At 44.5% G+C, this 72,089-nt stretch overlaps 3 protein-coding genes and 1 pseudogene across 3 annotated transcripts in view; 2 read left to right on the forward strand and 2 right to left on the reverse strand.

The window, feature by feature from the left end:
• Positions 1-29,996: 29,996 nt before the first annotated feature.
• Positions 29,997-33,243, forward strand: LOC136524581 (uncharacterized; annotated as a pseudogene).
• An 11,514-nt stretch (positions 33,244-44,757) lies between these two features.
• Positions 44,758-59,980, forward strand: LOC136524582 (peroxidase 45-like). The gene is made up of 5 exons (XM_066517897.1): positions 44,758-44,838; positions 58,762-58,944; positions 59,028-59,219; positions 59,312-59,471; positions 59,601-59,980. Exons 1-5 carry the CDS (start codon positions 44,758-44,760, stop codon positions 59,978-59,980), a joined length of 996 nt encoding a protein of 331 aa, XP_066373994.1.
• Positions 59,981-68,608: 8,628 nt separating this feature from the next.
• LOC136524583 (uncharacterized) lies at positions 68,609-71,370 on the reverse strand. Its single transcript, XM_066517898.1, has 5 exons — positions 70,842-71,370; positions 70,635-70,706; positions 70,120-70,565; positions 68,798-68,836; positions 68,609-68,680 (listed from the first exon to the last, which is right to left on the reverse strand). The coding sequence occupies exons 1-5, from the start codon at positions 71,368-71,370 to the stop codon at positions 68,609-68,611; spliced, it is 1,158 nt and encodes a 385-aa protein (XP_066373995.1).
• A 156-nt stretch (positions 71,371-71,526) lies between these two features.
• Positions 71,527-72,089, reverse strand: part of LOC136523137 (L10-interacting MYB domain-containing protein-like) — a 3,016-nt gene continuing 2,453 nt past the window's right edge. Inside the window, exon 4 of the mRNA XM_066516916.1 lies at positions 71,527-72,089. This exon is cut by the window's right edge and continues 170 nt beyond it. Within this exon, the coding sequence (XP_066373013.1) occupies positions 71,675-72,089 (415 nt within the window). The 3' untranslated portion in view covers positions 71,527-71,674.

Here is a 72,089-nt window from a genome sequence, read left to right on the forward strand (position 1 = left end):
CATAACTATGGTTTTTAGTATAAAGTCATGCCTTATGGGCTAACAAGTGGTCCTTCTACTTTCTAGGGGATCATGAATGACATTTTGCACCTCTCCTAAGAAAATGTGGTTGTCTGATCTTTATCGATGACATCCTCACATACAGCTAGACTCGGGAAGACCATCTTCATCATATTCGTCAAGTTTTTCTCATTATGCAAAAACATAACTTCAAGGTAAGTTGTCCAAGTGCCATTTTGCCCAACGACAACTACTTATCTTGGTTATGTTATAAAAAAGTCAAGTGTCTCTACCGATCCATCCAAAGTTTTGGTGTAAAAAACTGACCTTAACACACCCATGTCAATGAACTTCATAGTTTGTTAGGTATGGATGGAGATTATAGAAATTTTGTGCACCATTGTGGATTACTCAATAAGCTCCTTACCAGTTGCTTAGAAGGGCAAAATGTTCATAAGGACTACAGTCCAACAACAAGCTTTTCAAACACTGAAAGATGAATTTGCACCTATCCTAGCTCTCCCAGATTTTTTCCAAACCCTTTGTCATAGAAACTGATGCATTGGACAAATGTGTTGGCACTTCCATGCAACAAGATAGAGACCCCGTTGCATTTGTTAGTACATATTTGGGTGTTAAGTCACAAGGCCTATCCACATACAAGGAGTGCTTGGCTATGTACTTGTTGTTGTACATTGGATATCTTATCTATGACCTGCCGAATTCATCACCAAAACATATCAGAAAAGCTTAGTCCACCTAGAAGGCCAAAGAATATACACAACTTGGCAAGGCAATAGCCAAACTCATGGGTATGCATTACAAAAATCTTTACAAGAAAGGCCAATAAAATCGAGTAGCCAATGCCTTGCCCAGAGTGCCTCATGCTCCTATTCATGACATGCCTAGTATTTTTGTCATCCAACCTTAGTGGTTCAAGATAGTTGATGACTCTTATCCAACAGATGAACAAGCTACCAAATTGTTAAGTGAATTAGGTATCTCTTCACACAGTGGCAATTATACTCTACCAAATTTAAATGGCCTTATTCATTAGAAGAATCGCATATGGATTGGGGTTAACACTACATTTCAATGCAAGATAACTTGTACATTGCACAGTAGTGCTACTGTGGGTCATTCAGGCTATGAAGTGACTTACAAATGTGTTAAACGTATTTTTGATTGGCCCAAACTAAGTCCACCATTCAATCATTAGTTGCTCAATGCAGTACCTATCGACAAGATAAGTCAGAGAGGGCAACCTATCCTGGACTTCTCTCACCATTACTGGTGCTTGATATTGCTTGGCAAGTAGTGACACTAGACTTCATTGAGGATCTTCCATGATCATCTTCTTATAATTGTATCCTAATGGTCGTCAACAAGTTCTCTTGGTATTTTCATTCCCTTCCTCTAGCTCACCCTTTTAATGCCTTATAAGTGGCCTAGCTCCTACATGCACACATATTTAAATTACATGGTCTTGATCCCTTTGCCATAGTGTCTGATAGCGACAAAGTTTTTATGGGTTTAGTTTAGTAAGAGCTTTTTCATCTTATTGGCACTGAGCTACACATGAGCTCATCGTGCCATCCATTTGTGAAATAGTGCTTGGAAATCTATCTCTATTTCTTTGTGCACGCTTGTCTTGAAGTGCTCACAATGGTTATCTTTAACCAAGTTTCAATACACTTGATACCACTCAACTCTAGGTACTACACCATTGGCTATTTTATATGGTCACGAACGTAATCAACTCAGCATTTAGGGGATTAGGGCTTGTCAAATTCCTAATATTAGACTCTATAGAAGGATAGACTCTCATGCAAAAACTACTCCATCAACATAGAGCTCAGAAGTGCATGAAACTTCAGGCAGATAAGCACTAAGTTGTGTCTTTGTTGTTGGTGATTTCGCTTATCTCAAGCTACAGCCCAAAACCAATGCCATGGTCGATGCTTGCCACTGACCTCATGTACACCATTTTTAGTTCTCTCTACTACTATACTAACAACCATGCATCCATCATGTGCTGCGAGTGGTACATCGTCGCCTTCAACAACTTGTGCCCCCACACCTATGCTGAGGATCCCTTCTCTATCAGTAGTGTTCATCGCCTAGTATTTGAGGGTTTCCTCTACCTGCTACCTCTGACACCCTACCACCTCTCAATAGTCGCCTACACTCCTATTGTCGATCATAGCATCCACCGCGTCCCTTGTCTTTGCCGATCCAGTCATGGACAACTTCATTAACTCTGCCTTCCACCTTGTCACCACCGTTCCTCTACCTATTTGGCAAGGACATGTGCTACCTTGATGGGTTTCTAGAGGATGTGCGCATCACTCAATTCTTTGGCTTCTTCCCCATAGGCTAGGTGGCGTTCACGCTCGACATGTGGTGTGGCCACTATATCAACATCAAAACTAGTGACCGTGTGAACCTCGTTGACCTCCTGGTTGACCTCATCCGTTGTGCAGCTCCAGTATGCGATTGCGTTGTGGCAAATGATGTGCACCTTGCCTTTGGAGGGGAATGCTAGGATTTGATCTACTTCAGGGGTCATCTCCACAGTGGGTTCTACATACTTAATAGCTAGGAGCAACTCGTGTTGCGCTTATTTTTTTAGTATTAACTCCCGATCGGTTTTGTTTGGCCTGAGGGTCTCGATAGGGAGATGCTGGAGATGAAGCACCTCTATGAGAGGCTCACAGTCAGAGCCAATGCATTCAATCAAGCCAAATTCATGGTCGACGGGTACTCATATGCCGAAAGGTCATACTCCAAGTCATCAAGTCCATTGAAGAAGACTATGGATGAGGCCTGGGAAGATCTTTTGGAGTGCCACGACGAGGTCGTAGAGAAGATGAAGCTGATGTAACAGAACTGCCCAATTTATACAAGATCAAGTACGGCTGTCCCCGCTAACACGTTGACACACACATACTTCCACTCATATAAACCCGGTAGTCCGCCGAGTGTCCCGAAAGACCTCGGTAAATCAACATCACAACCAAGATCGCATGATTAAGCAAATACACATCACATAACAAGGTTGCAATGGAAATAATATTACAAATGGGTTCACAAATAATAGTACAAGTTTGGGTTTCAAAACCGCTTAGTGAAAACAACATAGCTTTCAAATGATTACATTAATATAAGTTCCAAATATATTGCTAGCATAAGTGACATCATCCGACCAAAGCATATAGATGAGAAGTAACTATAGAATCACCGAGCCCACCGGTGGTTAGCCACCATCTTCAGCAGGCCGAGAACTCCACCTGCAACATGGTGGGATAAACCCTGAGTACTCGAATGTACTCAGCCAGACTTACCCGTCAGAAACCAAAACAAATAACACCAAGGATCATGCATAGCTTAATTTAGTGGATCTGGCTGGACAACCTTTTTGCATAAAAGCTTGAGTAACCATTAGCATTATTCACCTGTACTAGCAGTGACTTTTAGCCATTACCTACCATCTATATTAGCACCTGTACTAATCAATCACTTGATTAAGTTGCAAACAATAATAACCATATCAGGTATTTCATGGCTCATTGTCATTATCATCATCATTTAACCATATCTTTAAATTTAGTGAATCTACGTTGCCGCTGCTCAGTCAAGTTCTCACTATTCGGGAGAGACGGCGATTTGAATCGATTCCTATCCAGCTGGAGGGGTATTCCTAAACACAAACCCTTCTTCCCCCGTCAGGGTCGCAATCAAGTCACCTTTGGCACGATTCAGGAGTCGCGAGTCTGAACAGATCGACATTCTCAGAGAACCACTCTACCAAGGTTGCTCGGGACTCTAACCTGCCTTGGACTTATGCCAATGGCTCTCCGCACATCCTTACTACCTCCAGAATGCACGCCACTGCTCGCGTCCCCGGCCTGAGTCGAGCTACTAGGCTTCACGGTCGGAATGACTTATCCGGCTAGCTAAGTGTTAGGCTGCGTTCAACATGACATGATGACGTACAGCGTATCGGTCCTTAAACGACACAGACGGGGATAGATTCACACCCAAGACCTCCATGCCTTGTTGCTGCACTACTGTCATCCTGTCCGGTCTCCATTCATTATTAACACATGATTCTTTTTCATGATAGCAATTATAGCCAACCGTGACCAGATCTCATCCTACATCTCGCAGGTGATAGGAAATCACCCGACTTCTACCGGTCTAAGCATAGCTAAGCATCATTCGATCCTACACTTAATTAGGATTCATAGGATTTTATCTGGATAAGGTAAGGATATAATGCAACAATTGGTTCTAACCAATTCCTATACTTAATGCATCATCAACAATAAAAGATACTCAAGATATTTGTAAAAACATGGGAGACTTAGAATGCTCCGGGGCTTGCCTGGGATCCGACACAAGTCAGTTCAGTTAGCTTGCACCGTCATGGTGACATCTCCGGTCCTAGCAATTGCTTAGTCCTTCCATCTTCGGGATAGATCCACCAAACCCAATCTTCGAGTTTGGCTCCACATCACATCCTTCACGTGGTTCATCTAGCATACCTTAATGAGATGCAAGAGGCATGTGTATGAATATGATGAATGGTAACACAAGATGCATCACATAAGCATTCAAGACAAACACAAGATTATGCAAGACATAGACACCAATAGCTATTTAACTAACATCACACAACTAATTATAGAGAGCAAGCACATCAAGCATGACACAAGTTTAACAAGGTCACAAGTATCAAAACTTGACGATCAACAAGGGCATAAGCCACACTTAGCAACACATGGAGTAAACAACCACAACTAGCATATGTCTATTTCTGGACTGGAAACAACAGCTTCATGTTTGGATCATAACTAGAGTTATACAAATCCAATAGCCATGCAACAAGACATTCTGGAAAGGTTATGAAATTTTCTACAATTCATCTTTAATCATCTTAGCATGATTCTTAAGTTAAGTGGGTCAAAATTATATATTTATAGAAACTGGTCTAAACAAGACAGAGAGCAATCAATTCTATAACCCAACTTTAAACAGCTGTAACTCTTAAACTACTTGGCCAAATGACACCAAATTTTAACAGAAGCTAGATACATGAATTATCTACAACTTTTGTATAAACAAGTTTCACAACAAAGCACATTATCATGAAGAACTTTGCTAAGTTCCCAGATCGATCCATAAACCACATCGGCAAGAAAATAATTATTAACTTATGTTGCAAACACATAATTGGGCAAAACCAACTTTACCAACATTTCACACATGACTAAAGAACACCAGAAAGCATGGTGCTCACCTCTAAATAAATTTTCTTAAAGCATTTCTTAATTTATTTAGACATCAATGTGTATTTATGAACATATACCAAAAATGCACAATAAATTATACAAAAATTACAGTAGCTCACATATCCTCTCAATAGTCTACTGTACAAATTTCATACCATTTGCATAAGTATATCTGCCTCTATGAAAAAGACAATTTGCTATTGCAAGAAATCATGTGAGAGCGAGATAAACCAATAACTCACTCATACTTCATCCAATACTCATGAAATTTTTACCACACATCAACTATCACATGAGTAGCATGCCACAAAAATTTCACTTCATTTGGAGCCCTAGATCTGCAGTTATGGAAAATAACAAATTCAACTAGCATTACAACCTTACTGCACAAATCTATTTTTGCAGCTAAAACTTTAAACTAAAACATGCCATATTATAGATCTACTGCATAGAAAATTTCACAAGGATTCCAAAAAGTCCTCATTTGCTATTTTACGAATTTCCTATGAATTCTTATGGATTTTCCAAATTTCAGCTAATTTCCTGCAAATAGGTCCTTATTGGCACTATTCATCTGAGTCTACAGGTTGCAGTTAGGCCCCTTCCCTTTGTCGAATTCTAGCACGGTGACCCTGATGCGAACTTGAACAGAGGATGCCAGGGAATCGGCCGGTGGCGGCCGGAGAAGGGCCGGCGGCGGCGGGGGAATGGTGGGGAAGCACCAGGAGCCTCGCGCGCACGCGTAGGGATGCTCCGCTCAGCCCGAGGTGGCCCGTAGTGGCGTGGCCACGCACACACGCCGGGCAGTGGCGGCATAGCAGCGGCTGCCCGGCGGAGGAGCGCATGAGGATAGGGAGAGGGCGGAGCAGCCCGTGGCTCACGTGGAGGGACACGAGGAAGCTCGAGGGCCAGGGAACGGCGGCGACAGCGAGCTCGGCCCACCGGCCATGGTGGACGCACGCTCTGGCGCGGAGTGGAGCGAGAGGAAGCGAGCGCGGAGTGGAGCTTTGGCCGGGACAGCGTGTGGCAACTCTGGTGCTCGGTTGGAGAAGCAAGGACGCAACAGGGAGGTAGGCCACGCGGCAAGAAAGCTCGGCAATGGTGGCCACGTCCACGGACGCGCGGCGTCCTTTGAGGCCTTTTACCGAGCACGTGGCGGGAGACAGTATGGCCGACGTGGGGAGCCGATTTGGGCCGCTTCCGGGCTGAATTTAGCAATGGGCTCAAAACGAAGTTTGCTCACCTCGGTCTGCTCTATATTTCTTATTAAGGGTGCCAAGTCATTTGAGCAACAGATCAGCGGTTAATTAAGCCTTAATATGATAGTGTCAACATGTTGATAACGATCACGGGAATTCGCTTTCGGAGGTCAAAACTCGGTCAAACTCAGTGCAACTTTTTGCATGCTCTTCTCCATAATATAACCTTCAACTTTTATTTTTGGACCAACTCAAGTTGCTTAACGAATTTCGGAGAACGCGAGACGCCAATGCTGATGTGAATGAAATTCCAGACTTAGAATATTTCCAAGCGCTGAAAACTGCAGTAAATTCAATCTTGTGACCTCTGTTTGACTTATTTCAAGCTGATCTAGGTCTTAGTGTAAAAACAAAGTTTCTTCTACATAATATGAACTACAACTTTTATTTAAGGTCCAACATCAAAGCTTGCATAGAACCTACAGTTCTACTTTGATCAAAGTAGGATCACGATAAAGCTTAGATTATCCTTTTTGATCCATTGGAGCATTTTATTGGCATTTGCCCAACATGAACCTTTCATGACTTTTGCTGTAGAGTTCATCTAGAGCCATTTGGGCAAGGTTGCAAGGTTTGGTTGATGACCTACATTTCCATTCACTTAATAGTGCAATTCAAGCACTTAGTAAAGTCATACCAATAAGGATATAACTTATCATTTCATGTGACTTTTTTATTCCAAACTTCATGAAACTTTTCCAGTGACCCATATAGATGGGTATAGTTGTGAGACACATGAAGATATTCCAATAACACTAGCCAAGCATATATCTTAAAAAGGGCCTATATGTAAAGTAAGGGTGCAATATCCGAGTTTAGGTTGGGGCTCATTTCCATAGGTTTGACCTTGACATCTTCATCATCACTTAATCTGTCATATTTGAGCTCACACCCACTACTTAACTGGTGACAAACACCTGGGGTGTTACACTGATGTACAACATGGGCCATCACCCGCTCCCTCCTCTAATGAGAGATGTGGATGACTACGTTGCCAACGCGCTGGGTAGGATGCTTGCAAGGTGGCGCATGTGTTTGTCTTGGGTGTCCACGATTATTCCTTAAAAGAGGATATTCTAGGTTAAGAAAAAGTGTACTAGCTAAATTGTAAAATTAGATTAGTGATACCCGTAATGCAACTATATCAACATATTGAATGTCTATGAGCTAAAGAATCTTCAAGGCAATAGAAATTGAGATATGAGTGTCTAACATTATTTTTATTGTATTTAAGTTGTGTAGTGTTGAATAGGTTGCCTCTAGGTCTCTAGTTTTGTAGTTTCAACATACAAAATAGTGGCATACTATTTTGCGCTAATCTATTAATGTTTTTACTACCTACAATTTTATTGATTTGGTTGGGAATACATCCTAATAGATCTTTTTTCTAGTGAAATAGTGAGTGTGGGAGAGTGGAGAGTGAGGGAGTGAGAAACTAAGGGAATGGAAAAAGTTCCCCTCCTCCTTGCCCCTCACCCCCTTTTTATAGGGGCGGTGCGAGAGGTAGAGCTTCTCATTCCTTCCCTTGATGGGGCTTATTGAGTTATTTCTACCAGGGAATTTTCACCACTAGTAGATTAGTAGGTGGTGCAATGGCCTTCAAACCTATAGTGTTTTCACTGCAAATTTGAAGTCCCACTATGTCTAGCAAAGTATCCTCATCAAAACCAAAGGCTGACGTGCATGTAATCTTATCAGGTTAGAACTCTTTGTAAGTGACTAGAAAACAAATCTGCACCCAATCGGGAGAATCAATCTATAACCCTACCCCTAGACTGTATAAGGAGGGGAAGGTATCACAACCAGTAACTATAGCTTCTTCTAGTGATGTGTGGGGTTCTCCTAGTGTTTAGCATTCAACATTTGTATAAGATTTTCCCTACCAAATGCCTCCTAGTGAGGATTCCCATGTCTAGGATTGGTCGGAGTATTCTTATTACTACTTAAAACACTAGAAGAACTTCACCATTCTGATAGTGTATCCCTAGATTGGGACCATGAAATAGATTAAGAAACATCTTCATGAACACACACCAATGCCGCTGCAAAATCGTCCATGCAACACATAAGCAATAGAGATCTCATCATCGCGCATAGATCCATTTGAATAGATCAAATGGGTTTCTTTGATAATGGTGTAGGCAACCTAGCTCCAGGAAACACTATCACCTTTTGTAGCTTGGACTTCGTCATGGATCAAGTGGGCCAACTTCATCGTGCCCCCACTTTCACTGTTGGCCAGTTTTTTTTTGCTTTGGGAGCCTAGACTTCATCACCGATCCATCAAGCAAGCTTCACCTTTGTGATTTGAAACCGATCCAAATTGCAAAGGACATCCCACATTGCCACCTTGAGGTCATCCCTGGGTTCAAAGAGGTCATGCCCGCTAGTGCTAGCACATTGGTCTAGTACATGAATCTGCATCTCTAACTGACTTCCCCAATGCTAAGCAATAGGGGGTGTTCAACAACATGATCTGACTCCTAGCCAAATCCATCGGCTGAGATCCAATCTCATCATTAGGAGATTCACCATACTCCCTCCCTAAGTTCCCCTTTGGTTTAAGAAACACATCATCTACTTTCTAGGTCAAATTCCTCAATGGATCCATCAAGCAGGCAACACTGATCTCCACTCAACATTCATCGGCATGACTAGCCTAGTGATAGATGGCCACCTAGAGCTCGTCATTTCCTATATAACTCTCTTAGAGATCCTCGCCAAAGTCTTTGGATACTCCACTCCGGGCATTGATTCATATGATAAAAGCAACATAAGTTGTCACACATTATGAGAGTGCTACATAGAGGATACACTAGAACAAGTACAAGGTCCTCAAGAGTTTGATGAGTACCTAAGAGAACAAGAAGATGTACTTAAGTCCTAGAAAGTAAAACTCAAGTTAACAATGAGGACGAATAGGCTAAGCACCAACCCCAGCGTGACTTTGAAGACATGCGCCATTGAGGATACAACATTTACAATGAGATTACATAAGAAGGAAGAAGTGTGCTAGTCTTCAACCAAGATAGCCAAAACAACATTACTGTTAGGTTCATAAACCTGGGGTCCCCAATGGACCCGCTTCCCTGCATTACTTGGCCCAGTAGGCGACGCAGCGACAACGCGCGTCTGGGCTGGCCTAGATACCCAATGACAGGCCGAGACCACGATCCGGTCCCCGACTGGCACCTCCGGCCAGGAGTCCTAGTCGGAGCCCTGACCGGAAGGCCTAGTCGAGGTGGGACCGCAGTCCAACTCTGACCCCGTTCCTCCGATCGAGGATATACCAGACCTTTGCTCGCCTCTCTTTCTTGACCGACATGGTCGGGGCCGACTAGGAACAACCGACCAGGATGCTTGCTCGGTGTGGGCCCGGGGAGCAGGCAGAGTAGATAAGGTAAGGCACTCAAGTCAACCATAATACCAAGGACAATACCCTGTCATGCCCTATGCACCTATAGGATGGTGCCATCAGGCCATGTCAGACGGACACTATACAGCCTGCTAGACATGGCGGAGCACAAATAGTATTGTGGGTGCCGCCGTTTGCCATCCCAAGCAAACACTGTGCAGCCTGCCAAGTCATGAACAGTAAGGTGGGCGAACACTGTGCAGCCTGCTAGGTACAGCAGGTCATAAATCCTATGTCATCGCGTGCTAGGCCACATCCGATCACAGTGCACGACAAAACTACAAATATTTACTTGTCGGCCACATTTTGCATCGACAGTTGGCGCCATCTGTGGGAAGAGACACTGTGCATTCACGCTTTTGGTCATCGGATGGCCCACCTTTCCACCATCTTCGGCATGGCGGTCTCGAGCGATGCGATTTGCTTTGGCTCGAGCAATATGTTTTGCTTCGGCTCGCTGGAGTTTCCCACGCTCCCACTTTCTAGGATGTGGGCTCCTCCTGTCTTCGTGTCACTCTAGACCTTCCTCTTTGGGAGTCTGGACTTCATTGTCGACCATCTCAGCGTACTACACCTCTATGAGGAGGCGCTCGTCCCGACGTCCACTGGAGGAGGAGCGCCCTCCACCGGCCCTAGGCCACTCGACGACCTCAATGTCGAGACACCTGTGCTTTGCCTCGAGCCCATGCTGGGCTCAAACCCCACGGTAAGTGATGTACATATTGTTCTTTACTCACTATTTAACACCTTTCGCCAACTCTCTGGAGGGACCCCGTTGTCCCCACCACGACCACCGTGCAACCGGTCCCCCAATGGCTTCGCGTCCCCCATGGATGCATGCGCACGGGGGCTCCAAAGGATGCTGATGCCGCCCCCTCTCATGTCTGAGTTCATGGGGATGGTGGGCTACGCTCCTGCCTCCTTCCACGAGCTCGTCGATGACGAGGTAGAAAGCAATGGCTCCAGCATCAGCGATGTTAGGGCACCTAGCCACCCTATGTCCTGGGAGTGCGCTATGGAACACGCCCTGGGACAGCGACCGAAGTTAGTGGAGTCTCTATAGACTCACACCCCTCCGAACCCCCATGCGTAGGCCCTAGCGCGTGCGCAGGAGCACAGCGAGGAGTTACAACCAAGGTGGTAGAACCTGCAGCAACATGCGCGTAACCTAGCGAGCGGTGCTCGGGGTCATGCCCGTCAGGTCTAGCGTAACATCCTAGACGAAGGGGACAATCCCCCTCAGTTTGCTCAGGCTGGCCAGAACATTGCTGCTATGGCGATGCTTCTGCGCGGAGCCTACTGACCCCTAGGAGCAGGCGATCCACTGGAACCTTTGGGCGCTGGTGGAGACTGCCGCTGTTCAGCAGGCGGAAAGCTCCATGTCACGACACCGGCACATGGCCTCTTGCCTAGCCAGGGGACTAGGGCCATACCAGTCGAATCACTCCATCCACTCACCACAGTAGTTGCCAGGCATGGAGTAGGAGGCCACGGCTATGCCATAGCCCAACCCGGTGCTCGCTCCATACTGACCACCTATGCGTGAATGGCTCATGATGAACCATGATGCTTGCAGCATCATCAACAATCGACGCCACACCCAACACGATGATGACGTCCATCGAATGGTGGCGAGAGCAGGTAGCGTGGGCCCTGGCCTGACCATTGAGGAGTGCGAGGACACGCACCCCAGGCATGGAGGCCAACCGAATGACCGGAGCCCTAGCTCAGATGGCCTAGGGGCATGGGCCTTTGGTCGACGCATCCAGAAAGCGTCGTTCCCACCGCGTTTCCGACCGCTCACCAATATCGCCAAGTACACCGAGGAGACGAGCCCCGGTATATGGCTCAAAGACTTCCGACTCGCCTACCGAGCCAGAGGAGTGGATGATGACTACTTCATCATCTAGTACCTCCCCATCTGCATGGGGGTGCATGTTCGAGCATGGCTCGAATTCCTTCTTCTCGACAGCATCTGTGACTGGGCAGATCTCAAGAGGGTCTTCATTGGAAATTTCGAGGGGACGTATGTCCGTCCTAGGAATTCCTGGGGCCTCAAGAGCTATCAGTAGGAGCCCAATGAGTCCCTATGGGATTACATCCGCAAGTTCTCAAAGCAGTGCAACTTCCTTCCTGATGTCGTCGACACGGACGTCATCAGCACGATTCTCTCTGGGACAACCTACAAGTCCCTGATCCACAAGCTTGGTTGTGTGAACCATGCCTCTGGCGAGGAGGCGGTCGGGGCGGTCTTCAGCGGTGGTCGAGATAGGGTCAAGGCCAAGCGCGAGGACCAAGGTGAGTGCCCCTCCACACAAAAGGGCAAGAAGAACAAGAAGGATTGGCGTCGACCGGCCAACCCAGCTTTGGTCGCCGTGGCCTACCGCGTGGGCAAGCAGCCCCAGCAGGGCTAGCCTGACCACTTCGACAAGCTCATGGAGAGTCTATGCACCAACCACGCCTATCCTGTTAATCACTTCTACAAGGACTGCGAGCTCCTCAAGCACTTCCTGCGGCAAGCCGCCAAGCCAAAGGAAGGGAAAGGCAAGGAGGAGGTTACCAAGAAAGGAGGCGCATCGGACAAGGATGAAGATGGCTTCCCTGACCCCAAGGAATGCCTCATGTTCTTTGGGGGATCTGATGTCATCCACTCCAAGCGCCAACACAAGGTACGCTGTAGAGAGACATGCGTCACCTAGTTAGCCATCCCCTCTTTCCTTAGCTGGTCGGACTCTCTGATCACTTTTGATCAGAGAGACCATCCTTCCCACGTCACCTGACTAGGTCGCTAGTCACTCATCGTCGACCCCATCATTCGCAAGAAGTGCCTCACTAAGGTGCTAATGGATGGAGGCAGCGGCCTCAACATTCTCTACGTCGACACCCTCGACGCCATGCGCCTCCCTCGGTCGGAGCTCCACCCAGTGAGCTCTCCCTTCCATGGCGTGATCCCAGGGACATTGACATACCCACTCGGGCAGATCGACCTACCCATCCCATTTGGCAACCATGCCAACTGCCACTCAGAGGTCCTAACCTTCAAGGTAGTGGACTTTCTAGGGTCCTACCACGCCATCTTAGGGCGGCCTTGCTACGCCAAGTTCATGGTGATCCCCAACTACACCTACCTCAAGCTGAAGATGCCGAGGCCAAACGGCGTCATCACCATAGGTAGCACCTTCTTGCACGCCTACATGTGCGACCGCGAGCATTATGAGCTCGCCACTACTATCATCAACTCCATCGAGCTCCTAGAGCTTGGGAGTTCAACGACTCTAGCAGTCCCGGACCGCAATGGGCAGACCTTTTCAAGCACCTTCCATTTGACTGAGGAAACCAAGGCGATGGAGATCGACCCCAATAACCCAACCAAGATGGTGCAGATCGAGACCAAGCTCCCGACCAAATAGGAAAGTGAGCTTGCCAACTTCCTGCGCTCAAATCATGATGTCTTCACATGGAAGCCTTCTAACATGCTGGGTATACCAAGGGATGTTGCCGAGCATGCACTACGCGTCATCCTGGGCTCAAAGCCAGCCAAGCAACGCCTGCATCGCTTTGACGATGAGAGGCACAGGGCCATAGGCGAGGAGATCACCAAACTTCTGGCAACCAGATTCATCAAAGAGGTATACCATTCCGACTGGCTAGCTAATCTTGTTCTTGTGAAAAAGAAGAACGGGAAATGGAGAATATGTGTTGACTATACTGGCCTCAACAAGGCATGCCCAAAAGACCACTTCCCTTTACCATGCACAGATCAGATAGTCGACTCCACCTCAGGATGCGAAATCCTCTCCTTCCTAGATGCCTACTCAGGCTACCACCAGATCGTGATGAAAGAGTTTGACCAGGTCGCGACTTCATTCATCACCCCGTATGGTTCGTACTATTATGTAACCATGCCTTTTGGTCTAAAGAACATTGGCGCCACCTATCAATGGTGCATGCAGCGATGCTTCGTTGACCAAATCTACCCACCTGACCAACCTGACCAAGTCGAGCGGCTAAACCCAACAATCGCCATCTATGTAGATGACATAGTGGTGAAAATGGCTCAAGCTAGCGACCTGATCGTTAACTTGGCCGCCACATTCGCGAACCTCCAAAGGTTCAGCGTCAAATTGAATCCCAAAAAATGTGTTTTTAGGGTTTTGAAGGGGAAGCTGCTTAGATACATCGTGTCCGAGCGCGGCATCGAAGCCAACCCTGAAAAAATCACAGCCATCTCCAACATGGGACCAATACGCAACGTCAAGGGCGTACAGAGGCTCACTGACTGTTTGGACGCCCTGAGCCAGTTCATCTCCCGACTAGCCAAACAGGGGATGCCTCTCTACAAACTTCTTAAGAAGACAGATGCATTCGTCTAGACAAAGGAGGCATAACAGGCTTTGGAAAGCCTCAAAGCATCACTGACGTTGGCCCCAATCCTTGTTGCTCCCGAACGGGGAGAATCCCTCCTCCTCTACATCATGGCAAGCAACCACATTATGAGCGCCGCCCTCGTCGTCGAGACGGAGGAGCCGGGACACCCCCTGAAGGTCCAACGACCGATGTACTTCATCGGTGAGGTACTCACCGATGCCAAAATTCGCTACCCCAAGTTTCAGAAGCTTCTATACGCCGTGCTGATGGTGACCCAGAAGCTCCTGCACTACTTCACCGACCACGAGGTCATGGTCATCACCTCGTACCCACTCAGGGAGGTCATCCGAAACCGCGATGCCACCGGTTGAATCTCCAAGTGGGCTCTCGAGCTCATGGGCCACGACATTAGGTATGTCCCCCGCACCGCTATTAAGTCTTAGGCTTTTGCCAATTTCAATGCCAAATGGACGGAAGTCCAGCTCCTGGCTCCGGACGTCACCCACAAGTACTGGATGATGTACTTCGATGGGTTGATCATGGCACCCGGCTCGGGGGCTGGAGTGGTTCTAATCTCCCTGGATGGGAGCAGGCTCTGCTACGTAATCCATCTCCATTTTCAGCCTCGAACAATGCCACGGAGTACGAGGCCCTCATCAATGGATTGTGCATCGTCGTCGAGCTCAGCACCATGCGTCCGTATGTCCATGATGGCTCAGAGTTGGTCATCGATCAAGTCATGAAGGAGTCCTCTTGTAAGAGCCCTCTCATGGCAGCGTACTGCCAGGAGGTGCACAAGCTCAAGGACAAGTTCCAAGGGATCGAACTGCATCATGTCCCTTGAAAGGACAATGTCGTCGTCGACTTCCTCACAAAATTGACTTCTAGATGGGAACCGCCCGCTGATAGGGTCTTTGTAAATGACCTCCATGAGCCGTCTACCCGCATCCGAGAGGATCTGACCCAGACGTGCTCCAACACCAATCTGGCACTCAGGGGCTCTGACCTCCTGATGTACCCTGACCCTGATCGAGCGCTCGGGGGCTCTGACCTTGGCACCTCCATGGCAATGTCGCCCGGCGACATCGCCTTGATGGCACTCAAACCAGCCAACTAGAGAGCACCACTGCTCGTCTACCTCTTCAAGGAGGTTCTTCCACTAGAAAGGACTGAAGCACGATGAATCACTCAACGCACCAAGATGTTCATCGCCATTAGTAATGAACTTTACAAGCGAAGTGCATCGGGAGTGCTCATGAAGTGCATCCCGACCGACCAGGGGAAATAGCTTCTCCTCGAAGTCCATGCTAGAATCTATGGACATCATGCGGCCCCAAGGTCGCTGGTCGTGAAAGCCTTTCGCTAAGGTTTTTACTGGCCCACTGCGCTATGAGATGCAGAGGTGGTGGTCCATAGGTGTGAAGGATGCTAGTTCTACGCTCGATAAACTCACTTGCCGACGTAGGAGCTTTAGACCATCCCCATCACCTGGCCATTCATGGTCTGGGGCCTTGACATGGTTGGACCCCTCAAAAAGGCCCTGGGTGGCTTCACTCACCTACTCGTGGTGGTGGACAAGTTTACCAAGTGGATAGAGGCGAAGCCTATCACCAATATCTGCTCGGAAGATGCGGTCAAGTTCTTCCTCGACATCATCTATTGGTTTGGTGTCTCTAACTATATCATCACCAACTATGGAACAAACTTCACCGGGAAGAAGTTCCTAGACTTCTATGATGGATACAGCATCAGGATCAATTAGGCCTTGGTCAAACACCCGCGTACTAACAGTCAGGTCGAGCGAGCCAATGGCATGGTCCTTCAAGGACTCAAGCCCCGCATCTTTGACCAACTCAAAAAGTATGCCAGGCGATGGGTTGCAGAGGTCCCAGCGATCCACTAGAGCCTAAGAATGACCCCAAACCAATCCACGTGGTTCACCCCTTTCTTCCTGGCATACGGAGCCAAAGCAGTGTTGCCATCCGACCATGATCATGGTGCCCCAAGAGCAAAGGCCTTCGACCAAGACCGAGCCACGGAGGCTTAGCAGGACATGGTCGACCTTCTCGAGGAGGCTTGTGAGATGATTGTCATCCACTCTGCTCGTTAGCAGCAAACTCTCCGTTGGTACCATGAAGGAAAAATCAGGGGGAGGATCCTCGAGGTCGGTGATCTCGTACTCTAGAGAACCCAGTCAACCAAGGACAAACATAAGCTCTCTCCACCATGAGAAGGACCATACACGGTGGCCGAGGTGATCCGACTGGGCACCTACTGCCTGAAGGATGACAACAGCAACGTTCTCACCAACACATGGAACATCAAACAGTTACGTCGTTTCTTTCCCTAAGGCTCAGTCTTACCGTTTATTTCCATTCAATGCTTGCTCCTACAACGCCCTAGCCTGAGCACTCTCGGCCTAGGTCGCTCGGGGGCTCCACGGGGGTGCGATACCACCCCCTTTTTTACTATCATATAGTAACACTTTTTTCCCAAACAAAAGGGCGTCGCCTAAACAAAAGGGCATCCCATTCCTTTGATTACCCTACGTAACTTGCGCTTTAGCCTCCTGACTGATCACACCCCGCCATGACCTACGGTTACGAGCAGTTGAGCCTCGCGGGCCACACCCGGGTTCTTAAGGTTGTAGCCTACGGTCAACGGGTAGGTGCAAAAAAGAAAGGACAAAAAACAAAGCTACGCAAGGATAAAAACAAGGTCGGATGGGACAAGCTTCCCCTCATGAGTGATTTCATCAAAAAATGAACTTAAAATATTCATGAATGTAAAGCTGTTCACATGGGGGCTCCCCACAAATTCATCTTTTACATAAACTGACTCTATTGTGGCCCCCCAGCAGCTTGGTTATGGTCGGGACGACGATGCTCGGCTCGGCTGCGGTCGGAACGACGTTCGACTTGGTTGGGGGTGGGATGATGCTCACCTCTGACCCGGCCTTCGTTGCCTCCATAGGCTGGATGACATCTTCCCAGTGCACATCTTCCTAGTCGAACGACGAGCCTCGATCACCCACTACGCGGTGACCTGCTCAGCGACCACCTATGAGTGCGGCACCAAACTTTCCCCCAGTGCATGGATCTTGTCTGCACTCCACCCATCGACATATCCTCTGCAGATGGCCATGAAGTCCAGATCAGGGTAGTGGGTCACCACCGAGGTCAGCACCCCCGACGTCCCATAGAACATGCCATCAGAGATGAGCACCCGAACTTCATTCGGGACCTCCGCCAGCTGGACGGTGGGCATACTGGAGCTCGGTCCCGACCCGAACACCTCGGAGACCACCACCTACGCAATGTAGCAAAGCTGGTCGAGCTCTCCCTCGAGAGCGCGTCGCTCTTCAAGGGACTGGGCTAGCGCCTCCATGCTCTGACCGAACGCCGCTTTGATCGTCTCCAGCTCTTGCTCCAGAGAGCCAATCTTTTCACCTAGTTCTAGAAACGGATGACAAATTCAAGGCATCAACCGAGGGTAGAATAGGTATGTACCAAGGCGGGCACTTTTGAGAATGGAAAGCCCTTCCTCTTGACTGGTCACCCTCTCGAGCAGCCAAGTGTTCGACTCCTCTGCCCCGAGCATCTGCCCCCGAAGCACGATGACCTCCCACTCGGCGTCCGACTGGGCCTTTCGCTCCCCTTCTAGAGCCTCCAGGGACTTTCTGAGCGTTGCCTTAGTCTCCACCAAGTGGCCCTTCGCTGCATTGAGTTTTTGCTCGGTAGTAGTCACCCACTCGACCGCACACAGCTCCATCACCCATGCTCCTGTTGCCTCGGCCACCTAGTCTTTTAACTCACAGCGGGTGGACTCTAGCTTGTCCTTGAGCTCATCGACCCACCGCAAAGCCACCGCTTCTTGCTCCATCCAACCGTGCTCCTCTCGGAGAAACTAGGACTTGCGGATCGACATCATCTCCAGGACTTGTGAGACAAGAAGCAGGCGTACTGAGACAACCGTTTAAATGCCAAGGAATCAAAGACAACACCAGGAACATAGAAAACTTACCTCTACAGTGCATGGCAGATCAACAGTCATGGCCTGATGGATGAGCTCGACCCTCTCTAAGGACACCTTGAGCTTCGCCTTGGTAAGGGCAAGATCGAACTCCATCGATAGTCCTATCTCCTCGAGCAGGTGCCAAAGCCTCACCTCCTCCTCGTCGTGAAGGATGAACTAGGCCTTTCCTGGCTCACCAAGGCAAGGCCACACCAGCTCGTGAGTTGCCCCCGACCCACCGAAAGATCCAGCCATTGTAGTATCAAGCGACGACTGAATCATCACCAACTCCCAGGACGGCGGGATGGCTGGCACCTCCACCCCGGTGTCTTCCTCACCATTGAAGGGGATGTCCTCCACCTAGACTCCGTGGCTCATTGGCGGCTGCTCTACCTCTGGCCTGGCGTGGCTCTGCTGGCCCCCTCTAGCTCTGACCAAGCGGGTGAACCGTGCGCTCCTCCGCCGGGCGAGATAGGGAGCCCAGCTTTCCTCCTCTCCTCCTCCATAACCGGTGGGGGAGGGACCGCAAGAGTCACCCCCGAGACCATGGGGATCACCGCCATCACGGCCGCCTATGTGCTCATGACCGGTCGAGAAGATGCAACCCCCATTAAGGAAGGTCGCGCCGCCACCAGCCTGCTTCCCCCTTCGCTCATCGCAACCCACCGTAGGCTGGGTCAACACTCTTCTCGCACAGGAGGTGGGGAGATCCCTAGCTCTGCTGGCTCCTAGTCGCTGCAAAAAAGGCACAAGCGTAGGTTAGTCAGACACAAAAACTCAACTATGAGAATAAAGGGAAGCATGAATACATACCCAGACGAAAGCGGCAGAACCTTGAAGCCCTGACCGGCTAACGACGAGCCGACCTGACGAGGATCGCTTGGGGGTCACAACCCACGCCCCCTCGGATCAACCAAGGGTGGGGCGACCCGGCTGGTCCCCATTCAGCCCGCAAACGGCCGTGGCCGCCAGCTCGTGGCGAAACCACCAGAGCAACTGGTGGGACATCTCCCCATTGGGGGTCACACACACGCATTGACCCTGAAGACATAGGGAAATGATCACGTCCCCCCGACTGACCGGCGTGCTCCACCACACTCGGAGCAGGGGGCCGTGAAGCCAATGATGCCTCTGAAGGGCGCAGTGACCATGCCCGCTTCGCCTCCCATTCGTAGGCGGCATCATCACCCACAACGTGTTTCCTTGACTCAGGAGCATCACTGCGTGTCTCCGTACCACGCCCACCACCGACAGGCGCAGCCGTAGGCATGCGGTGCTCCACCAAGGTCACGGCAGCACCCTCATCTCCCTCGTCCTCCGAGGAACCCGCATGGTCGCCCAACTTCGTGGGGTCCTCTGACTCGAGCTCCTCCTCAACTTCCTCCCGATGCTCACCACCACGGAGCCACCGATTGATCTCCTTCTCCTTCTCAAACCTCCTCTGGACCTTCTCGGTTTTCTTCTTCTTCTTAGCAAGCACGGCCACCCTCTGGGTGGCTTGTCAAGCCATGCCTTTCGCCCCTCTCAGAAGATGCAGCCGGGATTTATACCCTGCGAGCCCCTGTGAAATAGGCGGCTTAAAATTGATCTAAAGATCAAAACAGAAAGTAAAAAGGTCATGGGAAAGGAGTATACCAGATCGGACAGCTTCGCGGCATGGACAGGTTCGGGCATCCCTTTGATAGAGTCATCATCCCCCAACTGCAGCGCCCGATCGAGATAACTCTAGAGTTCATCCCTTGATAGCTCCTCCGGCAACACACGGTCGAGATCCATTAGGCCGGAGTATTCCCACATCGGCCGCGTTCTCTCCGTCAATGGGGCGACCTGATGGCGGAAGAAGGTATGGAAGACCAGCAACCTGTCGAGGCCATGCTGCATGAGCCTCCAAAGCTCTGTCTCAATGATCTCTAGCTTGTTCTACCGACGGGCAGGACCCCATGACCAGCTTTCCCTCCTCTTCGGCCTCTCCCCAATGAATGTCAGGAACGGCACCTCCGCTGGGTTCCTGATGTAGAACCACTCACCGTTCCATCCTCGGTTGGAGTCACTGGGGGAGTACGCCGGGTAGGGGACCAATGGCTTAGGCCACTTCTGCAGGGCGAACCCATCGACTAGAGCGATTCTAGGTGGTTTCCCCTCGGACATGCCCCGCCCATTGAAGATCTGCCAGAAGAGGTTTACGTGCGGCTCCATCCTGAGGAAGGCCTCACTGACAGTGATGAAGCCAGAGATGTGCAGCACCCTAGTTGGGTTGAGGTGCTGCAACTCTAGGCCCCACTCGTTGAGGAGCTCACTTAGGAACCAGTGTGCGGGGTACCCAAGCCCACGCTCATGGAAGGCAAGGAAGGAACGACCTTGTCGGCCCAAGGTTGTGGAACAGCCTCCCCCGACGTGGGAGCCCAACAATATGCCACTTCCTTCGATGAGAGCAGCCCCTTCTCGGCAAAGACGGCCAGCACCTCCTCATCCACGTTGCAAGGCCTCCAGTTCGACATCGCCCATGGATCTATGAGCGGATTTGTAAGTTTTTCCTCTCCCTCGCTCCACTCTCCTCTCTCCTAGAAACCCCCATGGTGCACAAAGGTGCTTAGCAAGAAGAAGGAAGAGGAAGCGGCGGTGGTGAAGGAAAGGCGAAGAGCCGAGAGAAAAAACCCTCTCCTCGCCCCTATTTAAATGTGAAAGGACGTGCGGTGGGATGTGGCCTGGCTGACGGGATGCGCCTGCTCGACGAAACATCGCTTGGCTGGCGTGATGTGGTCGAGGCCCACTACCGCAACTCAGGAGCAGGAAATGAGGTGCAACTGCATGTAAACGACCCTCCGCCTTCCTAGGAAAGGTTTGGAGAGGCCCACCGATGGAATATCCATCGAGGAGAAGCCAGCCGGTCACCCAAGTTGATCAAACAACTCAAGCGGCTATCGAGAAATGGGTAAGGCGCAGTGGTATGCCCAATGAAGGTTATGCCAACTCCGTCACGAACAACAAACCCGGATTCCACTCGGACATATCTGATACGAGCTCCCCGAACCCGTCACTCCAACCATCGAGGTAACTTTACCAACCCTGTTTTACTTTTCCAGCGCATGAGCATTCATTCATCCATTCTCATGCATGCATTCATACATTCAGTCATATATTCATCCATACATTCATCTCATACATCCAAGCATTGCATATGCAATTGTTGCATCACAATGCTTTGCGTCGCGTCACGAAGCGGTAGTCGTCTCATTAGATATGAGTGGCGATCGATCAGGGTTCGAAGGTCGGCCCACAAAGGGCTCGAGGCCGTCTCACGTCAAACGGGGCTAGGAGAGAAAATGTAGATGAGCCCTAGCGGCCCTCGCCTGATCCGCTCAGAAGTGGACAGGGTCATCTCGACCTTCTCGTTTGATCCTTACCTCGAGCCATGCCCATATAATCTCCATCAAGGGGAGGCCAGCGGGCCACCTGAGTTGGTCTCCAGAATGGTTCGGGCATCTGCTGGGAGGTGGGTTAAGGAGCAGTGGAATGCCACATGAGGGCTATGCCGACCCCATTACGAACAACGGACCTGGATTCCACTCGGACATGCCCGTTAGTGAGCTCATCGAGCGCATCACTAGAGCCATCGAGGCAAGCGATGTTAGCTCAACTCCTCCGGTTGCAGAAACCGTGGACGGGGTGATGCATGAAACTCGACCGACCCCTACCGAGCCCAACAGGGCTCGAGGGCTCAGGCCACCTGACCCCGACTCGGGAATCCAACCGACCACGTAGGTCGCGGGTGGGACGAACATGGGCGAACACCCTGACCGACAGGAACACAGGAGTCTGCGGCCCTAGGAAAGCTTACTAAGGTGCTTAGCCTCCGACCGACTCACCAGTCGGCTACATGCTCGGAGGCTACACCCACCGGATGCGCTCGCGCGCATCCGACAGAAGATGGACTACCGATGAGTTCCTCCCCCTTTGGGGGCTGGGCGCCTATGTCTACTTAGTGCACCTCCGCGGCCTTCGCTGGTCCCCTCATCAGGGGCTGGGTGCTAATATCCCCCCAGCGCACCTCCATGGCCTTCGCCAGTCCTCCCCATGGAGTCAAGGCGCCTAAATCCTACTTGGTTACCCTACGTGGTACCACAAACCAAGGGGAAAAACGCCGAAGTTCCAATAAACAGCTCACCTCCACGGCGCAATGGGCACAGAAATTACAAAGCAAATACAAGCTTTCATTAAGCTAAAGACACAAGCCCTAGGCTTTTACAATAACACGCAAAACATGTGTGGACTACCCCAGGACTGCTCCGCACCTTGGGGCATGAAGCGAAACAAGGGAGCCAAGATCCTTGTTCTCCCGCTACAATGCTCTCCTCCCTCCCTTCGTCCCCTGATCCAGAATTCGAGACAGGGACCCGTTCGAGACGTACGATGCTCTCTCCTTATGAGAGATCTTCTAGCATCATACTCCCATGCACCCTCAAAAGCGGGAACTCAACAGCCCGTTCACGACTTCACAGAAGCCCCAAAGGGGCTCGAGGGCTCCTATCGGGTTCATAAACCGGGGGTCCACAATGGACCCGCTTTCCTGCAATACTTGGCCCAGTAGGCGGCGCAGCGACAACGCGTGTCTAGGCCTACCCAGATACACAATGACAGGCCGAGACCATGATCCGGTCCCCGACAGGCACCTCCGGCCAGGAGACCTAGTCGGAGCCCCGACCGAAAGGCCTGGCCAAGGTAGGACCGCAGTCCGACTCCGACCCTGTTCCTCCGACCGAGGATATTCCAGACCTTAGCTCGCCTCTTTCCCAACCGACATGGTTGGGGCCGACTGGGAATGACCAACCAGGACGCCTGCTCGGTGTGGGCCTAGGGAGCAGGAGGAGCAGATAAGGTAAGGCGCTCAAGTCAACCGCAATATCGAGGACCGTACCCTGCCATTCCCTGCGCACCTATAGGACGGTGCCGTCAGGCCATGTCAGATGGACACTATACAGCCTGCCAGATGCGGCAGAGCACAAACAGTATTGTGGGCGCCGTCGTTTGCCATCCCAGGCAAACACTGTGCAGCCTGCCAGGTCATGAACAGTAAGGTGGGCGAACACTGTGCAGCCTGCCAGGTACAACATGTCATGAACAGTAAGGTGAGTGATGGCGTGCCGTACCCGATGACGTGGGCAACAAGACTAGGTAGCACCCATACACACTCTCTCCCTTTCCGTCTTTGACTTGTAAGGCCATCCCCTTCCTCTATAAAAGGGGATGCGCTCTCTCCTCTGAGGACGATAGCTCAACAGCTCTAGAACTCGACAGCTACATAGTCTACATGCTCTCAACATCTGATAAGCTCGGACACATAGAGCATACGCTCCAATACTTAGCTCACGTTTGAGCATCCGTCGCTCTCTTCCACTCGGTTCCAAGTCCAACCGGGCCTCTAACACCCCCCTTCTCATTCCTTAGTCGTTTGTAACCCCAAAGCAAACTTCGAGTGCCTGGGCTCAGGAATAAAGTTACCGACCGACTGAAACTGGATGTAGGGCACGTTGCCTGAACCAGTAAAAATCCTGTGTCATCGCGTGCTAGGCCACATCCGATCACAGCGCACGACAAAACTACAAATATGTACTTGTTGGCCATATTTCGCACCGACAATTACCGTAGCTCAGATTCTACATGACCTCTTGGAGCCCAACGGCCCCGAGTTGCCCCTATTTCATTGGAAGACTAAGATCCTTGTTGAACAAGCTGCTTTGGTGGCGACAAGAAGTCATCTTCTAGGCGTTGCACGCTATCAAGTACTTCATGGAGTCACCACTCTCGCATGATGCCTCAATGCATCATGACTCGGCGCCTTGGAATAGTCCCAACAAAGATGCCGGAGGAAGTCGACAAACAGGATTGCAATGCCTTGGCTTGGTCCAACGAAGGATTACGGAAAACAGGGATGCACGCAATACGATCAATGCAAGGAACAATGCTTGGAACGAGCCCAATATCACCATAATGATGATGATCATCCTGACCGCCACAGTCAATACACCGCTGTGGAGGCAGAACAAATCATACCTGCAAAGTTAACGACAACGTGGATCACCACGAAGCATCTTGGAACATCCATCATGGAGGAGGCCAAATTGGTAGCTCAACCCTGGTCCTTCACCAATCGTGCTTAGGGCTTTAGGATCCGAAGTGCATCATTCCCAACTAATTTCCGTGCACCTCACGAACTTCTAAAGATAAAATGAAAACATGAACGGCCTGGCCATGAGGTTCGCAAGAGCGTATCCTTTGATGACTTGAGGTGACAACTTGTGCTCCTTACATCTTTGTGTGCACTCTCTCTATCATTGTTCATTTCTAACCCAAAGCAATATTCATCTCCACACTTTATAATCTGTATCCAGTTGTAATAAACATATCAATTATTCTACGTTTTCTATCTACATGACGTATCCTTATTTTTTTCTCCCATAATATCACACCTCTGAGTGATTTGCTGTAGCCCATGTCAAATTGAACTCTTGTTCTTATTGTATATATTTTTTTTTTCAAAACTCTTCCTTTTGCATGTATTAAAACAATATTGTAAATTCTAGAGTACACTCTAAATTACAGTAATGTTATAAACTTTTTTAATGCCTGCTCTACGGAGCTTTAAGTGAGATCTAGGAGGGCCCATGTGCCAAACTAAAGAAGATATTAGTATTTAAGTACTTAAGATTAACAACCATTACTTATTCTAAAAAATCTTAAAAATCAGGAAGACTATGGCCATCTTGGTTTGAACCAAGCTCCTCCAAGACTCTGTTCAATATTCTCTATCGAAGAATTATATATGCAATATTTTTTAAAATAATAGAATGCTTAAAATAATTTGAATATTGGCAATCCCATAATATTTTAGTCAAAATGTATAAATTTGTGTAAAACAACTTACACAATTTAAAATCATGGGTATTTGAGAATGACTACTTGGCCCATAGGTGCCCTCACCAAGGCCAAAACCGGACCCCCGAACAGGGGTGGACTAGGTTGACTGGCCGATGTGCAGATTCGACTAGGGATGCCTCATCTACTTGCTACATAAGACTTAGATGGATATGCTTGTTGAAAGAGGATCTAGGCTCCAAAGTGGGGTTTGGTGCATTGATGGCCATGCAATAAGGGTCTAATGGCATTTATGAGATGTGGATAGGTTATGAGTGATTGGGGTGCATGACAACATAAAGACCCCCCTGGATTCAAAAGAATGTGGCATAAGGACAAATAAATGCTTACATTTATTTTGTATTTTGAAATTGAGTGTAAGAAATGGCATACTATCAAGGGGGACAAAAATTTAGTAAGCTTAAGGGAACCAAGTGTTCAAACTCCTATCCAAGTTCTAGCTAACCCTTAAGCCAAGCCAAATCTAGCTACACTTTCCTATTGTGTTCTAACCTCCATAGAAGTTCCGCATCCTGGAGGTTCTGTGTTCGAGTGTGGAACTTGCACTTACCCTGTAGACCGTTTGAAATAGGTAGTGGCATAAATACCACCTCACCTTCTTCCTCAAAGGTCATCTTCTATATTCACTCCTCTCTTTCTCTCTCTCCCGTTGAAGGCTCCCCAACCTCTTCTCTTGATTCTTGGTGTAATTCCTTGAGATATTGGTATTAGAAGTGAGTTAGAGAGCTTGTGAGCAAGAGATCCAACCAAAGAGAATGTGGTTCATCCTCTAGCTGTCAGATTTGTGTTTTATTACTCTTGGAAGTTGGCTCTAATTAGACAGTAGGTGTTGCCCAAGAGCTCCCAATTGTTGTGGTTGGGCACCAAGAGCTCCCAACTGGTTTTCCTGCAGGACATCCGACATGGTCAGCAACCAATCACCCAACACGTACAAGTTTTGCTGATGGTCAACCCTATCTTCACCTCCATGATAAGTTAGAGCTTCTTTGGAGAAGGAGACCTGACATGCTATCATAGTGAAAAATAATATTATCTGTAATGTTCAACTAGGAAACTATGTGAGTACAAGATCACCGTTCGTAAAACATCAGATGTGTACAATGCTGCAAGAAAAAAAAAGTTGAGATGAAGCAATGATCCAACATCTCACAGTTTTTTAACTTGAATTGTTATTGTCATACCATGACTCGTTAAGGAAATACTTTTATGATACATAGACCATGTAAATTAATATGATCATTGCTCCCTACATTCATTTCACTACCGGAGACGGCTTCTTTGCCGAGTGTCCCAGACTTTGCCGAGTGTTTTTTATCGGGCACTCGGTAAAGAGGCTGTTTGCCAAGTGCCAGAGAGAAAGCACTCGGCAAACAACTGGCACTCGGCAAAAAGGTGGTTTGCCGAGTGCCGAACACTCGGCAAAGAATAACACTCGGCAAAGACCAGGTTTGCCGAGTGTCAAACCTAGTGGAGTATGAAAGTTTTATTCATGTATGGTATATATTTATCTTGTCTCACATATGCAATCTCTTCTTCTTTGTGCAGAATCAATCGGCGGCATCGAACTATCCTCATGCTTCAGCGAATCCTTCACCAAATCAGTGATGATACTTGTGGTTATTAATGATACTTCTATTTGCAATTGTGGTTGAAGATGATGGAGCACTTGGATTACTTGTGAACTTATTTGTGATATATTATGAGACATGAGACGTTTGTGATATATATGTGACGTTTGTGATATATATGTGGTGTTGGTGATATATATGTGTTGTTGATGATATATATGTGATGTTGGTGATGTTTGTTATATATATCTTCTGTTTATTTGGATGGGATGTAAAAAACAAATAAAAAGGTTGTTTTCAGTCACTTTGCCAAGTGCAATGACCATGACACTCGGCAAAATGACTACCTGGGAACTATCTGGGAACATGCTTTGCCGAGTGCAAAGGCCGTTGCACTCGGCAAACATCAGAGATTTGCCGAGTGCCACGGGACAGGCACTCGGCAAACATTACATACTTTGCCGAGTGTCTTGCCGGCGACACTCGGCAAAGTGACCACCTTTGCTGAGTGTCTAAGTCAATGACACTCGGCAAAGCGAGGACCTTTGCCGAGTGCTTGACATTGGCACTCGGCAAAGCCGCCGTCACGGTGGCGCTCGCCGTCATGACCACTTTTCTTTGCCGAGTGTCGGATTGGCACTCGGCAAAGTCTTTGTCGAGTGCTCGATAAAGTGCACTCGGTAAAGAGGTCTTTGCCGATAAACTGTTTACCGAGCGCCCTTTGCCGAGTGTAACACTCGGCAAAGGATTTGCCGAGTGTATAAGGCACTCGGCAAAGAAGCTGTCTCCGGTGGTGTTTATATATCTGGTCTATAGGTGGCATGCACCATGCATGTATACTTTGAAGTAGTGTTTTGATAAATATCCGAAGAGGGTAATTTTAAGAGATGAATGCGCAATTTGGATGTATATTTAGTGGTTACTTTTAGTTATTTATTTATAATAGCGACATAGGTGAATAATTTTTTGATGCAAAATTGGAGGTTATTAATTTAGTTTGCTTTCCATAGTATTAGAGGTGGGTAATTTATATGCAAAGTTAGGGGTTACTTTGGGATATCTTTTCCATAATTTCAAGTCTTGGTGGTTTTCTAGAAAAATAAGATGTAATGGCTATTATTGTCAATTATAATTAGAACCTACCGAATTCATGCTCAGCTTTATACTTTTTAGGATTTCTAGGATTTATTTTTTCTATCACATATCATAATAATTAACCCAATTTAATATTGGTTGGTTAATTTAGATGCAAATGGAGGTTAGTTTCCAAAATCACAAACTGAATGATTTATATGTTCCTTTGGGCTATTTTTTCATAATGATAAATATAGATATTTTTGTAGAAAAAATCAGTGACTATTGTTACCAAAATTATTAGAATATGCTGAATTAATAGCCAGGTTAACTGTTTTTTGAGAATTTATAGAACTTATTATATATGTTTATTTCTGCACTTAGTTGCTACTATATTAATAATAGAAATATTGTTTCCGGCGTACATCTTCCACACCTGGGAACCAAACCATGCATTAGAAGAGTTTAATGCAGAGCAGATACTCCACGAAAGGTAATCTCAGATTTCTGATTAACTGAAACTCTTAGGTAAAAGTAAAGATTTGAGATTTTTTATGACAACACCTAGGTCTTTAACCTAGAAGTACGAACCGGTTTGTGCTAACTGATTGTTAAAACTTCAATAATTTTTTCGTTCGTTGAGAAAATACAAGTTCAACTTAATTAACAAAAAAGAACAGCACACATTCGGTCATTTCTTTTGTATAATCTAGAAAGTGATGTGTTAAAAACTTACAAAAATGCATCTTCGTTGTCAACTGCATATGTGCGTTGCTGGTTAGCGAAAAAAATATACCCGTTGCGATTCAGCACTGGCAAGATTACGCGTAAACCTACGAAAGCATGCGCCGAACGAACTAGCTAGCCTGAATTGGTACACACACATACGCAAGCATGCTCTGTAGTCTGTACATGTTGCATGGGGAGAATTGTGCCTATCAAGGAATTCGCACACACATTGCTTGTATTTGTTTGATAGTCTCGTGCCGAGTACATTGCCCCAAAGCAATCTTTCCTCTACACAGTGACATACTATTCTGAACCATTTCACGTTGGAACACATCTTCTGCAGTTTTCACGGTTTCTGAGCATTCTACTTTACTATTATTTTAATGGAGAAACATGTAAATTGAGGGCCTGTTTGGTTCCATGGGAATATGGATTAGAGACTAAAGTTTAGTCCCTTTTAATCAAATAGGCGAGACTAAAATAGGAACTAGGGACTAGTGGGCAGAAATCCCTTAGGGTGAAGTTTATTGGGACATATGGGGCCAAATTGACACCCATGCTCCTCATTTGTTGCTGGTCCCCGTCCTTTCTTTCTCCCTCTGTCGTTTCTCTCTCTCCTCGTTGAGATCCAGACCGGGCACTCGTCTCCGGCGACTGGGCGAGGCGCGAGGGAAGGCACAGGGCGGCGGTCCTGGTGGCACTCGTCTCCAGCTGCAAGGGCAGGCGCAGGGCGCGGTCCTGGTGGCTCCAGCGAGGCACTAAGGGCGGGTTCGATGTGGACCTTCAACATCGATGTGGTTGCGTGGGTTAAGGTGGGAGAGGGAAAGAAGAAGATAAGAAGAGTATTTTAGTCTTTGTTCAACAATTTTAATGTCCTTTAGTCCATTCTAGTCTCTGGGACCGAATAGGGTTGGAGACTAAAGTTTAGTTCTGGTTTTAGTCTCCAATCTCTGGACTAAAGAACCACAGAGAGATCGGTAGGGACGTATTCTTTTTATTTGCACTGTGGAGAGTTGGTGTTGGATCGGGACTTCTTATCCATTCCTATCGAATGCACGTACTTTGTATCCGTTCTTATCGAACGCACGCATAGAGATAGAGACATATATAGAAGAGAAACATCCTTGTTTTAGTCCGATGCCTTCTAAAAAAACAATTCTAGTACGATTCATATAACTCTAACCCTTGTTGGTTTCAAGTACTTCCCGCCCTTCCCCCTCCGCCGCCGCCGCCTATCCTGCCAGATTGTCTCCATAATCCTCATCTTCTCCGTCGTCGGCCTTCGATCGATACCGATGACTCGTCCTGAATTTTTCCCCATCATCAATCAAACGACTTCTCTATGCCCACCAATACCTCCGCCGCTTCCTCCAGCCGTCGGCGACGCAGTCGCAAATCTCTCCCACCCTGGGTCCTTCTCAACAACGAAGGCTACATCGGCAGCCGCCCCAACGTCACAACCGCCGTCCGCGAGCGGAGGGACAACCTGGCGTTTGAAGCGTTCATCTGGCCAGCGCAGCCGCCGCTCCCCTCCAACCTCTTCGTGCATTTCCCCAGCTTGAAACTCCCCCGCCCCTCCCTAATCCTCTCCACATCCCAAGATCTACTGCTCTTCCGTGTCCCGGTCGCCGTTGGTCCTCCATCAAGCACCGTCGCCTTCAATGACTGCGACTACTTCGTCTACCGGGCCGGTGGCGTCACCAGGCCCCTGTCGCTCACTCTGATCCCAGATCCGAACCCCAACATCTTCCACGTTGCTCTCGGAGTCCTTCCCCGAGGTGGGGATCTGTACACCGTCGCTGCGCTGCTCGACAGGCCCCCCAGCAACGAGTACGAGCTCCAACGTTTTGACTCCGAGGCCGGGAGATGGACCTTCAAGTCGGTGTGGCTGGACGCGCCAAAGAGGGCCTTCCCGGTGAAGATCCCCGTTAACGCCCGCCGGCTCAACTACCATCTCACCACCGCCGTGATCACGCTTGGAGGTGAAGCTGGCACCATTGGTTGGGTCGATCTCTGGAGCGGCATCCTGCTCTACGACCTGCTTCATGATCATCAAGACAACAGTAGGCCCACGATCCGGCACATGCCGGTGCCGCTGCCGATGCACGCTATCACCTGCAACCGTGGGGCGGGCGCCAAGCTAGGCTGCCCACGCGCTCACCGTGGCATCACTGTCGCCACCAACAAGAGAGGCAAGACCTTCCTCAAGTTCGCTGACCTGCAAACCATTGTTGGCCGTCTTCCCTACAATGACATCGAGACCCAACCCAGCTGCCTGCATTTGAAGTCGATGACTGGATCGTCACTACATGGAGCAACATAAAGATGGCTGGCTTGTTCGAGGACTGGCACAAGGAATTCACAGTCCGTGGTTCCGAGATCAAGATCAGTGACGCCATGCGTGCAGAGCTGCTGAGCTCTGGATTGCTGCACCGTAAACTGACGCGGGATGATGGCGAGGAGCCTGCCACGGCCCACGGTAGAGCTCGCTTTGCAGAACCTCGCGGTGTCTGAGCCCACACCGAGCCAGAATGGTGATGAAGATGTCCTGTACCTGATGGCAAGGACCAAGCTCTTCCTCCCCAAGGCGTGGGCTCTCTCTAATCTCTATTGACATGAGGAACAGCACACTGCTAGTTGTGGCTGAGTTTGGCACTGAAAGTGGACGGGATGTATGTGTCACCTATCGCCCTAGCACCATCTCTAAGTATATGAGGTCAGTGTCCGCTCCAGGTAATTGATATGTTGTATCAGCCTAATTTTGTTGCTTCAATCAACCCACTTCCAAGCATGCATATGTTATGTGAATGACGTTTGATTTCAGTTCATATTGTTAAGAAACTGCTATTTCTATTCATTACACAGTTGTATTAGCAAACTGCTATTTCTATTCATTACAGTTGTATTAGCTATACATACACTCTGGTGTGGTCCTATTTTTTCAAGAAATGAGATGAGACTAAGCTTTGCTAGTGATCAAGTCAAACACTTTGTTTTTTCTTGGTTAGTATAGCAATCTCAAATTAGTTGGCTGTACAATTTGGATCAGGGGGTTCGTGCTTTATGTATCATGAAATCTGGTTGTCTTTACAGTTCACCTCTTGTTTTGAAATATGTGAAACCCCTCTTCCAATCCCCACGGTACCAGTGGCACATTTCTGCAGAGTTTTCCTAGCTAGGTATATCCCTACAATTACTAGGTAACTAATTCCATAGTTATAAAGGGCGAATCCAGAGTTTGATGCTGAGGGCATTTGCTTATCTTCCCTGACTTATGTGACTTTTCACTTTCACCTATATCCCGCTCGATTTTGCCATTATTTTGGCAATCCGGCTTGATCTTCCACTGCTTCCCTGTTGATTCTGCTGTCTTCTGGTCAGTTGTGCAACTCACCTGATCAGTGCTCCAAGCATCGCATACGGACTGAAAGAGGCTGCTTTCTTGACATGGAATCGTGGCTGCCTCTTGTGTAGCAATGGCCTTTTTTTTGTGTGTGTATGTGTGGTGGTGGTGGTGGTGGTGGTGGGGGGGGGGGGGGGGGGGGGGGGGTATTGGGCTGATCTGGTTGATTAAGCTAATGAAAGGCTTGGTCTTTCTATGACTAATTCCGTACTTAATAGAGCCCGATCTCTCTCTCTTTTATTTATGGTGTCCTTGAACAGTGGTAACACGTGGATATGTTAATTATATTAATCATGCATAGGACTCGTTTGCATGTAGGGTTGACAATGCAATCGTAGTGCGTTGACAAATGTGGGTAGTCCAACCTCTCATTCATGAGACTCGGAACCTATAGGTGTGTTAGTTGCCTTCTTGTATAGTATTCTGTTGACAGGCAATTATGCTATCTCTCATTCGATGCAGTGACAAAGGAAACTTAAAGGTTGCTGGTGATTGGCTGCATCAACATGGTGAACTAAGAGGCATGAAGATTAAGCTTAATGCTGTTTTAAGAATCTATAGATATTTACAGTCTTGCAATCTGAACACTCCTGTACCGGTGGTTATTAGCTCGAACTTGTACCTTGTATGGTAACATATTTTATATTGGCTTGTATGGTAACATATTTTATATTGGTTTAGTTGTATTATGGTACTTATTTTATTAGAGCGAGATGGTTTTAACCTGCTCCCTCTGTAAAAAAAAAGCCATTTAGGAATTTTAGGATTAGGATAGATTAATAAGAAGGTAAAATGACCATGCTTGCCTTTGTTTATTAGCCAAAATTAGTGTTGATTGACGGTTGCATGTCTTCATGCACACATGCACATACCAAACAGGGTAAAACGACTTGTTTTCTGGGACAAATTTTAAATACTAAAATGACTTCTTTCGGAACGGAGGGAGTATCAATCTGTGGTTGCCTGTGCAATTGTAGATTAGAAATGTGTAGAATTTCCTCCCCTGATGGAGTTGTATTTGTTTGGTAGTCTCGGTTCCGTCGTGCAGAGGACATTGCTTGTATTTGTTTGATAGTCTCGTGCGGAGTACATTGCCCACAGCGACATACTAATTTCTGAACCATTTCATGTTATAACTTGTCTATGAATATGATCATGCATCTTTTGCAGTTTTTCCGATTTCTGAGCATTCTACTTTACTACATGTAAATTGTTAATTTACAGTATAGCAATTAAGTGATGGATAAATTTGTTGTGAAACAAAGTGCCTCTTTGAATAGACACCTCTTCAAGATGCCTCTCTAAATAGACACCTCTTCATGTGTGATCTCATCAAGACTAGAGTAGGCATGTCCTTTAGCATAGCCACCAAAGGGGCATGTTCTTTAGCATAGAGAGTGTGAATGGTTGCCTTATCCTTTGGGACAAGACACCCTTTGTTAGGTGCTCCATTTTCCCATTGAGGACGAACCTCAACCTGTGCTCAAGAGATAGCTCTCCATACACTGATAAGGGATGTATGGATTCTCGAGAAGAGAGGAGCCACCACATCACTTCACCATGTATATATTTTCATGATTAGGTCAATGCAAAATATAAGTTCTTCCTTTCTATTATTCCATTTACATTTCATACTTTAGCACGTTATCAACACTGCTTCGCTCTATCTGCACTCACTCGAAAGGGAGAGGCAGAGGCCATTCCATAGAAGAAGATAAAGTCCGTAAGATGATGGAAGGATTATTATTTGAGTACCGATAGGGAGTATGATAGTAGCACGACCAAAGTCAACTATCATGACATCGCGTTCAATGATTATCAAAATATTTCTGTCTCTCTATGTAAGAGTTTAGGAATATTTTGTTTCCCTATAAGTATAGAGTTTGTGGTCCAACTGTCCACTAGGCAAAATTCCTTTTTGCATTGGATTCGCTCCCGTATAAATCTCTATATAGCATGAAGGATTTATTGAAATTTTTGCAGATATATAGATTGCATATAATTTAATGGAATATCAAATCTGGTGGCATATTATTGTGATATTCAATTGAAATTGATGACAATATATTATATTATAACACTACAATAGGACCTAGATACTAGGTATCTTTATAAATGAAAGACAAATTCTGGTCTCCAAAATGATCAAGCGAAGTAAATTTGATGATCATCTTATCCATGCTCATAAGACCCACTTATTAATTAAGTGTTTAGTTGCTACTTTGTTCCTCCGTGAAACTTGTAAGCAACTTGCCTTCCTGGTGGTTTATTATTACATTCTAAAGTCTGAAGAGTGTCCTTTCAGAGCAAAAAGAAGTGTCTGAATGTATGATGATCTTCAATTTGATTCATCAGAGTTATGCAGTATGCAGGCACATCGAGGCAAGAACTATCAACTATGTTGTCAGATTTGTAAATCAGAAGATGAATCGGTTCGTTTGCACTGATGGATTATATTTCTCCGATCCGTTTAAATTCTGATACAATTTTCTGTAGACATGAGCAGTTAGCAGCATGATTGAGGAGAACAGCAGGACCTCATCATAAATCAGTGATTCAGTTCTTCTAGTAGCCTCCATGATTTGTTTCGTAACAAGAAATCCTTAATTGCTTCCTATGGGCAGACATGACCTGGTACATAGTATAACATAACTAACGCATATCATCGTCACCATGCATGTGCCAACGTGATGCCCAAGTACGAGCACATAATTCCCGGAGTACTAGTTTTCCTGCAGGATATCAGACATGGTCAGCAACCAATCACCCAACACGTACAAATTTTTGCTGATGGTCAACCCTGTCCAAACGAATAGAACATCTCCTGACGTTGCCTGTTATAGCCGAACAGCCGATCAGCACCGTAGTACGAACACACTACAGTGACAGTAAGGGTTCTGACCACGTACGTCTCCGTATATAGAGAGCCGGCTAATAGGCTACTCCATCCATCTTAAATTATAAAATGTTTTAGCTTTATTTCTAAATATATTATTTTTATTATGTATCTAGACATAGTGTATATTTAAGTGCATAGCAAAAATTATGTATCTATAAAAATCAAAATGTCTTAAAATTTAGAATGGAGGGAGTACTACATTGCAGGTCTTTTGGTACTCTGATCTCTTGCATATTATTACTTGCAAAGTCTAGGCCCACGTACGATTTAAGTACTAAAAGTCCATGGACAGATTTGGGCCATACAATGACTAACTAAAATTTCTTATCATTGTGTTATATTTATTTTTCATACAGCTACTGTGATACATTTCGGTTAATAATCAATTACTCAATATGCATTTTCACGCCCACCCCAATTAGCAATTCTCATCCATATCTATCTGTAACGCCCTAGTCTGGGAATACGGCTAAGATCCACTCTACCGAGGAATGTACCACACCTGCTAATTAACTCACTTGCGCTTTCGTCCTCGCTTCACGCAAAAGGTTTAAACCGAAGTTCATTAGCTTTCCCGGAGCTAGGTTTTTAAGTTGGTTTGGCTCAGATTCAACTTCCGAGGTGGTACTCGCATTAGGCCCAGCCCACTGGCCCAAGGCCCATTAGCGGGGTCTCACATACACCCACCCGTCCTCGTCGAGGGACCAACCTACGTGAACTTGTCTACGATTTAACCCACGGCCCAAGTGCCAAACGCGACATGTCCGGGCTCTCGAGCCATATGTCCGTGAAACCACTCGACTCTCTTGGTCCAAGTCTACCATTTGTAACGCCCCAGCCCAGAAATACGACTAAGATCCACTCTACCAAGAAATGGATCACACCTACTAATTAACTCACTTGCGCTTTTGTCCTCGCTTCGCGTAAAAAATCCAAACAAAAGTTCGTTAGCTTTCCCGGAGCTGGGTTTTTAAGTTGGTTTGGCTCAGATTCAACTTCCGAGGTGGTACTACTTCTGGTGCTACAGTGTTCCGCGACGCTACAGTAATCGACACCCTCCACGCTACGCTAGCGTACCGACGCCCGAGCTACAGAGTTGGTCATTCGGCCCAGCCCACTGGCCCAAGGCCCATTAGCGGGGTCTCACACTATCCTACACGTGTTCAGTTGAAAACATTGCATGAGTTATGTTAGTTTTTGTTGCAACTTAGTTCATATTTTGGCTTTCCAATAATTCAAACCGGATGGAATTTGTAAGAAAAGTTTTCCCTTCACATGTAAGGTTAACCCTACTGATTGTTATACCTTTGGATCTTATTAAGAAGGATCAAGATTCTTCGGTCGTACTGCATTGCATTCTTTGTTGGTAGGTAGCAACAAAAAGATATTACAACATACATTGTAGTACATGAGACGATATGACTGCAGTTGTATATCCTTTTGCAAAAAACATTGGAGTGATTATAATTAAATATCAATGAAAATATGTTATAATATATTATTTAAAATATGGTAAAATTTATTTAACATAGCAATATTATTCTTTGTCTTAGAGTATTAATATGGTAAAATTTATTTAACATACCATGACTCATTAAGGAAATACTTTTATGATACATAGACATGTAAATTAATATGATCATTGCTCCCTAAATTCATTTATATGTCGTCTTTATGGTGGCATTCATCATGCATGTATACTTCTAGTTAGTGTTTTTCGTAAATACCCGAAGAGGTTAATTTTAAGAGATGAATGTGATACTTTGGGCTATGTTTTTTCTTATAAACAGGCATAAATGTGCATTTTTATGTAGATTTAGTGGTTACTTTTAGTTATTTAAAATAGCAACACAGGTTGTTAAATTTAGATGCAAAATTATATAGGAGTTCTTAATTTTGGTTGCTTTCTATAGTGCCAGAAACTCAGAGGTGGGTAATTTATATGCAAAGTTAGAGGTTATTTTCGGCTATATTTTTTTCCATAATTTCAAGTCTTGGTGGTTTTATAGAAAATAAGATCTAATGACTATTGTTATCAATTATAATTAGAGCCTACCGAATTCATATCCATCTTTATACTTTTTAGGATTTATTTTTTGCTATCACATATCATAATAATTAACCCAATTTAATAATATTAGTTGTAGAAGCAAATAGAGGTTAGTTTGCAAAATCACAAACTGAATACATTATATGTAGAATTTATTAGATATTCCTTCAGGCACATTTTTCATAATGATAAATATGGATATTTTTTGTAGAAAAAAAATCCAGTGACTATTGTTAAAAAAATTATTAGAGTACGCTGAATTAATAGTCAGGTTAACTGTTTTTTTAGAACAGAACTTATGCTTATTTCTAGTACTTATCGTTAGAATTAGCGCTTCTATTTAATAGAAATATTGTTTCCGGCATACATCTTCCACACCCGGCAACCAAAGCATGTACTCCAGGAAAGGTAGTTTAATTTCAGATTTCTGATTAACTGAAACTCTTAGGTAAAAGTAAAGATTTGAGATTTTTTTTTCGGACAAAACACCTAGGAGATTAAAGTAGAAGTACGAGCCACTTTGTGCTTAGCTGATTGTTAAAACTGCAATAATTCTGTCGTTCGTTAAGAAAAATCAAGTTCAACTTAATTAACCAAAAAAAGCGCACATTCGATCTTCTCTTTTGTATAATCTAGAAGCTGATGTGTTAAAAACTTAAAAAATCCTGCGCAAAAAAAAAACTTATAAAAATGCATCTTCGTCAAGTCAACTGCATATGTCGGTTGCTGTTTCGGGAAAAAAAAGGGTTATACCGGTTGCGATGCAGGCAAGATTACCCGTAAACCTACGCAAGCATGCGCCGAACGAAAGATTCGCACACACAACTGACCTACGCAAGCATGCTCTATACATGTTGCATGTGCATAATTGTGCCCGTCAAGGAATTCGTGCACACACCTACGCGTAGTTTAGAATGGACGGAGAGTAGGTTGCCGCGGGGGGTTTTTTTAACATTTTTTTGTAAACTGATTTTAAATCTAACATTATTTTTTTAAAACTAACACTTTTGACCGCGCCTATTACTAGGGATGAAAACGGATCGGATACAGACGGATATCACCGATATTACATTTGTTTTCATATTTCTGTCCGGATTCGGATTCGAATACGGATAGTGTCAACTATGTCGGATATGATACGATTGGATATCGACATCATAAATATGCGATTTGAGTATTCGGATACGAATACGGTATCGGATGTTGGATATCCGGACTCGGATACGTACAGATCTCAACCCCTCTAAACGGATTCGGTTTCGAATACGGTCGGAAAATATCCGTACCGTTTTCATCCCTACCTATTACGATGGCGCGACGAAAAGCCTGTGCCGCGCCATGCATGGTGGCGCGGCGGGAGGATGACATGGCGAAGACCGGGGGCTGCTGACCGCTGACGTGGCAGGAGCTGCTGCGCCACCGATCTTGGCGCGACAGTGACGCGCCCTGATCCATGGTGTGGCAGAGCCGAATAAAAGGCCCGCGGCCCAGTCCCGCCTACCCGCCGCGCCCGCCGCGCATTCACTGTGTCTGGCCGCCGCGTCCACCCGCCTGGCCGCCGCGCCGCGCCCTCCCGCCACTCCCAAGTGCTGTCGACGACCGGCCCTCCGTTGCCGCCTCCCTCCCTCCCTTCCCTTCCATTTCCCGACCGCCTCCCTCCCTCCTCGGCCTCGTTCAAGGTAACAACGTACTTTTTATTTTTGTTTGAACGATGGATTGGAATATTATGAATGGGAGTTAAGGTTAGAAGGAAAATTATGTTTGGAAACTATGAGCTATGGTTTGGAGGAAGAAATTAGTTTGATTTTGTCAAAGTTAAGGTTAATTATTTAGTTAGAAGTATGTTTACCATATATATTTTTGTTGCTATAAGTGTTGGTTATATTATTTAAGTTGCAATGCAAATGATTATATTTTACATTAATTTGCGTTGTTTTGTTTGATGTTTAATTTGAAGCGTTTTATTAGATGGAAGACATATTTCGGGAGCAGTTGTGGCGAAAACGGTGTCGTCCTAGAGAATTATACCCCGATGAGTCTAGCATAGATGCCCCCGTCCCTCCTGATCTCCTTTTCCCCAACTGTGACTGTGGTCGTCCGGGCGACGTGTTTCAATCGAGACATCCGGACACAGCGGCTCGTTGCTTCTACACATGCAGTCGTTTTAGTGTAAGTAATTGTTTTCATATATTTTTTTCTTCATTTGTATTACTAGGTTACTAATATTTTGTTGGAATTTTATTGTGTAGGGTTGTGAGAGGTGCTTTTTCTTTCGGTGGATCGACGGTGCAGACAAGTTTGACCCCAGATACCTCCTTTTCGACGATTGGTGGAGAGGGCGACATCCACGAGAGCACTTCGAGCGGTGGGTTCCATCTCCCCCTAACCCCCCTCCAATGATGGCTAAGGAGAAGCACTTAGCTACAGTTAGACGACTCGAGGAACCTCCTTTGTGCGATTGCGGAGATCGAGCTGTGATAAACCCCGAGAATACGTTGGAGTTTATGTGTCCAAACAAACATGAAGTAAGTGCAACGTGTATGTGTTGAAATGTTGAGCTATATGTGTTCATGTACTAATGTCACCTTATTTAGGTGTTTTCAATGGCGAAGTGTCGTTTCAAGGAGTGGTTGTATGGTCCGAAGAATCAATGGCTGGAAGAACCACCAAAGGCAAAGCAAAAGAAGAAAGAAAGGTTAATTTACAAAGCACCTCCAGTTAAGTGCGAATGTGATGTTAAATCCAACTACGGTCTAGTCCCTTTGGAGCTTGGAATAGGCCATTATTGCGGCTGTATGGTTGACTATGATGAAGTTGGTTATTTTTATGGTAAACTTGAAATTGTATTTTGTTTCATTTGCTAATACATATATGATATAATTTTTTGTTTGAACAGAGCACTAGGAAATGCAGGTGGGAATGTTATGATGGTCAAGCAAAGTTCTTGGATGAACTGAAGGGGAAGCAAGTAATTGCACGGAAGAGGGGATATGGACCTGACTACGTCAACCTATTCGTTAAACATCACAAAGACAAGATGCGTGAGTTTGCTAGACAACGCGGTATTTGTAACCTGATCGATGTTGGGGATTAGAGAGACGGATGACGTTAGAGGAGGAGAGAGCAAGGAAGGAGGCAAGGGAGGAGACAAGAGTACAGATGCAGGTCTTGAACGAGCATGTTGTTGCATTATGTGCCAGTGAGTGTTTGAAAGCTTTTTTTTTCGTTGTCTGATTTTAAATGTAATATAATCACGTTCCTAACTGATTGCATTTTATACATGAAGAGATCAAATGCAGCGAGGAACATGCTGTAGAGGTGGCTCGTGTAAGGTATTAGATGAGCATAGAACGCGAGCTGGTCGCATTGTTGAATCACCGATTGTGTTGTCTAATGAGGGGGGCGAGGATGAGGACGACACTGCCAGACTGAGCGAGCTCTTCGCTCTAACAGAGGCGGGCTTGCAGGCGGAGGAGGCTAAGGACGATACTGGCAGACTAAGCGAGCTCATCGCTGGCTTGCAGACAGAGGAGGCTGAGGACGCGTTCTTCACTCTGGCCGCAGAGGCCGCAGATGAAGCGGAGGCCGCTTACTATAGTCGAAAGGCAGATTAGGCCAATGTAGGTGACCCTATCCACAGCAACAGGGTTGTGGTAGAGGATTGGTACTTGGACGACGAGTTGCTTACTCAGTATGTTTCTGACTGAGAGTTTTTGAATTGCACTGTGTATCAGAACTTTCATTGTATTGTCTTGTTTTCCATTTGAACTATTGATGTATTGTACCAATGTATCATCTACTCGAATTATCCATGGTCGATCTTAAGTGATCCCATCCGTTTGTCACCCTCCGACCTATCCGTTTGTCGCTCTCCAAGTTTTATTAATAATAACGAATGCGTTGAAAATTTCTAAAACGAACAAAATCGATGCGCCAACCCTAAGCCTAGGTTCTGTCTGTGTCCAGTTTCTACCTCACCATAGCCCACAGTGCAACACTGATGCGCCAAGCCCCACGGTGCGGCAGTACCTGGACACAGACAGAAGCTGACCAGCCTCAATTGTAACTGAATGGGAGCTGTTGTCGGTGCTGTAAACAACTACAAGTGCTACCGCGACCGTGAGCAAGTTAAAACGAATATGAAGCAAATAAATAGAGATCGTGCACAAGTTGACAAGTTGCAAATTTCGGACGATAATATTCGTTCGACATAAGTTCAACATAACCAACTAAGTCCCAGGAGTGAAAGGATCCCTCAGACGCCTCTTGAAAACCTCATCGTCGTACTCCACCTCAAGAACGGGGTACATCTGGTGCGGCGTGGGAGGGGCCATCCTATTACAAATTGATAAATAAAGGGTTAGAGTATTCAAATTAACAATATTCAAATTAATATTTTGTAGCATTGCAAAATTTAAACTAGTTGGTATGCAATACGAACACAATATGAAAGCACTTGCTGCCCTCGTCTTCTATGCATGCTAGCCTTATGACCTGGGACTTTGCAAACGGAGCAAAGATTCCTGCCACGGGTCTCATTGAAGTCTCCCCCTCCATACATGTCTTCGTCGTAGCCTCTCATAGCGTCCATGTCCCCCTTGAGTCGCTTCTTCTTCCTCCTACCCTTCCCTACCTTCATTAGATCCGGATGCGGCATGTAGTCATAACTATTATAAGGTGGCCACCATGTCGGGTCAAGGTATGGCTCGAAGCTCATCTCCCAAATACTAACGGTGTTCGAACAGAGATACAAGTCACCCTTGGCCCCGTTCACGTGCCCTTAAACCTAGCTTGATCCGCTTCTTTTTTTATCCGGAACAGTGTTTTCCTCTCACAGATTCCTCCAGAATTCCTCCAAACCATCCAAATTCCTCCGAAACCATACCATCCTGGCCTCGTTCGGATGGTATGGTTTCGGAGGAATTTGGATGGTTTGGAGGAATTCTGGAGGAATCTGTGAGAGAAAAACACCGTTCTGGATAAAAAAAGAAGCGGATCAAGCCAGGTTTAAGGGCACGCGAACGGGGCCAAGGGTGACATATATAGCATATCCTCATAGTTGTACCTGCGAACCCTACAGGCCGTGATCATATGAGAGCAAGGGGCATGCATGATCTGAGGGACGTTGCAACTGCACTCTACCTTTTCAAGATCAACTCAGTAGTTTCGTCCACCATAACGTTCGCCGACCAAGCTTGTGCCACCCTTGCCATCTACACTAAAGATATGACGGTGGGGTCCATACGGCTCTGCGGTGTGCTGCTTGGCCAATTTCTCAACCTCCTTCAAATGTTCTGCTCCGGCCTTTCCAAAACGCCCCTGCTCAGCTATATTCCTCTGCGCAAGTTCCCACCTCTTGACAAAATATTCGTTGCACTTATGAAAGGAGAACTCAACAATTCCAGACACAGGCAACGATCGAACTCCAGTGAATACACGGTTGAAGGACTCCGAGGAGTTAGTGGTCATGATGCCATACCTGAAACCCCCCTCGTCAGATGCTAATGCCCACTGAGCCTTCTGTTCCATCTGCGCCTCTAACCATGCCTTTTCCGCTTCATTTACCATCCTGTCAAGTTCTCTCTTTGTCTCCTTGAACTGGTGTTCTGTACGTACACAACATAGAGCCTTTACCTTGTCACATACCTCCTGCTTCCTCTGACATCGCCAGAAATTAGCGGCAAAGTGTCTCATGCACCATCTATGCACTAGAGGTGGGAACCCATCTATATGCTCAGCTCCAGCATTAAGAAGCCCTGGGTGATGGTCCGAGATCAAACATATAGTCCAAGATGGGCCTAGCACTCGTACACGTAGAAGCCGCATGAACCATGACCATGATTCATTGTTCTCTCCCTCTGCCAAAGCAAATGCCATGGGTACTATCTGGTCCTCAGGATCAACAGCAGCAACCATCATCAAGGTGCCCCTGTACTTTTCTATCAGGAAAGTGCTATCAACAAGTACGACTGGCCGACAAAACTGGAATGCATGTTCCATTTGCGCGAACGACCATAACACAAGATAGAGGGCATGCCTCACCGGGTCCTGAAAACACATTCCTCTAGTGTCCACAAACCATTTCAAGCCAGCGTTTTAGTAATGCATTGCACATAAGATGCGGGGCACCCTGTTGTACGCTTCCTCCCATCTACCCCATCAAATCACCAGAGCAATTTGCTTAGCACGCTAAGCCTTTACATACTTCACATCGTACTTAACGAATCCAGATATGGACTGTTGTAAAGAAGACACTGAAATGTCGTTATTGTCATCAACGAGCCCTAATATACGATGGGCAAGGCAACGTGCAGTGAGCTGATGATGATTTTCCTTCCCCCTATTTGTTAGGCAAGTGTGGGGTTCAACAATTTTACTTATCCTCCACTTGCCATCACTCTATCTCTTTCATGCATTTAACCTCCACATACAACCATTTTTGCATATCACGTGGTACCTCAACTCCTGGTCCGAATGAGTGACGTTGTACAGCCTATGGTGATACACAACATAGTTCTGAAGAAAAAGCTTCATCTCTGACATTGTATTGAATATCATCCTATTTCTAAGGGTTTCTTTCTCATGGTCATACAATGATTTTTTACACATCTGGAGACCGGTGTCATAAACTGCCATATCCGTCATGCTGATATCCCTATAGTTCAGAACGCCCCTGAAAGGTACGTTCATCGACCTTAGTTGCTCAAGCTCAGTCGCTGTGTAAGGTGGTGGTGGAACATACTGCTGCGCTTCGCTAATTCTAGCCCATGAATCATAGGGGGTATCATCTGCTGCCAAATCTGTGACTAGTCTACCCTGAGCCTGGATACCATGCAAAACCTCAGTTGGTACTGGTAATGGCATAGTATAAACCGGTACTGGCATGGTATCAACCGGTATTGGCATAGCATCTGTACCTCCTTGGTCATCATCAGAATCGTCTGAATCACTGCTAACTACATCACCGATCCTGTCCTCCTCCTCATCTTCCCGTTCGAACTCGTTCACATCGAAGTCATTACTTATACAACCTACTACAGTTGAATGAAACTGCTCCTGCGTCAACTGACCGTCCAAATCCATGTTACCCTGAGTTGCTTCCCCTTCGACCCATAATTCTTGTTCATTGCCTCCAACACCGTCAATGGACGAGCCGTCCTGGACACCCTGCATCCTGTACCCAATCTCCACCACCACCTTAGCCATGGGCACATTGGAACCTTGGAGCACTCTAGTGTAGCGGGACCAGTGAGCAGGATCGCGCAAGGGCATGAGGACATAGTGTGCCCTAGTCTCCCCAATGTCAAACATCCTCTTCAGTGTGAAATCACCGCCAAACTTTGCATTCAAACGGACACAAAGGTCGTTGAAGCTAAGAGGTTCATCAAACCATTCCAATTCTTCTTCTATATCCTCAAACATACCATCTTCTCTCCTAACACTTCCTCCGTATAAAACTCTAACACAACAATCCATCTACAAAAGCATTTCAAAAAACTTCATCAATTCGTCGAAATCGTCGTACGTAATGTCCATAGTAATATTAATACCTATTCTAACTATAACTATACTAACTAATCTAATATTAATATCTATACAAGGCTAACTACAACAACTAATGTATAACTAGACTCACTAGGGGAGTACCTCGCGGCAGCGGCGCTCATCCTAGCGGCAGCGGCAGTCACGGGCGCTGCACTGAGGGCGGTGGCGGGCGCGGCGGTGGCCGGAGGCCGCGGCGGGCAACCGCCATGCGTGGCCGGAGGGGGTGGCGCGCCGACGTGCTGGCGCGGCGGAAGCGGCGGGTGGTGTGCGGCCGCGGCCGGCGGCAGGTGAGGCGGGCAGGCACGGCGGGCGCCAAGGCGAGGTGAGCAGGCGGCCAGAAGCGGCGGGCGTGGCAGGCAGGACTAGGCCGCGGACCTTTTATCTGGCTCTGCCGCGCCACGGAGCAGAGCACGTCACTGCCGCGCCAAGATCGGTGGCGCGGCAGCCCCTGCCATGTCAGCGGTCAGCAGCCCCTAGTCTTCGCCACGTCATCCTCCCGCCGTGCCACCACATGAAAATAGGCGTGGCTAATAGTATTAGTTAAAAAAAACAATGTTAAATTTAAAATTAGTTTAAAAAAAAAGTGTTAAAAATAAAAAAAAATCCCGCGGGGCACGATGGCGACGAAGGACTAACGACCACGGCGGAACTTCACGCCTACGACGGCGCTCCAATCTCGGCGACTGTGGCTCCAAGCGACGCCGATGAGATGATCGACATGCAGCTCGGCATGGCTGGCGGCATTGGTGCACCCTCCACGGTGCAGAGGTGGCGTGACTTGGCTCCCAGGCAGACACGGCCCCATGGGGCGACGATGGATTCGGGCCATAGGACACGACGTTTGGCGAGTTGGCTTGCAGAAAAAAGAAAAACACACAGGAGCGGGTCGTTCGGTCGGCCTTTATAGGGCCGATGTGCGTCGCTTGGTGTGCGAGCCTTTTTTTTTTTTTTTTTGTTGAGGGCTTTTTTGTTGGTTTCTAATTTCTTCCGGAAGGTAGTACTTGAAACAAACAACTTAACTTTAATTTAAAATGTTAAAAAGCTGGTTTACGAAGAAATAACTAAATGTTACAAAAAAGATTCGAGAAGTTTCACTGGTTTTGGTGTGATGAGAAACTAAAATTTATTATACAAATCAGAAATAAAAAAGCCACCGGTCAGAAACCAAAAGCCAAAGAGCTAACTTTTTAGCCAAAAGCTTACAATATGCAACTCAAATAACCAGATCTTAAAAGAAAAAGAAAAATAGCAGGGCTGATGAAGATGGGCTACAGAGCGAGCTAGAGTGGCCGAGGAATGCGATTAGGTGGACAGGTCTACACAGCAGAGCTGGGACAAGCCGAAAAACAAGAAAGAGAAGAGGAAGAAAAAACCCCTTTTGTTTTAAGATAAAGTTTTAACCACTTTTACGAATTATTTTTAAACTATTTAACTTTGAAAACTCTCGAGCTTTTACAATCAACTAATTTTGTTGTTCGTTGAGAAAAATCAACGTGATGTTTGGTTCGTTCACCACTAACGCAAATGTAAATGTAATTAGTTCAAATCGTCTCTCTTGTCTTAACGTCCGCAGGTTTAATTCATTTATTACGTTTGCGTTACTAACCTGACAACCAAACAGCTCGCAAGTTCAACTTAACATAGAAAACTGCGCACATTCGATGTTTTTTTTTTGTATAAACCTAGAAGCTGCTGTGTTAAAAACTTAAAAATGCATCTTCGTTCAAATCAAGTGCATATGTTTCAAGCGCCATATTAAGGACTTGCTGCATAATAGTATATGGGACACATACAATTCAGCTCTAGTCCTTTTTCCTCTCCTATTTTGTTGGTTAAGAAGAAACCATGAGATTGACGTCTATGTGTCGATTTTCAACGTTTAAATGCTTTGGCAATAAAAAAACAAGTACTCTTTACCTATTATTGATGAAATCCTCAATGAACTGCATGATGCTTGTTGGTTCACAAGTCTCTGGACATGTGAAGTGGCTTCATTCAGATCAAACTTCAAGAAGGAGAAGAATACAAAACAACAATCCAGGCACATAACTGTGGTTTTTAGTATAAAGTCATGCATTATGGGCTAACAGATGGTCCTTCTACAGTTCTAATTTCCAGGGATCATGAATGGCATTTTTGCACCACTCCTGAGAAAATGTGTGGTTGTCTTTATTGATGACATCCTCATATCAGCTAGACTCGGGAAGACCATCTTTATCATATTCGTCAAGTTTTTCTCAGTATGCAAAAACATAACTTCAAGGTCAAGTCGTCCAAGTGCCATTTTGCCCAACGACAACTTACTTCTCTTGGTTATGTTATCAATAAGTCAAGTGTCTCTACTGATCCATCCAAAGTTTTAATTGTCAAAAACTGGCCTTAGTACACCAATGTCAATGAACTTCGCAGTTTGGTAGGGATGGCCGCAGATTATAGAAATTTTGTGCGTCATTATGGATTACTCAATAAGCCCCTTACTAGCTGCTCAAAAAGGGAGAAATGTTCACATGGACTGTAGTCCAACAAGAAGCTTTTCAAACACTGAATGATGAACTCAGCTTTGCACCTGTCCTAGCTCTCCCAGACTTTTCCAAACCATTTGTCATAGAAACTGATGATGCTTTGGACAAATGTGTTTGTGCTATCATGCAACAAGATGGAGACCCAGTTGCATTTGTTAGTACATCTTTGGGTATTAAGTTGAAGGCCTATCCACATACGAGAAGGAGTGCTTGGCTATGTACTTGTTGTACATTGGATATCTTATCTATGACACATCGACTTCATCATCAAAACATATCAGAAAAGCTTAGTCCACCTAGAAGATCAAAGAATCTACACAACTTGGCAACATAAAGCATTAACCAAACTCATGTTTATGGATTCCAAGATTCTTTACAAGAAAGGCCAATAAAAGCGAGTAGACGATGCCGGTCCAGAGTACCTCATGCTCCTACTCATGACATGTCCGGTATTTTTGTCATCCAACCTTACCGGTTCAAGATAGTTAAGGACTCTTATCCAATAGTTGAGCAACCTACCAAATTGTTAAGTGAATTACGTATATCTTCACACAGTGGCAATTATACTCTAGCAAATTTAAATGGCCTTATTCATTAGAAGAATCATATATGGATTGGGGCTAACACTGCATTTCAACACAAGATCATTTCTGCCATTGCTAGTGGATGCACCATCAATCGTGTCTTAGATCATTGTATATCCATGAATCTAGCTACATTAACTAGTCTTCTCTAGTAATATGGTAATAGGCTCCTCCACGGAGGACACCGAGGAGCAACGACAGCTCGGGTCCACGCACGCATGAAGAAAAGTACGACGGTTGGGATCTGGGTGAGCTATTGGGGGAGTTGCATCTCCCAACATGTTTGGTTAGGGATAATTGAAAGAAGGGAATAAGAGTTTGGAGGTAGGAGCTTAAAAATGATTTTATTTGTATTGTGAGAGTGTGAGTTTTGATGTGAAGGGGAATGAAAATTTAGAGCGCCAACTCCAACTAATCAATTCGCTAGGGGAGGGGTGGGAATTATGCTCTTAATAGAAAAATACATCCTCATCGTCCATCATGACTTGTCATATAATTTTCTCTAAAACCCCCACACAAAACAGGGGATTTGACCTTTAAAAGAAAACAAGGTACTTGAGTTCCCTCTTTAACCCCTCTCTTGTTTCCTTACACAAACCAAAAGAGGGATTGGGACTAAAAGTCAAATTCCCACCTTAACTCCAATAGTCAACTCCCACCACTAAGTCTCATGCCCCTTCCCATGTACTTCTTCCCTTTCAAATTTTGACACTTTGACTTTTATAGATACATTGCTTTTATTATGTATCTAGACAATGTATATCTAGGTGCATACCAAAAACTATATATCTAGAAAAGCTAAAATATCTTATAATTTGGAATGGAGGGAGTTAGTTGCCAAACACACCCTTTATTTGAGGGTAGTCAGGGTGTTTTCTTAGTGATCATCATCAATTAATGGGAATATGAAGAGGGATTCGCTGGAGCAATAATTTTAACCCAATCCAATTCCCGGTACGATAGGTTCCATGGGCACATGGGATCTGCTAGCCCTAGATAAAGGCCCTCATACAGAAATGGAGAACTTAACCTCTGGCCTCGACATGAGAATCCCAAAGCCAAAACTATAGTCACAATATATCAAATAGATTGTGGGCACGCCCATGGAGCCCATGACAAAGCAAGCTCATATGGTGGCAACATTGGTGTGGTTGACGCTTGCCACCGACCTCTTGCACACCATTTTTCGCTATCTCTTGTCCTACACTGACCACGTACACGCGTCCGTCATATGCCGTGAGTGGTACAATGCCACCTTCAACAACTTGTGCCCCACCCCTGTGATGAGGCTTCGTTCCCTCTCGGCGGTGTTCATCTGCTAGTACTCGAGTGTTTCCATTGCCTACTGCCTCTAGCGCCCTACCACCTCTTAGCAGTTGCCACTCACTTGCACTCCTATTGTTGATCCTAGCATCCACCGTGTCCCTGCCTTTGTCGATCCGATCATGGACAAATTCAACAACTCTGCCTTCCACCGTGTCACCATTGTTCCTCACCTATTCGACAAGGATGTGTGCTACCTCAATGGGTTTGTAGAGGATGCGCACATCGCTTGGCTCTGCGGCTTCTTCCTTGGAGACTAGGTGGTGTTCGTGCTTGACATGTGGTGTGTGGCCACTATCTCAACATCAACACTGGTGACCATGTGAACCTCCCTGACCTCATTCGCTGTCCAGCTCCAGTATGCGACTGTGTCATGGCAATCAAGTCTCTAGTTCTTGGGTTCAAAATTTCGGTGAAATTTCACTGAAATTTCCTGAATTTCGGGGGTGGCCCAAAGAAAATTCCAAAATATCATATTGCACTAATCCATGTGCTATATAACTATTCACTCATGTTTTCTATTGTTTATGTTGCATATTTTCAACTCAATTGATATGTAGTCATAAATCATGCTAATGTTTTTTAGATCTAAAAATTTTAGAAAAATCATACTTCATGTTTTGACAGTAATTCCGGTAGATGCAGAAAACAGTTAATACTAAAATAAAAAATCTTGTTGGTACTCTCGATAACTCTCACCCTGAACGATGTGTACAAGGTCGCTGTTGTGACCTCTAGAGTTTCCAACGTTGCATTCTAGCGTCCTGGTACGAACCGATGGTGGATACCGACACCACTAATGGCAAATGGTGTCGACATTGCCCTTTGTACGGGAATGCTACACTAGGACCCTGTAGTGGATTTGATCTGCTTCAGGGGCCATCTCCACCATGGGTTCTACGTACTTAATAAGCAACTCGTGTTGTATGTTGAGGATGACAAAAGTGACATAGAGGAGGAGGGATCTGATGAGGAAAAGGACGATGACAATGGTGGCTTCAACCCCATCACCATAAGAATGGTCACTAACTACTTTGCATCAGGCATAGAGGGTGACCCTAAGCATTTGGTCCTTACCCGCTGTCTTGTAGAATCTAGTGTGGAATTAGTTATGGTTCGACACTTAGATCATCTAAAGGATTTTGAATTTTTCACCCTAGACTAGAAGTGGATTCTAGACGTATTAGATAAGGTGCTTGCAAGGTGTAGTGTTGAATAGGTTGCCTCTATGTCTCTAATTTTTTTAGTTTCAAACATACAAAAGAGTGGCTTACTATTTTGCATCAATGTATTAATGTTTTTACTACCTACACTTTTATTCATTTGGTTGGGAATACACCCTAATAGATCTTTTTAGTGAAATAGTGAGGGTAGGAGGGCAGAGAGTGAGGGAGTGAACATCTAAGGGAATGGCAAAAGGTCCCTTCCACCTTGCCCCTCACCCGCTTTTTATAGGGGTGAGAGGTGGAGCTTCTCATTCCTTCCCATGATGGGGCTTATTTCTACCAGGGCATTTTCACCACTAGTAGATTAGTAGGTGGCACAGTGGCCTTCAAATCATTAGAGTTTTCACTACCAATTTGAATCCCTAGTACGTCTAGCCTAGTATCATCATCACGCATGCAATCTTATCTAGTTAGAACTCTTTGTAAGTGACTAGAAAACCAATCTGCACCCGATTAGGAGAATTAATCTATAACCCTACCTCCTAGACTATATAAGGAGGGGAAGGGATACCTAGATTGAGACCATGAAAAAGATTAAGAAACATCTTCACAAACACACACCAATGCCCCTACAAAATTGTGCATGCAACACATGAGCAATCAAGCTCTCGTCATCGCACACAAATCCATTTGAATAGATCAAATGGGTTTCTTCGATAACGGTGTAGGCAACCTAGCTCTAGTCAGCACTATCAGCTTTTGTAGCTTGTAATTTGTCAATGATCAAGTGGGCCAACTTCATCATGCTCCCACTTTCACCATGGATTAGTTTTTTCGCTTTGGAAGCCTAGACTTCATCACTGATCAATTCAACAAGCTTCACCTTTGTGATCTGAAATCAATCCAAATTGCAAATGAGATCCCAAATTGCTACCTCGAGGTCATCGCTAGCTCAAAGAGGCCATGTCCGCTCACACTAGCACATTAGTCTGGTACATGAATCTTCATCTCTGATCTGACTCCTCGAATGCTAAGCAATAGAAGGTGTTCAACACCATAATCCGACTCCTGGCCAAATCCACCAGCTGAGATCCAACCTCATCATCAGAAGATTCACCATACTCCCTCCCCAAGTTACCCTTTGGGTTAAGAAACATGGCATCTGCTTTCCAGGTTAGATTCCATCAATGGATCCATCAAGATCTCAACACTGATCTCCACTCGGAATTCATCGGCATGATCATCCTAGTGATAGATGGCCACCCTGAGCTCGATGTTTCCTATCTAACTCTCTTAGAGTTCCTCACCAAAGTCTCTAGGTACTCCACCACAAGCACTGATTCATATGATAAAAGCAACATAAGTTGTCACACATCGTGAGAGTGCTACGTAGAGGATACACCGAACAAGAACAAGGTCCTCAAGAGTTTGATGAGTACCTAAGAGAACAAGAAGATCTACTCAAGTGCCAACAAGTCAAACTTGTGTTGGAAAGGCATCAAATTGAGGATGAATATGCTGAGCTCCAATGTCAGTGTGACTTTCAAGACATGGGCCACTAAGGATTCAACATTTACAACAAGATCGCACAATGCTAGTCTTCAACCAAGATAGCCAAAACATCATTACCATAGCTCATATTCTACATGACCTCTTGGAGCCCAATGGCCCTAGGTTGCCCCTATTGCATCGGAAGACTAAGATCCTCATCGAACAAGTTACTTTGGAGGTGTTAGGAAGTCATCTTCTAGGCGGTGGGCACTATCAAGTACTTCAAGGAGTCACCACTCTCACACGACACCTCAACGCATAATGACTCGGTGCCCTAGAACAATGCAAATAAAAGATGCCGAAGGAAGTCGACGAATAGGCTTGCATTGCCTTGGCTTGGTCCAATAAAGGATTAAGGAAAATAGGGATGCCCTCAAGACAATCAATGCAAAGCAGAATGCTTGGAATGAGCCCATATCACCATAGTGATGATGATCATCCTGACCACCATGGTCGAGACGACCGCTACATAGGAGAAATCAATCATTCCCGCAAGTTAACGGCAATCGAGATCACCATGAAGCATCTTGGAACATCCATCATGGAGGAGACAAACTCGGTAGCTCAAGCCTAGTCCTTCAACCAATCGTGCTTAGGGCTTTCAGATCTGAAATGCGTCATTCCCAACTAATTTTTGTGCACCTCGTGACTTCCAAATATAAAATGAAAACATGAACTGCCTGGCCATGAGGGCTATAGGAGCATATCCTTTGATGACTTGAGGTAACAACTTGTGCTCCTTACATCTTTGTGTGCACTCTCTCTATCATTGTTCATTTTCTAACCCAATGCAATATTCATCTCAAAACTTTATAATATCTATCTAGTTGTAATAAACTTATCAATTATTCTATGTTTTCCATCTACATGCCATATCTTTATTTTTTTCTCCCATAATATCACACCTGTGAGTGATTGTTGCAACCCATGTCAAATTGAAACTCTTGTTCTTATCGTATATCTTTTCAAAACTCTTCCTTTTGCATTTAGTACACTCTGAATTACTGTAATGTTATAAACTTGTTTGTGTATGGCCATCTTGATTTGAACCAAGCTCCTCCATGACTCTATTGATCAATTTTCTCCATCAAAGTATTATATATGCAATAATTTTTAAAAATATAGTTTGCTTAAAGTTATACCATATTGAATATAGGCAATGCAATAATATTTTATTCAAAACGTATAAACTTGTGTAAAACAATAACTTACATAATTTAAAACCATGTGTATTTGACAATGACTACTTGGCCCATAGGTGTACTCACCGAGGCCAAAACCTGACTCCCAAACAGGGGTGGACTAGGCCAACTAGCCAATGTGTAGATCTAACCTGGGATGCCTCATCTACTTGGTGCACAAGACGTAGATGGATATGCTTGTCGAAAGAGCATCTAGGCCCCTAAGTGTGTTTTGGTGCATTGATGACCATGCAACTAAGGTCTAATGGTATTTATGAGATGTGGATAGGTTTGAGTGATTGTGGGTGCACAACAACATAAAGGGACCCCGGATTCAAAAGAATGTGGCATAAGGACAAATAAATGCATACATTTATTTTCTATTTTGAAATTGAGTATAAGAAATGCCATACTATCAAGAAGGATAAAAATTTAGTAAGCTTTAGGGAACCAAGTGTTCAAACTTTTATCCAAGTTCTAGCTAACCCTTAAGCTAAGCCAAAGTCAGCTATACTTATCTCTTATTGTGTTCTGACCTCCACGGAAGTTCCACGTCATGGAAGTTCCGTATTCAAGTGTAGAACTTGCACTTACCCTGCAGACCATTTGGAAAAGATCACCTTCTACATTTACTCCTCTCTCTCTCCCATTGAAGGCTACCCAACCTCTCCTGTTGATTCTAGGTGTAATTCCTTGAGAGATTGGTATTAGAAGTGAGTTAGAGAGCTTGTGAGCAAGAGATCCAACCAAAGAGAACGTGGTTCATCCTATAGATATAGGATTTGTGTTTTACTACTCTAGGAACTTGGCTCTTAGATGGCTAGGTGTTGCCCGAGAGCTCCCAATTGTTGTGGTTGGGCACTGGTAGGATTGTATTGCCCTTGAAAAGCTAGTGGAACCCTCAAGCTTGAACTTTTGTGATTCACATGGGAAGAAGGTATGGTTACAAGAGACCCAAATCCTTTGTGGATTCCTCAACAACGAGGACGTGATGAACACCTTGGTGGCTTCGCTGAACCTTGGGTTAAATCTTGTGTCTTCTGTCCCTTGTTGTTGTTGTTGTTTGGTGCTCTCACTCTTGTTTGAGTTGAATTCTAGGGTTTACACCCAATCTACATGTTCTCTACGATATAATTGCAGGGTTGTGGTGCAAAAGGGAGGCAACATTACTAGATAGCTTGGTATTAAACTCGATCTATGTTTCAACTCGGTTCAATTGAGTTGTAGTAGTTTTTAGTTAGGACGCGCGGAACTTCTGCAAATTTGTCCAGAACTTCCACACTGCAGAAGTTCTGCATGAATCCGCGGCACCTCCGCATACTACTAATCCACTGCATCGAGTTTAAGTTTTTGTAGGCCTATTCACCGTAACCCCCCCTCCCCGCCCCTCTAATAAGACTTTCCTGATATTTTCACTCTTAAACATACCATCCTAGATGTGATTGTAATCAATCAAGAAAGAAACTCACTAATTATGAGAGGTTGATTCACATGTAACCTGACCTCCTGTGTTGTATAAGGTGTGGCAGGGAGCACCTGATAATCATTCCACACATTGGCCACTCACTCGAGCACTAAGCGCACAAGCAATACACCAATATACACTGGACATAGGGCACTGCAACCTGAACCTGAATAATCTCTATGTCTTGAGTGCCATCCTTTGATTTCTTAATATGATTTTAATTGAGTTGTTAGTGTGTTGGTATGTGAGTAGTTAAGGGGATTTTTTTGTTGCTAAAGCATAGAAATAAATATATTTATCACTTATGCATGCATATATACTTGATTATGATGGCACAAAATTTATATTTACTTTAGATTAATTATTTTATATATCAGTATTGATAGAAATGGGCCAATTTATAAATATTTGTAGGCATAAATTATCATATGGATATTTAAACATTTTCACTACAGCATATGTTAGAAACTTAAATGTAAAATTAAAGGTTTTTATGCAAACGAGGGCGATACTAAAATTATTTATCATAATGGCATGGTTAGAAAATAGAATGAATCCAATGACTATTTATTGTCAATGATGATTAGAGTATATCAAATTAGTATCAAGATCTTTCTTATTTTTTTATAACTAGCAAATATGCTCGTGTATTACAACGGGAGAAAAAAAACTATTAAACATTTATTCAAAACGATAACGTGAATGGTACATATCTACTTATGTTTTATGCTTTTATAATTTATTTTATGATGACCATCGCATTCATAATATAGGTTAATGTTGATAATAAGTAACAATGCCCTTGGTATATTTTTTTCCTTCCATTGCAAAGCGCATAATTATTTAGATATAAATATATCATAACACTAATTTTTCATGCTAACCATGTGTTTATATGACTCAATATCGACCTTTGTAGGTTTTTTGACGCATCATATCAACCTCTGTGACATTTTTGTCAATGTGCTAACGATAGGGGTATGTCCGCCAATAATTGTGGCGGGAGACCTCTCTTTATTTTTCATACGGCAGCCCTCGTCAGGAACTTATATACATGCAACATATGCAAGGATGATTTAGCACACCTATAGACAAAGCATAACCTAACAAGGTTTATAACATCTATGGATAGATCACATTTTTATCAAACTAACAAAACTGGTTTGGTATTTTTTTAATTTTTCTATGATTTTTGGTGAATTTTGCAAGATATCTATTTTTGCAAAAACGAAAGAAAAGAAAAGAAAAGGCTTGCATGAGCTTTGGTCCAATCCACAACGAAGCCGACCCAACTTAAAGGATTCAGCTCAGGTCAAAAAAGAAGCCCACCAGGAGAGGCCCACCGGGATCTGATATATTTTGCATCAAGAACCCCAATCTATTTCAAAAACTATTAAGACCCTCTCACATTTTCTTTCTCTCTCATATTTTTACATCTAGAACCCTGTATTTCTTTCTATTCTCTTCCCCACTCTTATTCTCGGTTCTCAATGTTAGCGCAGCGTGAATCGGACACGGGCGAGCACCCCGGAGCGACACGGAAATTATGGTGGCAGAAATTTTGCCTCTTTAAGCTAACAAAACTAGTTTGGTATTTTTTTATTTTTCTATAATTTTTGGTGAATTTTGCAAGATCTCTGTTTTATAGAAAAAAGAGAAAAATGAAAGAAAAGAAAAATGCTTGCATGAGCTTGGTCCAGCCCACAATGAAGTCGGGCCAACTGCTAGGATTCAGCTCTGGTCGAAAAAGAAGCCCACCAGGAGAGGCCCACCTGGATCTAAACATTTTGCAGCAGGAACCCCAATGTATTTCAAAAACTATTAAGACACTCCCACCTTTTCTTTCTCTTTGGCATCTTTACATATAGAACCCCGTATTTCTTTCTATTCTCTTCCCCACTCCTATTCTCCCTTCTCAATGTTAACATAGCGTGAATCGGACACGGGCGAGCACCCTAGAGCGACACGGAAATTATGGTGGCTGAAAAATTATGGTGGCACAAATTTTGGCTGGTTGCAGGCTTCATCATATGGTTCAACGTTGACATCCATTATGTTGATTTCTTTGTGTTGACGATGGAAATTGGAGGAGTGTTGTCTCTTGCTTTTTTTATTCAGGTTGTTTTTTACTCTCTCTAGGTCGGTATTTGTTTTTATTTTATAGTTACAGGATCGTTGAATGCAGTCCTATTTGGACAAGGACCATATTCCTAGGCGGAATATGTATTTGGTATAGTAGTTTGACAACTGGCTGGTCTACGACGGAGAATATTACTATTTAAATCTAATAAATAATTTATCGATTAGTTTGAGTCCTATTCTAATTTGATACAGACTCTGAGAAGGGGAGGATGGAAAAAAGAATCTAGGAAAAAAGATAAATAGAACCCGGACTAGAATAGGAAAAAAAATATATACAAGCATACCGGAGTGGAAAAAGAGGCAGAAAAAAAAGTTATGGCGGAAATTTTGCTTTTTTATTATTAGGTATAAATTTGTGGGGGTTTTCTGTTTGTAGCATGTCTTGTGAGAATTATTGTGGAAATTCATCGGTGCCCTCCACTTTGTATAGTATAGTAAGATACTGGTTTCTAAATTTATTTTTTTCATGGACACAACTTGTGGCAGATCGACATACTGACAATTTTTTTTTTTTGTATAACCCAATGCCTGAATCAGCACGTATTTTCTTATATAATAAGCTACATATGTTTTGGTCTGAGATAAAATGATGCGACTATTATTACTTAATCCTGGTTCCTGAACATGAAGTTTGAAGGAAACAGCTATTTAGCGTGAGACTGTATCTGAAGAATGGATGCCTTGGTTCAGAATTCTTGACGGCTAATCCGGAGCGGATCCACGAATAGAGTTGGACCGGAGCTAGCTAGGTCAATGTACTCTGATATAGGGCTATCTGAGCTAGTAATTTGGAACTGCATGGGCTGACTTTTTGTAATACAGTCACATGAAGATACACACGTTGTTTCCTGGGCTGGATTAGGGCTGCAGCATCCTAACACCGACCCTACTACATGCACCCCTGTAATTAAATTGAGGTGTCATTTGGTCACGCGGGTATCATTTTCTAAAGGGTAAAGTATAATTTACACCCTCCAACTATCGTTAAAGTATAGATTTCAACCTCGAACTTTAAAACCGGATAACTTTGGTCCTCCAACTCTTGAAAAAGTTCAACTTTCATCCTTCTGGACGGTTTTGCGTATGAACAGTACTTTTGATATTTCCAGGAGGCGCCGAAATTTTATATTATTTTTTTAAGCATCTTAACGTCCTCAAATGAAAAAACTCAAAACTACAAAGTTGTAGATCTCATTGAGAGCTACAACTTTGGTATAAAAAGTATTTTCATTTAACTCCATACAAATAATATATTAGTGCTCTAATGCGGCAAGCGCTAGTTTGCGATTATTATGGTGCTGAAATTTTATATTATTTTTTCGAGCATCTTACTGTCCTCAAACGAAAAAACTCAAAACTATAAAGTTGTAGATCTCATCGAGGTCTACAATTTACATATAAAAATTATTTTCATCCGCCATCGTATTGAAGGGTTTTCTATTTTTTGAAATTAGAGTCTTATCACGCGACGTGATGAGACTCTAATTTCAAAAAATAGAAAACCCTTCAATACGATGGCGGATGAAGATAATTTTTATATGTAAATTGTAGACCTCGATGAGATCTACAACTTTGTAATTTTGAGTTTTTTCATTTGAGGACAGTAAGATCCTCGAAAAAATAATATAAAATTTCAGCACCATAATAATCGCCAACTAGCGCTTGCCGCATTAGAGCACTAATATATTATTTGTATGGAGTTAAATGAAAATACTTTTTATACCAAAGTTGTAGCTCTCAATGAGATCTACAACTTTTTAGTTTTGAGTTTTTTCATTTGAGGACGTTAAGATGCTTAAAAAATAATATAAAATTTCGGCGCCTCCCGAAAATATCAAAAGTACTGTTCATATGCAAAACCGTCCAGAAGGATGAAAGTTGAACTTTTTCAAGAGTTGGAGGACCAAAGTTATCCGGTTTTGAAGTTCGAGGTTGAAATCTATACTTTGACGATAGTTGGAGGGTGTAAATTATACTTTACCCTTTTCTAAACTATACGAACATATCACTTGGATCAAACTCCAATCATCTATCTACCTAAAGTTGGTCCAATTGGCAGTTAAAAAGGTCGAGGAAAGCCACGCGCTTGTACGCCCCCGTGCTATATAAACCCCATGCAGATGGAGCCTCCATTCCAGTCTCCAATGCACCATCGCTTTCAGACCCATCTTGATTGAACGAAACACTTTTGGAGCACTCACGCAACAGCCTTCGGTAAGCAACCCTTCGTGGATTTGCAGTTTCCTTTGGACTTTCACCGGCAGTAGCAAGAGTAGGTACTACCATCGATGGCGAGTGTGCCGCCGTCTGCCGTCGCCGAGCTGAGGACGGATTACTATGCCAGCACCTGCCCCAACCTGGAGGTCATCGTCCGGAGCTCCGTGAAGCAGTCCATGGCGCAGTCACCCATCTCCGCGCCAGCCGCGCTCAGGCTCTTTTTCCACGACTGCGCCGTCAGGGTACGTATACACTACTACATTCGACGGCGTCCGGACGGCCAGTGATCCAACGTATGATGCGATTGAGGGGATATGTACGACAGGGCTGCGATGCGTCGATCATGATCGTCAACTCCAACGGCGACGACGAGTGGCGCGACAACCAGTCGCTCAAACCGGAGGGGTTTCAGACCATTCTGAACGCCAAGGCCGCCGTGGACAGCGACCCGCAGTGCCGCTACAAGGTTTCCTGCGCCGACATCATGGCCCTCGCTGCCAGAGAATCCGTCTACCAGGTATTGCAACCGACAGAGAAATCACCTATATGCAAAATGCACTGCCGCTAGAGAAAACTATTTTCAGTTACACGCGTGCATTGGTTTTTCAGAGCGGCGGGCCGTACTACGAGGTGGAGTTGGGCCGGTACGACGGCCGGGTGTCGACCAGGGATGGCGTCGTGCTGCCGCACGCCAACTTCAACCTCGACCAGCTCAACGCCTTCTTCTCTGGACTCGGCTTCACCCAGCCCGAAATGGTCGCGCTGTCAGGTAAACGACGACTGCAATGCACCTCACTTGTCCTGCACTCCGTTTGCGATACACGTCGCCTTGCCATCCACTGCCACTCTGCCAGCCTGACCACGTAACCGTCTGGCTTTGGCTTGTGCGTGAATTCAGGCGCCCACACCATCGGCGCCGCGGACTGCCCCTTCTTCCAATACAGGATCGGTAGCGACGCGATCATGGACCCTGGCTTCGCGTCGCAGCTGAACGACACCTGCAGCTCCAACCCCAACGCCTTCGCCTTCCTTGACCCCTCGCCGGTGGGTTTCGACAACGCCTTCTACCGGAACCTGCAAGTCAGCAAGGGCCTCCTAGGCTCCGACCAGGTGCTCTACTCCGACATGAGGTCGCGCAACACGGTCGACTACTACACGTCCAACCAGGGTGCCTTCTTCGGCGATTTCGTGGCGGCGATGACCAAGCTCGAGAGGATCGGGGTCAAGACGCTGGCCACCGGCGGCGAGATACGCCAGGACTGCCGGTTCCCAAACTAGTTGCTAGTTAATCTTGCCGGCACCCGGCAGGTTGGCACTTGACACCATGGTACATTACTAAATTGACCTCAATATAGTGCTACTAGTAGTCTACAACGACTGTACAATTACAATTTTACAATAAGCTCATGGCTTTGGTTCAGGGGCCTAACGTGTGTGTATAATACTAGCTTCTCATGTGGGCCATGTGGCCTTTGTGTGTTCTTTTCAATGTTGCCGTCTCAAGCAACCATTCTTTATGCATGGCCTTCTTCTAGCTCATTTACTTTTTGTCTAAAGCACAACCATGGTCTTCATTGCAAGTTTAAAATTACGGACTATAACAAATGGCGGCATCTTTTTCTCAAAAGCTGTAAAGTTATAATGCACCTATATCGAAGCTATGACATATAGCGATTTTTAAAGAAGCCATGAAAAATACAAGTAATCAGTTCACAAAACATAAGAATCATGAAATTTGATGAATACAAATATGTTTCCAAGGCTTTAGGAGTCTAGAGAACATTACTTAATATGGCATTATAGCATTGATTCATGAAAACTCAAGTGTTCAATTTTTCAAAAGACCAACTTATTAGCAGCAAAAGGCAAGCAGATAATAACTAAATTGTCACTCTTATAGCTAAAACCGAAATAGTTGCGCCATAGGTTTTTTTAAATCACTCTCAAATCAGGTAAAAATAATGAATAAAATTTAGGCTTCCCGATGTTCAGGCCGGTAGAGCCCTCGTTGTTCCCACCTTTGTTTCTTTTTGTTTGAATAAAACAGGTACAAAAATAAGTGTCGGGGAGCACAACCCCACAGTTGGGACAAGTATCATGTCAGAATTCCTGGCAAAAAACCTCTTGAGTAACATGCCACTAGTCCCGACTAATAGACTCTTCAAAAGTCCCTCGGGACTCATCTTTGAATGTTGTGGGATTGCCAAGGCCGTGCCAATCATAATAGATGAAACCGAGGTTCACCTAGACTTCCATATCTATGCCATCCTCGAATTTGATCTTCTCATAGGCTACCCTCTAGAAAAACTTTTTGAAGAAAAACCTTTCATGGGAGCCTTGAGGAAAAGTTGGGAACATCTGCTTCGACCACTCCTATCCCTCACCTAGAAATCTCGATGGCGAAGCTACTTCCCAATCAAAACGCGTTCGAGGAGGTGAAATTCGTAAACCCGTTCTTTTCACCATCACCCTCGCTCAAACTTAAGACATGTCCCTCTGGCCATACAAACATCGTTTTCAATAATGGACTAGATTCAATCGATGCATCCCTTGAGAGCGAAAACTCCCATACCATGGACATTCGTGAAACACCAACTCTGGAGTTCAAAAGGAGGGATTCCACAAACGAGCATGAAAGTCTTACTTTTGAGACCCCTCACGTTTCATGCCCAATTTCCAAGTATCCAGAGTCTGTTTCACTTAGCATCACGTGTTTCTACGAGGGTCACAACGACCTCTTGATCCTCGTCTACAAACTTTTTAAGAGAATGGTTGTGGATGCATATGTTTATCACAAATATTGCAAATCCCGTAGTAGCACTGTGGTACTAACCTTGTAGCCTGAATAAAGATGCTAAATATTTGGTGGTGGAGGTGGGAACTACACCACCATTAATAGCTGCAAGATGAATTTCCCACGTTCGAGCCTAAGACCATAAATCAAGCATTGCCGAGAGATACCCCGGATTATCATAAAAAAACATGACTTCCTCTTCAATAAAAACCAAGAATGTATGCACTTTCGGGTATTTTTGTTTGCTAACCATTTCAGGTTAAAGATCAAGAAGAAAAGGGGACATACAATGCTTGAAATCATGGGAGCTGCATCAACTACATACGTGATGATCTTTGGTAATCGAACACACTCAAAAGGAGACCCCGATCTTGCACACTTGACTTTCACAAAAATCCACATGTGGGGGAGGGTGGTGAGAATCCCGAGTTCCATGCATACCAAAGACCATCCTACAAAAAAAGAGAAAAATGATGATGTTAGCTCTACCTTGCTATAAAAAACTAAATGTTCACCAACTCCTTTAACTCATGCTTGTCTCCATTGGATCATGCAAGTCCATGCTTTCCTTGTTTATGATTTATGCTCTGGTTTGGATGTATTCTCTAGAGGTACATCCATAGTTTTTTTTAAATTAAGCATGGTGCTTAGGTTAAAATAGCCTTCCTTAATCAAAATTTAACATGGTGTTGAATTCTAGTTAATGAACTTTGAGTCATTATTTTCATAAATAATGGAATTAATCTAACATGGAGATGAATCAAGGCTATGTTTATTTTGCAATCTTTACTTTGGCCTTGCTTGAGTTAAACTGAAAAAATAAATAATAATAAGTTAGGTGAACACTTTAAAAATAAATAAATAAAATAATAATAATAATAATAATAATAATAATAATAATAATAATAATAATAATAATAATAATAATGAATAAAATTTAGGCTTCCCGATGTTCAGGCCGGTAGAGCCCTCGTTGTTTCCACCTTTGTTTCTTTTTGTTAGAATAAAACAGGTACAAAAATAAGTGTCGGGGAGCACAACCCCACAGTTGGGACAAGTACCGTGTTAGAATTCCTGGCGAAAAAACTCTTGAGTAACATGCCACTAGTCCCGACCAACAGACTCTTCAAAAGTCCCTCGGGACTCATCTTCGAATGTTGTGGGATTACCAAGGTCATGCTAATCATAATAGATGAAACTGAGATTCACCTAGACTTCCATATCTATGCCATCCTCGAATTTGATCTTCTCATCAGCTACCCTCTAGAAAAAAATTTCCAAGAAAAACCTTCTCATGGGAGCCTTGAGGAAAAGTTGGGAACAACTACTTCCGCCACTCCTATCCCTCACTTAGAAATCCTTATGGTGAAGCTACTTCCCAATCAAAACATGTTCGAGGAGGTGAAATTCGTAAACCCATTCTTTTCACCATCACCCTCGCTCGAACTTAATACATGTCCCTCTGGCCATACAAACATCATTTTCAATAATGGACTAGATTCAATCGATGCATCCCTTGAGAGTGAAAACTCCCTTGCCATGGACATACGTGAAACACCGACTCTGGAGTTCAAAAGGAGGGATTCCACAAATGAGCATGAAAGTCTTACTTTTGAGACCCCTCATGTTTCATGCCCAATTTCAAAGTATCCAGAGTCTATTTCACTTAGCATCACGTGTTTCTATGAGGGTCACAACCACCTCTTGATCCTTGTCTACCAACTTTTTAAGAGAATGGCTGTGGATGCATATGTTTATCACAAATATTGCAAATCCCATAGTAGCACTATGGTACTAACCTTGCAGCCTGAACAATGATGCTAAATGTTTGGTGTTGGAGGTGGGAACTACACCACCATTAATAGCTACAAGATGAATTTCCCATGTTCGAGCCTAAGACCATAAATCAAGCACTGTCGGGAGATACCCCGGATTATCATAAAAAAACATGACTTCCTCTTCAATAAAAACCAAGAACGTATGCACCTTCAGGTATTTTTGTTTGCTAACCATTTCAGATTAAAGATCAAGAAGAACAGGGGACATACAATGCTTGAAATCACGGGAGCTGCATCAACTACATACATGATGATCTTTGGTAATCGAACACACTCAAAAGGAGACCCCGATCCTGCACACTTGACTTTTACAAAAATCCACTTGTGGGGGAGGGTGGTGAGAATCCCGGAGTTCCATGCATACCAAAGACCATCCTGCAAAAAAAGGGGGGGAATGATGATGTTAGCTCTACCTTGCTATAAAAAAATTAAATGTTCACCAACTCCTTTAACTCATGCTTGTCTCCATTGGATCATGCAAGTCCATGCTTTCCTTGTTTTTGATTTATGCTCTGGTTTGGATGTATTCTCTAGAGGTACATCCATAGTTTTTTTTTAAATTAAGCATGGTGCTTAGGTTAAAATAGCCTTCCTTAATCAAAATTTAACATGGTGTTGAATTCTGGTTAATGAACTTTGAGTCATTATTGTCATAAATAATGGAAGTAATCTAACATGGAGATGAATCAAGGCTATGTTTATTTTACAATCTTTACTTTAGCCTTGCTTGAGTTAAACTGAAAAAATAAATAATAATAAGTTAGGTGAACATTTTAAAAATAAATAAATAAAATAATAATAATAATAATAATGAATACAATTTAGGCTTCCCGATGTTCAGGCCGGTAGAGCCCTCGTTGTTTTCACCTTTGTTTCTTTTTGTTAGAATAAAACAAGTACAAAAATAAGTGAGGGGGAGATCTCTCGAGCACAACTTACAAACATTTGGGATCCCCAACCAACACGTTGCACAACCATCAGACGATCCATCACGCAAGAAGGACAAGATAGAAAGTTTTAGAGAGGATTGGCCGAACTTCTGGTTTAGTCAAATCACCTTAAATCCTCTCAGCTCCTTCTTCCTCTTCAAACGATGGGTTGAGCAACACTACCTTCAAGTTCCTCCAATTTGGAGTTTGAACAAACATAAATCTTGATCACTAAAATTAAACTCAATTTATCCCAGCTATCTCCTCCCGATGAACAAAACCCCTATGCACCACACTTCATTTAAAATTTTGAAAAGCGACATGTTCATAACATCTTTAAGATAGAAACTTGCATAAAGTTTATTTCATATACATACACTTATGCTTGTGGAAAAACATTCTAAAAGGACAATCATGTTGACTAAGTTGTTGTGAGGTGTGATATAGTTCTGACTTAGAAATCCCACCATTTCTATTCAAAGTACTTGGAGAACTTGCTTTGATAAAAATATAAAACCATAAGTATCACATACTCCTCAATTGGTGAGCAATTCCTACCAAAGCTAAATATGACCTTTTGCAAGTTTCAAAACCTTCCACATATGCTGCTTGTTATTGTGTTGAGTTTGGTCAAGTCTTGTTGACCCTTGTTGACAGATTTATCATGCTCCCAAGATGAAGATCACGCACACTCCACATACACATGCTACTCCGACACTAGGAGTACGCAAAAAACATATTTTCATCCAGATCCACTAAAAATTCTACTCCTACACTAGGAGTAGACAAAAATATGTTGGTTAGGGAAATACTCCATGTTCTAAAAAGGTAATGATCTCTCTCTAAATATGTGGTTAGAAGAATAGACATGGTTAGGGAAATACTCCAATTGCAAAAAGTTTATGATAAAAAATATATAGACACATGAAGGTCCAAGTAAAGAAAAAAATATGGACACATAAAGGTCCAACATAAAAAAAGAGATGAGCACATGAAGGCTCATGTATTAAAAAACAAGAAGGAAGAAAGATAGCCATGTTTCAAAATAATAAGTTATAGAGAGATCATATCTACAAAAGAGGTATAGTTTTAGTTTAGCTTTTTCCACACACATGCACATCTTGATCTAAGAGTATGGAACTACTCTCCTTGGATCCTCGATTTGACTTTACAACATATGCAGTACAAGTATGATATATTGTTTATCCCTACCTAAAAGCTCCACATAAACCTTTTTAGAAGTAGGAGAAAATGAAAAGAAGGCAAAATATTGCTATGCCATGGTAAGGATTTATACACCATTGAGTGATTTAAGAGTGCCATTTGAGGAGTATAAAGTGAACTATGCTTTTCCTAAGAAAAACTTTCAAAAACTCCAAGTTACTAAGATGTGATTTGGTAAAGATGACTTTATTTCGAGAATTGTTCCGCTTCTCAACAACCCAAGGAAACATATTAGCTAACGCCACAAATCCCACTTGTGTAAGGAATGTGTTGGAATAACTCTTATGTAAGCCATATATCTTAGGATGTTGTGCTCATGATTACTTTTATCTCTAAGCTTTGCTCGAGGATGAGCAAAGGGCTAAGTGTGGGGGGACTTGTTGGCGGTCCTTAACTCCAATTTCTAACCACCAACCTTCATATAAAAAAACTGCTAAAATAAACACCAAACTTAGAATTAGGACTTATAACTAATCAATTCCATGAGTTTTGATGATTATTCATTTGCAGGAGGACATGTCGGGATTGCACAAAATGAGCCTAAAGTATACAAGAAATACAACATTATAGATGTCCGACATGGCCCCAAGGAAGAGTAGGCCCACAACCAGACAAAACACGACCCATAAGAGAGGAGGATATGGACAAACCCAAATCACATCACCTCATCTCTGCGAAATACCTACAAAGTCCCACTCTAGAAGCCCAAAGGAGGTCACCCACCGAAGATGGGCCAATTTGGCCCCAGTGGGTGGGCGGCCGACCCCCTAGTGGCCCCGTTCGGCCCGAGCTTTGGTCGGTCGGTTCCCACCGCCTCTCCAACGTCGGTTGTAGCGGGATTTCCTAAAAATGGCTATAGCAAACCGACCTCCACCACCTCAATGAAAGAGGCATGTAAAGAAGCACAACTTCACTCCATCTCTACCGTTCATCCTATGATGGTTTGATCCAAGGGTTGTAGTGAATAGGCACACAGATCGCTGACATGGCGCATTGAGTGGCCTCCATTCCTCCTCTCAACATATAAATACCCCCTCACTCCCTCTCACTCAACACAACACACAAGAGGAAGAGCACTCCACATTTGAGCAACACTCCAAAGGGCTTAGGCCCTAGTAGCTATCTAGAGCATTAGGGAGAGATGTGAGAGAGAGTTCGGGGAAGAGCCGGGCTTGTCGGTGTCTCCCCACCTTGTACCTCGACGAGCACTTGTACTTCAACGGGTTTTCCCGCTAAGTGAGTGTTCATGGTTCGTTTGGTATAAAAGTCTTTTGATTAGTTAAGCTATACTCTTACTTGTTTGAGGGTTCATCGTCCGTCCCCGTGGCGGATACTCTAGTAGAGGGCTCCCGATAAAGACGGATCACCCTAATCACCACTAGAGTAGTAGTCAACAGCGTTGACGTGGTGTCTAGACTAGAGGCTACCTTCATTTGCCTCATACTCCATGGTTGAGGGATAGGCGGCAGGTGGTGATAGCCCTGTCTGTCCCTCGTAACCCCTACGTCCGGGTATGGTGTACAGTCGTAGGGCGGCAACGCTTGGCAGACCAAGTGTTATCCGGTGCTCGAAGTAAGTAAGTAGAAGTAGAGTTTATCTATCCTTAGACCCTAAAGCCATAGGAATCCATCTCCACCATCATCAGCTATCCTTGTATTGTCCTTGGACAAATTAGCTAGAAGAAATATCTCCATTCCTTGTGGAAATACTATACCCTGAATACTTCCGGGTGAAATGCTACAACGGTAATTCCGTGTGCTTGCGGATTATTTCTGTATGCGTTAAGAAATGCCAATAACGAAAAAACGACCAAAACCAAAGTTGTAGATCTCGATGAGATATACAACTTTGTAGTTGACAGCTATTTCATTAGAAATCATTTATAATCTCAAATTTGTATCTGAAGTTTTAAAATTTAAAAACCAAAATTTTCAAACAACCTTGGATGGAAAATCAACCAAAACCGAAGTTGTAGATCTCGATGAGAACAACAACTTTGTAGTTGATGAGTTTTTCATTTGAAATTATTTGAGGTCCCAAAAGTCTGACTGAAGTTTTGACGTTTTGAAATTCAAATTTGTTAAACGACCTCGGATGGCGAAACAAGCAAAATCAAAGTTGTAGATCTCGATTAGAACAACATATTTGTATTTTATGACTTTTTCATCTGAAGCCATTTAGGTTCTAAATATTCATTTTAAATCCTGAAAAGTGAATACTAGGGGAATTGATATGCTATATAGACACAAGTGACCTAGAAGTGGAGTGGTTAGAGGAGCAAAGGACAAGGGTCTCAGGTTTGAATCCTAGAATCACATACCATGAAAAATAGCGTGGAGTTGGAGCTATAGTGGAGCTAGTGGGAGGCTTCCTAGGATTGAAACAAAAATTTTTGCTCTTTTTTTGGTTTGTTTTTGGGAATTTTGAAAATTCAAATCACCGTCGGTTGCAAACCGTCTGTGATGAGAATGTCATCACCGCCGATAGCTTACTGCCGAGACCGAAAAGCGTTAGTGATGGGCTTTACGAACCGCTTGTGATAGGTTTGAACGTAGCAGTGCATGGTTGTGCAAAAGAGTTTTGACAAATATAGACCGGAAACTCTTTTGCAAGTCTAATTCTTGCAAATCTAATTCTCGGGGACACATTGGCTTCGGCACTTGGCACGATTGTTCTGGTGTGATGAATATATAGGAGTGCATCTCCAGGCGTGTCGGATCCTTGAAACAGATCCATTGAGCTTCTTCGTTGTCTATGGATGGCTATTTAATTAATTTTAGAATTGGGTTTAGAAAGCTGAGTTTACAAAGTTGGATTACATACTGAACGGAAAAACTCAAACACAATTACAGAATGACTAATCATCTAAAGCCTGATTTCCTCAAGCTTTCCTTCTTAGTCTCATCTCCCACTTGATCAGGGAACCACTTGTGATGGTGTGTTCAAAACTCATCCAAAAATCCTCCAATTTCTTTCCTTCCAGATGTTCCAAGCTCCATACATGATCAAAGCGGCTTTCGTTCTCTATGTTCATGTGCTCTGGCTCTGCATTGATGTTGCGTGCCCATCATGCATCGACAGTTTAATCGTCGTATTCTGGAAGTTTGCTGATTTACCCAACTCAATCTTTCATTTTGAACCACACCTTCACAAAAGGGCATTGCACAAATAAGTGTACCACAGTCTCTGGTGTCTGATCATAGAGCAGGCATATCAGCTTGATTACATGGCCATTTTTTTTTTTTTTTTGCCTCAACATGATCCGCGGTGAGGACCTTCGCCTGAATTAATAGCCATGCAAAGAACTTACACTTTCCTTCATGTCTCTCCAGGTTGAACTAGCCTGAAGCTGCAAAAAGATAAAGAATTAGGTTTCGAGTTAATATTTGTGAGTTGTGGATTTTTTTAGAAGTAGTTGTAACTTTTTATAACAATAAGATGGTTTAAACAAAGCTAGAATATTTCTTTCCGTAATCTAACAGAATAATTAAACTCAAGGTGGGCCGACAACCCCCCCCCCCCCCCCCCCCCCCCCCCCCCCCCCCTAACAATAAGGTGGTTTAAACAAAGCCAGAGTAGTTTGTTTTGAAAGAAGTAATCAATGATTAGATCCAAATAATAATGGCTTTAAATTCTAATTAAACACTTACTTCTAGCTAGATAGATTGTCAACCAATTGATGATTATTTAACTGAAATATTCTCAAGTTTGTTCTGGTAGAACAAAAATTTATACTAGTTGAACAGGAAAGGTATACATCTTGAACAAATCATGTACTTCAAGAATCAAGAATAACAAAAAATTGTACACTGAACAAATCATGCGCAATTCCTTTGCCGGTGCTGACTACTACTACTAATGGGCTTCAATTTGGAACAAACACAATGCAACTTGAGCCGAGCAAACTAAGACCACATGGGCCGAAATACACACTGGTTCTCTTAAATCTTGATTGAGTGTGTGGAGGGAGAAATTGGCCATATCCGTGTATGTCTGTGAGTATGCAAAATCGCCTAAGTGACACGCAGGCACGACGCATCACAGTCCCCGCGCGGCGACGACCGACGCGGCGTGAGGTCGTGCACAGCGCCATCGCAGTCCCGATCCGACGGTGACCGCTACAGCGTGTGAGCGAGTCACCCCTCAGCCGGCTCCCATCCGAAGTTCCGAACAAACTGCGTGGCGCGCGGCCCATGGGAATTGAGAAGGAGGATTGGCACACTGTCGGCAGACCACTCATCACTTCATCAGACACAGGGTCTGTTTGGTTGGGCTGTGGCTGTGAAAAAAGCTGCTGTGGGCTGTGAGCTGTGAGAAAAGCTGCTGTGAGCTGTGAGCTGTGAGAAAGCTGAAAGCCGTTTGGTTAGAATGGCTGTGAAGCTGTAGGTTTGGTAAGAAATGTCTGTAATGCCCCTGAAAGAATGCTGGCATTTAAATTTATTGTAAAACAATGTTTTGTTCACTAATTCGCATGCAAATTACCATTTTAGAAAGGAAAATTACTTTTCTTAAAGATTTTCATTCACCATTAACATATGGTCCACATATATGAAATTATAGAATATTACAAAAGACATATGGTTCACATAATGATATCCTTCTTCAACATAACTATCTCCCTCTCGCACTAACCAAAGCATCGGCTATCCTACTGCGAATGGTATTCATGGTGTCCTCATTCTCTCCGTCTTGATTGTCATCTTCTTGTGTGTCTGCCGTTGCACTGTGTTGTAGCAGGTACTCCTCATCAGCATCACATCTATCGAACAACTTGTCTTCCAAATTGGTGTCACGAATAAAATTATGCAATGCCATACAAGCTAGAATTATATGCTTCTGAGTTCGAGTAGAAAAACTTGGAATGCCCTTCAAAATACGCCACTTCTGCTTCAAGACCCCGAAAGCCCGCTCAATGACATTTCGAAGAGATGAATGCAAGAAATTAAACACCTCGTTCTTTCCTTGAGGAGCACGTCCATTACGAAGTCGAAACTCTTGTATATGGTATGTGCTTCCTTTAAAAGGAGCAAGATATCCTATTCGGTTTGGATAACCAGAGTCCACGAGATAATATTTACCTATAAAACCAAATCAGCAAAGCCAAATAACAATCGAAATATTGACAACCAGTAACGAAACATGCATACCTTTAGGAGGCACGGGAAATGAAGGAAAATTTGCTAACGCATGGTTCAGGATGCGTGTGTCATGTGCAGAACCTGGCCAACCAGCAACCGCAAAAATAAATCTCATGTCAAAATCACAAACAGCTAGCACATTATGAGATGTGTAGCCATGTCGACATGTGTAGTTGACCACTTCGTCTGCTGGCACTACTACTGGAACATGTGAACCGTCAATAGCTCCAATAGCTCCTTTGAAATAAGGCCAGAAACGTTCCTCCTTGACCTTATCATGCTCCGTACAGAAAGTAGGATCTCTTGGCTTGATATTGTCTTTTGCTAACTTGCGCAGACAATTCAGTACTTCATGAAATTTAGTGTGAACTGTCCAGAGTGACCGGGTAAAACGATTTTCAGCTTGTGAAAATGATTCAGGTCCTCCAACGATCCACAAGAACATTGCCAATGACTCCATTGATGATACATTATTAGTTGATGTTAAGCCATAGTTCGAGATTAGCAAGTCATGCAGTGCCATGAAAACATCAGTGCTCATTCGAAACATCTTATAGAAGTACCTCGGATAACCCATGCATCTCATAACCCATTGAATTCCAGTTTCTGGTGTTTCCCTATACTTTCCTTTGTGCAAATACCGCTCAGTGTATTTGTAACCCATTTCACCAGTGATGGCAGCCTGCTGCGACAGTTCTGCAAGAAGCAGTAGTCTCTTTTGTCCATTTTTTGCCAAATCCTCCATGTTGCCATCCATCTACATAAGACAGGAATCAAAACTCAAGAAAATATTGACAGCATTCAAAACACGTACAACAATAGGGATGGAAGCAATCAAAATATTGACATATCAAACATGGAAGCAATAACTCAGGAAAATATTGTTTCAGAGTACAGACAACATTATTTCAAATGGTTCTGAACATGGAAGCAAATAACTCAGAAAAATATTGATTCAGAGTACAGGCAACATTATTTCAAATGGTTCTGAACATGGAAGCAAATAAATGGTTCTCACAACAACACTAAAAATAAATAACTGAAAGCTTCTACGTGCGCCTCATGCGTTCTGCATGCTCCCTCTCAAGCAAGTCAAACCTTCCTTCTTTTGTTTCCAGCATGCTAAAGACCTCCCTAAATTCAGGCTTCACAATCAGAAAGGTGGCTGTATGCATTAGAGCTGTTTTTTCTTGCACCCCACAATCTTTAACCATCTTCATGGCCTCTGCAATGCTAGGGACTTGGCTGGTTGGAGGTGTAGATGATGCTTCAACACTTGTGGAGATCTTCTCTGCTGCAGTTTCTATCTTCAAACATGTGTTCTTGTACATGCGAAAGAATGGGCTCTTCTCATCCTTTTCGTCAGTAGCAGTAGAGGACTCCTTTCGTTTCTTTTTTCCTGGTTTCGATTTTTTCAAAGCAGCCAACTTGACATCATTATGTGGAGGTTTCTGTATCTCACCC

The sequence above is a fragment of the Miscanthus floridulus genome, chromosome 18 (assembly GCF_019320115.1).
Source record: "Miscanthus floridulus cultivar M001 chromosome 18, ASM1932011v1, whole genome shotgun sequence".
Lineage (NCBI taxonomy): Eukaryota > Viridiplantae > Streptophyta > Magnoliopsida > Poales > Poaceae > Miscanthus > Miscanthus floridulus.

What these genes read in the sequence shown, in the direction of transcription:
- LOC136524582 (XM_066517897.1), top strand. Translation starts at nt 44,758, where the DNA reads ATGCGTGGCCGGAGGGGGTGGCGCGCCGACGTGCTGGCGCGGCGGAAG. An exon ending in GCGGCCGCGGCCGGCGGCAG is followed by an intron (nt 44,839 to 58,761) that starts GTGAGGCGGGCA and finishes TAGCAAGAGTAG; the next exon opens with GTACTACCATCGATGGCGAG. An exon ending in CGAAATGGTCGCGCTGTCAG is followed by an intron (nt 59,472 to 59,600) that starts GTAAACGACGAC and finishes GCGTGAATTCAG; the next exon opens with GCGCCCACACCATCGGCGCC.
- LOC136524583 (XM_066517898.1), bottom strand. Translation starts at nt 71,370, where the DNA reads ATGGAGGATTTGGCAAAAAATGGACAAAAGAGACTACTGCTTCTTGCA. An exon ending in GTAGGATAGCCGATGCTTTG is followed by an intron (nt 68,837 to 70,119) that starts GTTAGTGCGAGA and finishes ATCTTTTTGCAG; the next exon opens with CTTCAGGCTAGTTCAACCTG. An exon ending in GGAGAGACATGAAGGAAAGT is followed by an intron (nt 68,681 to 68,797) that starts GTAAGTTCTTTG and finishes CTCTATGATCAG; the next exon opens with ACACCAGAGACTGTGGTACA.